The following is a 72,089-nucleotide window of genomic DNA, read 5'->3' as shown; positions in this document are numbered from 1 at the left end:
GTTTCCTTCTCAAACTAGTATTTTTCAATAATTACACATCCAATTGCAATTATTCGTATCAAATCTTCGCCAAGTTATCCACTAACTTTATCGACTGTTCATTCCAGAAGTTCAAATTCCGGAATTTCTCTATTTGTTGATTTAAGTAGAAGCTCATAGTCTAAGCCTCTTGCTGTTGAGCATGGCTGCAATTATATTATCAGTAATAACAGCCTATAATTTTCTTATATTTAGAATAAAGGACTGTTCTCTACATGTGATACACAAGCATCTTTTAAAAAAAGGAACTGAATTGTGACGAGCGTTATAATAAATCCAACTCTTAACACTTTGGTTAACCGAAGCGGGCCCGATTGTTCAGATTCATATTGATTTTGATATGGCAGGGCTGTGTTCAGTGAGTAAAGAACCAAACGGGTGTGCAGAAGTGTATCTGTCAGCACATACTTCATATTGTTAAACTCTTGCAACAATGCAAACGCAATCCTGTAAACATATGTCAATATTACTGCTCAATGACATCTTTGCAAGGTTTATGAGATAATTTTCATATGATTCATGGTTGATCGAATCCTTTTAATGCGCGGTAGAGGCTGAACCCACCGAGAATTACTGTGTCATGTGTCCATCTAAGTCAATGGTTTACGATATTCTTCGATTTCCACAGTTAATAAAAAAACATCTAGGTTGTGTTCATTTGCATTTCAAACGTAGCCCTATTTAGGAATGCTTGGAAATATGTTTCGAGAGTTAAGGAATTTCCCTTAAAATAGAGATTGTAGCCATGTTTCTGACCACCATATGGGCGGTTTTCAATGTCTATTGCTGTGGCCGCCAACACTTGAATAGCTTTTCAGGCACACAATGCCAGCACGGGACGGAAACCATTAAAGTCCCAGGCCAGAAGGTTGGCAAATTTTCGTGGGCAGAATTTTGAGAATACAATCGCTGGTTATCGCGGGAAGGCAACAAAAGGATTCTCTTCAGCGGGCAGTTGCCCACATTGTCACACAAGCATCACAGTCAACAGACTTTCCAGTGAGGTATGTTAACCTTTGTGCGACACTATCATTAATCACTGTCCTGCGAGTTGGACCGTTCAACGCCATTTACACTTACACATTCTATAGGAGGAGAATGGGCCAAGGCATTTATTTGGTGCGGCAGTGCGAATGAGACTCTATGCGCCGGCCTATTTGTTAACAAGAACAGAAAACCTCGCTTGGCTCACATAAGAAAATAAACATTTACATATATTAGTTGTTACATCCTCCCGAACTTTGTGTAATTTTTTAAGACAGATGTTTTGGCCGTTTTCGGTGAACTGCAGACTATTTCGCTTGACCATGTTTACCCGATTTTCTCCGATGCCATTATTTCTTGTTCATCTATAACTCGTTGAACCTGCACAACTTTCGTGGGTGCATTTTTGGCCTGCGCGAATTCTTTCCCCTATAAACCATAAACGGCCTGGTTTACTTTTTTTTTATCTTACGTTTATTCCCCCCTTTGCTCCAATTGCAAGAAGTTGAATGCAGTTACGTCCTTCAACGAATTTGCAAGCACTCTCTCTCTCTCTCTCTCTCCCACATATTTAAATCCTTAGAAGTAAAACACGAAAGTCTGCAGACACCGTGGTTGAAGTAAAATTACAATGCCGGAGAAACCCATCAGGTCAAACAGTGTCCTTTATGTAGCAAAGATAAAGATACAGAACTAACATTTCGGGCTTGAGCCCTTCATCAAGGTCTCATTAGCTCAATCCTTGATGAAAGGCTCAAACCCGAAACGTCGGTTATGTATTTTTATCTTTGTTATTTTACCGACGCTATTTGACCAGTTGAGTTTCTCCAGCGTTGTGTTTTCAATCCAATTCCGCAGAACTCATTCTGGAAATATTCGTTGTTCTCTCTGACTCTCGCGGCCTGGTGTTTCGGGGAAAAGGAGAACGCTGTAAATTTGTGCACCATGGCTATGGACCGGGTGCAGGTCGGTGGGACTAGGCGGAGTAAATGAGTTGGCGGACCGAATGTAATGTTCTGTAGTTCTCTAAACCAAGACCGCCAATGTCCAGTGGTGAAGTAAGGCAAATAACCCACTGACTCTAAAGATCAAAATAAAACATGATAACATGAGTCCCAACATTCAATCCGAGTTGAGTGCAATATTGAATTTGCATATTGCCTCCATATTTAAAAACAATCTAATGGTATAAAAGAAAGCATATATTGCTGAAGATTTCCATGCCCAATGTATTTGAATACAGGTGAAGTAAGATACAACAATTCCTTCAGAAATAAACCGATTATTCTCGGTTGTCTTTGATATAAAGGGGGTACAGGAATTATAAAAAAAAACACACACACACACACAGCAAACTTAGGACAATTAAGTTATCTTTCTTTTATGTCTCTTTTTGGGGAGGGTGGATTGAAATCTCCGAAAGGACCAATTGAATTCTCTCTGTCCCTGATGCTGTTCCTCCTGAGAGCTAATCCGTAAAAAGAAGGATAAATGTGTGTCCTATTATCCCACCAGCCAGACCAACTGACGCTGGGGTTAGGATTTGTTTTTTACAATAAGGCTCTGGGAAATAAAATCATTCCTTAGTTTCTCGGTGTCTCAATCATTCACGCGGAAGATAAGTAAGAAGATAGCAAACGGATTGCAGCACTTTTCAGCGTACCAGCTCAGATGAGAAACACACACTGGCTTTCTCTATAAACCTTGTGAAAGGGAAGTGTCTAAATCCTGTAGAAGGCTTTAACCATATAAGAAAAAAAGATTAAAAAAAAACTGTCACAGCGATGCTTAAAACCCTAATTCGCTGGAGAATGCCGCACTCTCCAGACTGAAGGACGGGGTTGATAGAGATGTCTCCCTTAAACTATTGTCAGACTCGATATTGGTATTTTTTTCTCTCTGCCCGCTGACATACATCATCTTGAAACCATATTCCCTCCATAAGATCTAACCCTGACTTGTGCTTCGCATAATGGACTTCTAAAAACCTGCTCAAACATCTTGGCACGAGTAGGGTCTGGAGCATTAAGAAGTAGTGTGGATATTCTTAAAGGAGTCTGCTTACTATTTGGGGGATACATCTGCTCCATGTCGCTTTATTGGTCAAAGATACAAAGGTTCTCGTTAGCGAAAGAGAGGGGAACTATTCGTTAGAACTTGAACATTAAAGCAACTATTGTCACCTCCAGCTCTGTATATTTTAAGGGCAATATCGAATTAAGAACTTATCTCGATAATATTGCAGGTATGGTTAATGAAGAAGCTCCAAACTTATGTTAAATTTCGTTTGCAATGCATTACGACAACACGTGGCCGTGGCTAGCAAATAGTTACAGTATTAAATCACTATACATTTTTTCATTTCTTCGTCTCCTATGCTTTGTTCATGCAAATTGACCTTCACCACCCCGCCCCCCCCCCCCCATCCACCAAATTATCGTAAAAGTTTAGATAACTTCGAATTACAGTCGAACCAAGTTGGCCTGAGGGATGATCTATAAAATGTCTAATAAGTAGTAACCGAATCAAAATTATTTCATGACTTTATCGGCTAAATTGTTTCAGGTTTGTTTTTTGTTTATTTCACTGACATTTTGAAATATGTGAAATTCAAGCTTTCCTCGTGTCCTTTCTAGGACTATTTAGCCGAGGATCGCTGCTGGAGGGAGGTGTGATGACAGGGCTCCTATTACCTTTGCTAAAGGAAAGTGAATGGTCAAGATAGAAAATGCAATTAAGACTTTTTTTTTAAAAATGTAACATTTAGGTTACATTAACAAATATAAATGTAATCCCATCGAATGATATCTTGTAACAATTGACAGTAATTTTTCTCTCTCTGTGAAAACAGCTCGGAGACAAAACCGACTATCATTAGTAATGTAATCCCTCGTTCGTTTAATGTACAAGATAACATAATGATTATACCAGGATCAGGGCAGACAGGCAGTTATCCAACAAATGAAGGATTCGCTTTTAACCGCCTTAAATGTCTCGTCACCTTTAAGTTGAATTGCGATCACTGTTGCAATGTTAGACACGTGGCAGCCAATTTACTCACAGCAAGCGCCCACAAACAACAGCAGCGGGACAACAACCAGATAATCTGTTTATTAATTTGATTGTCTTCTCTCTTTGGCTTGGCTTCGCGGACGAAGATTTATGGAGGGGGTAAAAAAATTGATTGTAATGTAACATTGCATACATTACAATTCTTAAAATCGAAAGAGCGCCGTTTAGAGAAACCCTTTTTTTCCCAAATTGGATGAGCGGAACCAGTTAAGCATATGTGTCCAATAGAGAGATCGAATGATATATTTTTGGACTTTTTTCATTCTTTAACTCTGTGGATATACACTGTGCGTGAAGAGTATTTGTCTTCACAAGCATTATGCAGCTTTTTTTTAAAGGCCCGGAGTCGCCCATTAGGTCCTGTCGGAGAGTATATTTGTAAAGAGTCACCCATCCTTCGAATGTTGAACATTCAAAGCTCGGAATGATTACCCCGGCGGCCTGTACAGTCCTAACTACTTCGGGCAACTGTCAAGTAAATCCCACCTCCACCGACATCATTACAGTGTAATTGCAGTAAACAAGTTTGGATTTCCCTCGCTATCGCTAGGGATTCCAATTCACACAATTCACCTGAAATATCTCGACAGCCTTAACCGTCACTTCGCGTTTTTGACCCACCGATGTAAACCCCGCGGAAACATCGAAATACTTCAGCTCCTGATTTAAATCGACCAATAGAATGAATATAATGTGATTCCTATTATGCATTGAACGAAGGTAGTACATTACAATGTTAGTTTATTCAAAAAATCGCCTTATCCAATAATTCGTTGAAATTGCATCAAACCAGTGACCCATGTACGTCCTACATGTAATTCACAGCGGGATATATACAGTATATGGACTCTTAATATATATTTTTTTAAGCCCCAAGGTTGTAGAATTAAAAATGTGTTGAATGATAATAACTGTTATTTTGTTTATCTTGGCTCTCCCTCGAACCACATGTTGAAAGGCTCAAGGCTCCAATAATAACCACTTCTACACCGATTCCCCCGCTACCCAGGCTTTCAGCAGTGGTTACATTCCCAGATCTGTTTGCAGCTCACTAGGATGAGAGGCGAGTTTCTAGTTGTTTAGAAGTTTGGACTCTGGACTTTTGAAGCGCCCCTCTGTTGCAACACATTCGTTGTGAGTTGCGTCGATAGCTTCATTAAGAGTGCTATAACAAGCTGGGGATATTTTACAGAAAGCAATCCGCGGCTGTGTATCTTTTTAGTGCCCTTCTTATATTGTTTGCTTCTCAGAAAGCTGACATGTCTAATTGGCAAGTGGTGCGATATGGTGTCCAAGGGTCTCATGTGTAACATTTCTACAGCTGTCTCCTAGAACTAGACGCTTATTCATGTTGCTTAATGAGAAACAAAACGCTCTCTAATGAGCAATTACATAGCGACAGAATTGTTCCCATAACAAATTCTTGCGTGTGGCAGAAACATCCTTTGTACAATCTATTCCGCACACTGTTGCTGAATCTGTGAACAAAAAGCAGGTTGTGGACGGGACACCTCCTCCCCAGGCTGATGACTGTCACTCCGACTCACTAATGACACACGAGGTACAGAAAATGCTTCACTCGCCGCTCTCTCTTGCCCATCGCCACCCCCACCCCTCAAACCCAGCGAGTAACAGCGCTGATATCGCGATAATAAACATCGTCTAAATTAAACATGAACGACGTCAGCCACGCGGTGAAAGTTACAAGCAATCATGTAAAACCTGATAACCACTGTAATTTGTTTTCTTGAAATGTTTCCTCAAACATTGTCATTTAGTTAGGGGTGCAATTGCCCGAGCGATTCAAAACAGCTGAGATATGAGTGTCCATTTGTTTTCCAGACTGCCTGGCCCGGGAGTTGTTGATGTTCTTGCTCTGTCAGCAGGGTCACCGTGATGACAGAAACTACGACTTAAGTACATCTGCGCTGGGTATTTTACCCATCTGGTCCTTGCTGACTGTAACTCCAGTCTCTCTTAACTCCGGCGAAGTCGTCAAGGAAGTCAGCAATGAACAGATTTTAAATGAAACCCCTCTTCCAACCGCTTGGAGTGTTCAATGTGCGGCTTCACCCGTTTGCCTGCATTATTCTTCCGATTCCCGCTCTATTTACAACATATGAGCAGTTTTTTTTTTCCTGACGTGTCGTCAGCGCTGCCGATGAGAGATGATTTAAATTGAAATACAAAAGGGATGAACATGCCAATCATATTTTTCAAATTAACAAATTCGTCATTGTGAATTTGTCGGTCGTTATGACGAGTGACATATTAAAATCAGGAGGTCGTTTTGGCCCAGTGGATGGGAGGGCAAATCTAACCACTCGGTCTCTCGAGGACCCGAGCTATGAATTTATGTGGCACATTCATCCTTGTCGTCCTCGCCCCATATTGAGAATGGAGCAGGTACCGACAGGAGAGCATGGGCGAGATTGTGCGAGCAATTCACCTGCAGAGAATAAATAGAGTTAATCCGCTCAACAATGGGTTTGCTCCCATTGAAGGTGGAATGCAGGCGAAAACGTTCGTATCGAATGCGCGGCCATTTAGAGCGGGGGTGGGGGGGGGTGGAAATGGTCATTACGTGATGCGCTGGAGAGTTTCTATGCTCAAAACTCGTCCGGGTATGAACTAATTTAGGAGTTCAGGGAAGGCCGTGCGAGGCAGAGAAATGGCATCCTTTGATTTGATTTCTATTACTGATTGCCCGAGTTTCTCCTCTCACGTCGACTGTGGGATTTACCCAAATGCCATAAATTTACTTTTCCAACTAAAGAAGGGAAGGTCTTTGCATTTCCACCAAACCTTGGCAGTGGGAGCAGATGAGAAACACATTCCCAAGATTACAAATGATTGATCGTTCAAGGCCTGCTGGATGGCCCACGTCGAGTCATCTGCTTAGCAGTTCACCCTAACGAGATCGTTGAATACCTGGCATTGAAATGTTCTCATATATCACACCGAGAAATCTTTGGCGCCGTTTTATTCGCCTGCCTGTTAAAGGTTGGCCGTTACAAGGGTAGCCATGCAGTTTCCCTTACCTTGACTTGGGTGCCCTGGTACGGAACTGCCTGGGTACCATCCTGGCCTGGTGCCCCATGCACCTGTCTGCCCGTTCAGCATCCTCAGTTTATCATACATTCCATCTGCTCCCATTTGTTGCTTTTCGCTAGCCAGGTTTCGAAGGACTCGGTTAATCGATGACACCTGAAAGCGAATCAGATAATCTCCTGAAATGTCTTTCACCCCTAAAAATGATCAGCATGGATGCCGAAAATCGAAAGTGAAGGCAAATAATTTAGAGTTTTCAACCATCACAAAATAATTAATGCACGAGAATTACGGTTATGGGATCTGTATTAGTTCATCTATGAAATTCATTTCATGTTACGAACTGAGACTGTTCAGGATTTATTGCTACTTGAAGCATGTACTTAAAGATTTGCGCAGCCGGGCGGCCACTTATATCAATTTGCAATACAAAATTAAATAAATCGCCCACATCGTTGACCAAGATTAATTAATGCTTGGCCCAAAATTGTAACGGAATCCACAACAGTTGATTGTATATGATGCATTAAAAACGCACGGTCAGCTTTTTATACACCTTAATCAATTAGCAACCAAATTTAAACTAAATCTTGAACACAATTACAGGAATCGGCATTACAAAGTATAATTTTGCCGGATTTAAACCAATTCACTTTACATTGTTGCATTGTTAGCTTTTGAAGAATATATTTAATCGTTTATTTAAAAATAATCCATGTGGGAAATTAATCAAAAAACATCAGTTTATTTAAAAAAAAAGACGTCTCGAGCCTGTCCGTTAGGTCTTCTTGTTAATGAAATCACACATATTCTAAAAATAGTCCATTTCAAACAGGGTGTTTTATTTATATATATCTCTATATCTATATATATATCTATATATAGATATATATAGATATATATATAGATAGATAGATAGATAGATATGCACTCGTTAATGGTAATAAATAAACCATTCCCTCCGTTAACGTTAATTAAATGTCTTACTCACGCTTGGTATATTGTCGTTAGTGCAGACCCCCTCAGAGAGCAATCTGTCTCGAATTTCCCAGGCGAAGATTGAGGGGCACTCTCGTTTATACTGAGCGATCTTAGACACAACTTCAGGAGTTGCTACCCTTGGCTTACTCCCTCCGATTGCTCGAGGTCTGATGGATCCTGTTTCATAATACCTGCCCAGGATTTTACTGACACAACCGTTGGACACCTACACATACATCAGAATAAATGAAAACCAAATATAATGAAAGAACGTTTAACACGTGAAAATGTTCTGTTTGTTTGATAATGTATATGTATGAAGATAGTTAAATATAGTTAAACAACGTTGAGCTTACTTTTCGATTATCCACTACTTGGACTTTTGCATCAGTATGGGTCTACAATACAAAAATATACCTTAAATGGCAATGGGAAACGTACCAATATTGCATCAATTTGGCGTGTGCCAAAGTTATGAAAAAAGTTTCAAACTTAATTTTGTTTTTGCATCAACATTGGGTCTACAATACAAAAATAAACCCTTAAATGGCAGGGGGGGAAGTATTACCATTTTATGATCAATTCAAGATAATTTCTTGCTCGTTTGCCAATTTTGAAAGAAATTACTTTGAAGGTACGAATGTAATTTGTAGGAAGCATTTTTGGATTGTAGAAAACCCCTTTCTAAAAATTATTTCAATCATCTGATTGCATATGCAATAATAACACGGTGACATCTTCATGCATTTTAGAGCGTTGTGAAATAACATAAAAACAAACTGTTTACCTGGAGGATCCTCGAGATATCGCAAGGCCTAGCTCCACTATGGGCAAGTTCCACAATTTTTTGTCGGGTCGAGTCAGGTAACGGTCGACCATTAACAAAAACACCGCCGAGCTGATTCACTCCACTATGACCTAGGGGTAAAGCAACAGCGAACATATTCAGCGGCCGAGACGAAGGAGCACAATCAGCAAAGTTCACTGTTCACATCGGCTTCGGTTAATCCCGCCGGAGATCCCAATTGCAAAACAAAACTGACCTATAAACGCGCACTTTCGCTCTAAACACAAAAACTGCCAATCAAAATGGAATACCTAACCAGCAAGAGAAGGCGTCGATTTGGTCCGCCAAACCGGGAAAAAAGTGTAGGAGACTAATCGAACCAAGCACCACATTCAAACAGGGAACAACAAAAGCAGCATTTTGTTTCGCTAAACCGGACGAGAGCGCACTTCATCAAGCAAGAATTCACCGCCAACCCTCCCGGTGAACTCATCTCAACACTGCACATAACGCACTATTCCCCCAAATTTATAAAGGACGTCCATTACACCGAATAAAAACCATTCCATTCGCTATTTTTGCAAAAACAAAATAGGTGGGACATTAATTGTAACCCGTGAAAACTCCGAACCTGAAGCTCTGGCTGCGCCTGTGTCCCTGGAGGAAGCTGTGAAGAACCTGTTCTTCTCTCCCTAGGAACGCCTGCTAAATTGGCTTCAAAAAGCCCAGCCACTTTAGCCCTAAATAAGCTCCGAATATAGGAGGGAAAATGATGAGCTCTGCTGACATTTGTCTCGAAAATCAAGCACGTCAACTTTTGAGTTTAATTTCTAGAAATAAGCGAAGTCTACCCGGATAGTGCAGGGAAGGATAATTGAAAAGATCAGTCGCGAACACTTGTGGCAGGCATGTCAGTTTATGACACGGTTCCACTTTGAAAATCGCATCGTCACGACAAATGGTATCATGATAAAACGTCCCTTTCTGTCCGTATTTGTATATCATTCCTAGCGTATTGCACCGTGTTCATTACCCTTGAAGGAAGATTTCATTCTGAGGTTGCTTTGGGGCAAGGCGCGGTCACGGTGCCGAGGACGCGCGCTCCACCTCATACCGTTTGAAGAGCCAAAGGCACAAACCCTTTAAATTTTTTTAAAGACGCAAGAGGACTTATCTAAAAGTTACATAAATTCTCGCCCTCTGTCTATTTTAACGTTGTTTTGTTAATTAGAACCAAGTGAACAAAAATCCACGTTAGCCCTTAATCCTCCTGCTTCTGGGCAAACTCTCCAAACCAAAAATGAAACTCCGGATTAAAAATGCATTTATCTTTGGAAAACCCATTAAAGGCTAAAGTTCTCGCTGTCCCGTTTTCACATACGTCTGATGGGCGACAATGAACAAATACATAAAAACAAGTAAAGTGTGTATTAATCTATCTACGCATACAAATAAATTCACAAACCACACGGCCAAACAGAACACCCGGTCTGGAAAAAGCTTGGCATTCTCGGAGAGCAGCAATCGGTATGGATCTTTCAAAGAAACCCGTCAGCCTCAGCTACCTGGGGTACTGACGCCCAGTAACGTGGGAGTATCCAGTTCCCCATCAAAAGACTCTCTACATTTGAGAGGTCTACCTTACACTGACTAACAAGTACTCCGGCCATTCACATACCACCTGCTAATTTCCGACCTTTAATTTTTAAAAGTGGGGTGCGTAGGATCGTAACAGTTGGCAGAAACAGGACCTTTTGCTTTTTTTTTTGAAGTGTATCTTAATCATTGTAGTGCTCTCGCTGCTTAGACGGGCAGCGATCGCCCAGTGGCTATGATTATGCGCCCTGTATTCTTTTGCGAACCATCTAATACGAAAACATATGGAGGCAATTTGGATGCTATGCAGCATATACACCCAGGAGTTATTAGCACAAAGCCCGCAGTGCCCGGCACGACCTTTAGACAAACTACAGGCTTCACTCGAATGATATCTACTCAGCGATTCGCACAACAGTTTACTCGATAATACACACACATCCCATTTCAATTAATGCCACTAAGATTAACAAAAAGTGTCCGAATTTATATTTACACTTTCTTTCTCGGTGGCACTTTGGGAGGTTTTCACAGACCTAACACTAACAACTCGCGTTATTTCCAATAACGGGTCATGATAGGAATTTTTTTCTTGGCGGGAGGGGTGCAATTCAGAGCAAATGCTCGAGGTTAAATATTATGGGTTATTCTGATGGAAAGCGGCCGTGATTAGAAATGAACAAAGAAAACAGGAGCATTTGAAGCATCCAATTCAATCCAATCGCTGAGTTCGAGAAAATAGAAGCAGCGTATATCAAGTGTCCTTAACTAAATAAGGGATCGTAGACGACTGATGTGGTCAAGCATAATTTTCCATTCAACTAGTTAGTAATGTCAGACAGGAATTTTAGTTGGCGTTTAACAAACACGCATTGACAGCGGATAGCTTGCAAACCCTTCACAGACAGTCACTCTACGATAGTTACAATGGGTGTTCCAGCAACGTTTTTTTTAAGTTTATCTACGGAAGCCAAAAACTGCTATTGAAAGTCTAGTGGGAATTATACAATTCCTTTTTTTCCCCCAAATATTATCAGTTATGGGAGCTGCATATTTGTTTCTTTTAACCCCTGGATTACCAGACGACTCTATTCCTGCCGCGTTCATGAATGCTTGATATTTATTTGGTGATTAATATCGTCTGATGGAGCTTCACTTACTGTTCTGCATGTTGAATTGTTACACCAGTGTCCCACGTGGCTTGTTTACAGTGCTCTGTTAGTAATAAAAATATGCGTTAATCAAGCGATGTCACAACGGTGGAAATTACAATCGTTCAGAAATTTGATTCTGAAACTCTCTACTGAGAGAACAAACGTGAAAGAATTGCCAAAGAAAGGAAGAGCGTGCAATGCAGAGCGGACAAAGGGCCACGTTGTAAATAGCAACTTTAACGTAAAACGACCAGTATTTAACTTCTGTTCGGATAATAACAAATAGCAACGTGCCTGATAGCTGTGTTGGCGATCTGTGATCACAGACATCTGTTTACCCCAAGTTAAAGTCTTGCCTCTATGGAAAAAGCAAAAGAAAAAAAGTTGATGATGAGAAGCAGGAAGTTGTTTTAATATAGTATTTGTAATCGGCGCCATTTCGCGAGTTTCCTTATTTCGACTATCTTCGGTGTCAGATCACTCGGTAACAATTCCACGGTTTGTAGGTGTTTGACCTTGGCTCCGCGAAGGGTAAAGTTGGCCACGGGTTCTCGTCCTTTTAAGACGTCGAACCATGCTTATTGAAAGATTTCCCCCCCCCCCTCCTCTTTTACCTATTACTTGCTTTGAAGAAGGCACTAAGAATTTCCGCTCGAATTCTCCCCTTGCATGAAAAGACCCGTTTTATTCAATTCACGAACTTCGACAGATGCCCGTCCTCAAGTGCTTCGCTCCACACACGCTTTTTCTCAGTTTTGAGAGTGGTCGGGCCACACGCTCGTCCTAATGACTTCAATTTGTTGCTGGTGGAACCTGCCCAGTGCAATAATGCTGTGTAATAACGACACGAGTGTGGGCGGAATGTGGCCTCATTTTAATAGCTTTAAAATATATTTAAACTCAATTATTGGCGTCCAGTTTGGAAGAAAAAGAATCCTTGTAAATCTCTGAGGGATTTTGCCGCGGACTGTACTGGATGTTATCCTGTACACTTTAGTGAAGGCAGTTTGGGCCCAGCGTTTTCTTTGCATTCACAACAACATCAAAACGATCTTAAAGTACTGTACACCATAACGCACTTTTGAACTTAGTTACTCATAATTAACTTTCTTCCCTGCTCTTTAGATCTTTTTTATTCTGAGGTATTCTGACACACGCTGTCTACCTCGCCTCGCTGCTTAAAAAGTAGTAACGGGAGGGGGTCAGAACTGATCGACAAAGACTACAGAAAGTGAACAATGCTCTCTTTTCTGCTTACAGCTCATACCCATCGAGCATGCACCCGACACCCCTTCGACTCCAGCCGCCCCTCCCTCCCGGCATCCCAACCAGCAGCACAGCGTCCAGCTCAACGCAGCGCACTCTTCAAGACTTTCAACTTCCAAGACCGAACAGTCACCGAGTAGAATTAATATTTTCTTTTGTTTTCTTTTCCCCCCTCCTCGCAACCCCCTCCAGAAAAAGCAAGTAATTTCTGTTATGAGTATCTGGAGGTAATTGTGTTGCTGGTACGGGTTGTTAAGGGTTGTAAAAAGATACAACAGCTCCGTGGGGCGCTCAATTGCGAAGAAACAATTACAATAAAGGTTCTATTGAAGGCGTTTGCTAAAAGCGGGGTACAATAACGAAACGGACCAGCTTTTCTTTATTTTACCTTCTCTTTTTCGAAATACTTCATTCTATGCGTGATGCATATTGTTTCCCCCAACCCCACTATTTTATATGAACCCAGATTCCTGGACGCTCGCCTCCCCTCACCACCCCCCCCCCCCACCACTTCTTTCTATTCATTACAAACCAGCGGAAAATAATTTATAGAGTAGCTTTGTTATCTATTCCTGCACGCACACACTCACAAAAAAATAAACTTCAAACAAACACTTTCTCCCAGCACGCTGACTGTCCTGCGTAAATATTTACCACGGAGGGTAGCTACCTGATTACTCAGAGAAGTCAGCGAGAAAGCGATGCCCGGCCTCTTAACTTCTCAATCTGAAGCCCGCAGTTGCCGTGGCTGCCCTGGGCACTTCAACCACGATCATTTGTCTTTGCTCAGTTTAAGAAGTGGTTTGTGTATTTGCAACATTTGATTAAAACAACAAAAAAAAATTATCTTTCGACTGTGATGGATTTATTTTCTCTCTGCAGCGTTGGAATCGCCGCCCCAATTAGTCGGAATGCAAAAAGCAATTTATCACTTTCTAAAAATTTCACACGCTGTTTTCCAGTCTTATCAAATTGTATTTTTAATTAATTGAAAATGAAATGAGCAACTGATGGAGCGCTGATATATTTCAGTGCTGTATTTTAAGCCCAAGATTTAGGGTTCTCTACTCGGTGCAGAGATAATTTTTAAAAAACCCCAAATCAAGCGCTGAGAGAGCAGCTGTGTCTCGAAGGCCTGGCCGGAGATTTCCTCCCCACCTCCTTTCATTTTTAATATGTGGCTGAACGGTGAGCGTCAAATCTACCGATTGTGATTTTCGTCCTTTTACCTTCCCGCAAAATTCGCCGTAAACTGTTACTTTGTTTGAACAGCTCACGGCTGATCAAGGGGACATGTCAATTATACACCGCTAGCTCACGGTCATAGATACAAAATCCCGGCAATACAAGTTTTCATTCCCGACTTTTTAAACCATATTTACACTCGGATATTCTCCAAAAACAAGCAGTTTTCACATTGTTTCTAACTTGATTGTTAAGATGCTTGTCCTTTCCAACAGACACACTTGTACCTATTAATCAGAGAACCCTGCCCTGATCGTTTGACGACGTGTTTTTTAGCCTTCGCGACCCGGCCGTCCATATTAATATATTTGGATAGCTAGTCGTTAGTTTTGAGAAAGATATGTAAACTTCTGCCCTTTAAACAGTCAATGTCACACTGACGCTTCCCATTGAAGCAGAATTTGAAATGATATTTTTGGTTTAAATTCCAAGCATGAATAAATGACTTCCAGAATAATATATCACAAAGTTAGCTTTTTTTTCTCTTTCGCTGGCCTATGCTTTATTTTAATTGTCGGTAAATTATTTCTCTAAATTAAACATAGCTTGAATTAAACAAGCAAGGAACGTAGTAAGATTTATGGAATAATTTGATGGAGAAACACTTCTTTCAATTTACATTTGAACAGGGACAAGTGTAGTTTAATACTCGCTCGCTGAATATGAATTCCCGAGATGGACAAACAAACTAATGTTGAGATTTTAAACAAACCCTAACATTTGTTCAGAGTTCGGATGAGTTGCAAACACTGTGCAAAGGCCCAAATTAATCGGCTGATTGCTTAATTCAAACTGACACAATGCATCACTGAGTCATTGCATCTTCATCAAACTGTGAGCTTTGGCCTATCCTGACTTATTTTGCTCTTTCTTATCATTAATAAACATCAACTACTTATAAACATGCAGACAAAGTGACGTTAGACAAGCCCACATTACAGCATCTCAACCACATTGTCGGTCGGCTTCCAATGAACCTGCGTTACATTTGCTGAAGCGGATTTTTACTAAATACAGACAAATTATTTATTTTACTGTTTAAATAAACGAACGCCCTGCCGCTGGGACCGATTAAAATAAATCTATAGCTATTAGTACAAATTGAGCTGAGACTAGATGATTCGTTGAATGGAAGATTGGAATAAAAATAATCACTCTACAAGTTAGGACGAGCGAACAGTTTAACAGCCACGACCGTGAACTGAGCTAAATGCCCATTCAATTTCCTAAAGATTCCCAGGCGTTTTATATTCCTCCTCGAAGATTACTCGTGTGCTCAAAGCTGTATTTCAAAATAACCTTCCAATAAATCCAATCTCGTTAAACTATAAAAGATGTTCCCTAAATCGGAGTTTGTGCAATAAATTACAGATGAAATCGAAAGGAAATTTATCTTTCCTCGCGGATGAGAAATGTGAAACAAGATACTCAAAACGCAAAAAAAACCAAGATACAAGGAAAGCAAGAAAACTCACCTTTATAGGCATTCCGCGCCTTTGTCACCAGGCACTGCAAACAGTTCAGATGATGGGCGACTTTTTTTTTAGCCTTGCTGGTGAATTCTAGTTTTTGCACACACACGCCCGCGCGCGCGCACACACACACTCAGGCCCTCTTTTACACACACGCACGCACCCACGGAAATTCCTGCAAAGGAGATAGAGATTGACAATGAATTCTGCTGTCACGGAGATGAAGAGTTAAGTGTAGCACGCGGAAGGGGAGAAGCGAGAGAGAGAGAGAGAGAGAGAGACAGACAGGCAGACAGAGACAGAGAGAAATAAGAAGTGAGGGGAGAGAGAAAGGGAGCGAGGGAGAGCTAGAACACACCTAGCTGATTGTGTTAGTTGTATCAATGCAGGTCTGAATTCGGGAGGTGCGCTCGCTTCGCCTTCACTTCACTGGCCCATTAGCAAAGAGTGACCTTTGTCATAATCGGCAAGCAAAACACTTCCTCCCTGTGCCTCTCCAGAGCGGGAAATGCAATCCTTCAAACGCACTAATCACTCCACGCGATTTTTTGCACCACATGCAATGCACACAAATAAATATTTCCTTCTGTGGAGCAAAGAGGAAGGCGGGAACTATGGATGCAGAAGACCCTCCTTGTTGTAGACTGAGTTTTACTCGCCTACATGAGAACATTCTGTGGCTATAGTTTGTATCCATGAAACTGATGAAAGTGTGTCGTGTGTGTATCTATACACACATTTCTGAACAGTTGACAAATTCCATAGCTATTTTAGATTAATTAAACATTTTAAATCTTCTCATCCTATTAAAGGGAAAGTTTCGAGGGAGCTGATTAATAACTAAAATGATTAAATATCAAGAACCAATTGCTTTGACAACTACGGATCCGAAATGGATAGAATTCATTTAAAGGGATTTCATCTTTTCATGTGAGTGACCTTTGTAAAGTAATCACGTTAATTGTCAATGGATATTGGTGACGTGCACACTGTTAATGAGCATTTATTTAAAAAAAAACATCTGGGAGGATGTTGAATTATCACAAATGCCTATCGCTGGAAATATTCTAAGCAAGGAGTAGGAACCATGCCCCCTTGACAGCACTGATTAGATACACATTTACTTTGTGGATTCGGGACCTAGTAAACAGGCCTTAAGTGTCTGCAGAGAAAACATTCACAACCCTTTCCCACGCGTCCTTTGTGAACTAGGTGCCAGCTATTAGCTTTTTCTGTTCTCGGGGTAAGTTAAACTTCGACTTTTCTGAAGGAGATGCTCGACGTTTGACTGAGAGAGGGAGAGAAACAAGCATATTTAACATTCTCCACGGAGAATTGTGCCGCCTTGTTTTTGAGCTGTTGGTCGCAAGATCTATTAATTTTAATTGATCATTTTCAATTGGATGTTGCCACCTCAGTGGCTGCCAAAAATCGCAGGGAAAGTAAGTAAATGAACTCGACGCTGACCACACACCAGAACTACATTTGTTGAATACCCGACTATTACTGCACACCTCAATACACCCCAAAGCATCCCCTCGGCGCTTGGTTTGAGGTTACAGAGGTAGCACCAGTCTCTCCGCTCAGGGTGTCTTCATTATTTATCCAATCGTGATAGTGTGTGTGTGTGTGTGTGTGTGTGTGTGTGTGTGTGTGTGTGTGTGTGTGTGTGTGTGTGTGTGTGTGTGTGTGTGTGTGTGTGTGTGTGTGTGTGTGTGTGAAAGAGAGAAAGAATGAGAATAAAAGAGAGAAAGAGGTGAAAAAACACAAGCAAGCTGGAGAGGGAGAAGGGCGGCGGGCTTAGAAACGCGCAAAGCATAAAATGAAGTCGTGGACGCATACACTTGACTTCTCTTGACATGTGAAAAGTGCTAAAAGTCAGACCTCATCAATAAAGTATCTTGAAAGTGAATAAGGGCACTGACAACCATTGCATTCCTAACTAAAGTACAATGCAGAGACAAACGACTCTGCCAAATACTTTGCATCTGTCTGAAAAGGACGCCTCAATGGGATCTGGATAATGAGCTGGCCAGACCGTCATGCACTGTCATCTCGAGTCCTGGCGAGAGCCGCCACTCTCTTAATATGGATCCAGCACAGATCTATCTTTTCCTTCAGCTACAGCCAATATTGTCAGAATCCAGTGTGATTTTTGAACTCCACCCTTAACCGAGGTGATCTGCCAACTGTATGGTCATCCGGAGAGTGGAAGTGGGCAAGGGGGGAGGCAGAAATTGAAAAAAAAGTTTTAAAAGGAGTTATGATCACGCTTTGATCGCGTACAGAGCTTGCATGGGAACGCGGTCCGGTCGAAGGAGAGAGATGGAGGTGGGAGGGGGTTGTTTGTAACGACTTAAAATCGATAGCCTTCTCCGTTCTATTGTGCAGTGCAGTCCAGCACCGAGCCAGAATCAAAAGAAATGTTCCACTTTTCTGTCGCCCTCTTGGGCTGCACAGCGAATCTCTTGCATTTCATGTCGCTGAAGTACAATACATCGAAGAAGGGTAGAAGAGAGATAGCTACAGGCGAGTGGATTAAAGTTTGGAACCAAATGCTACAAATTGCGCTGGACAAACAACTGTATAAAACCAAACCTTCGCCGATCAAAGCTGCAGCAATGCCTTGGCCAAGCACAGATAACCGGCGACAAAATGAGAAGGCCCGACCACAGAAAGTTGTCGGGCTGGTAATTTATTCCAGAAACTGAGAGAAGTGCATGCACTCAAACTCGTCCAAGTTCTGCACCAGACCTCAAACAGTCGCCACAAAATAAATGCACATGACTTTTTGGGTTGAAATTAAAGAGATGTACAAACCCGTTTCCTTGTCGTTTTTGACTGCTGGAAGATGTAGCTTCGAAATCTTTTCAAATGAGCTGGAAACAATGATGCATTAGTCAGACTTTGATTATTTGTAGGGGAGAATCCGCCCCGCCGTTCTTTTTAAGACAACTTAAAATGAATCTCCACCTTTTTTAAAAAAATGCGAATGTTTAATAAAATGATCGGTTCTTCGGGTCGGCTCTTTCTGTAACTTGTTGGAATGAGGGATTTAGTTGGGAAATAAAAGAGCCTCTTCTCAACAAACAAAATTAGAAGAAGAAAGTCGGTGCCTTTCTAAAATCCGCAGGAGACGATGGTGATTTTTTTTCTCTCTCTTTCGTTGCAAGCTCAATTAGCGCAGTTGGGATTAACACGCACTAATACGGGCCAGAAGACCTTAATCTTGTCGCTATTTCCCCCTGGGGCAAAGTGTTCTTTGTGGGCCCCGAAAAAAAAGTTTTAAACACACACAACACGCACACAAAAAAAATATGCGGAGGGAGAGATCGTCTGAATGCAACTGACGTCATACTCTGAGAGAAAGGGGTTTAATAAAGCCCATCGCCAACAGAGCCCGGGATACATTGGCTGCCATTGATTTATCAAGGAGTTTGGAATAGAGGCTAGCAGCCAATGGGGAAGCAGAGTAGCCAAGGTTTATCATTATAATAAATCTCCAATTGTTCTGGCTGCAGATTTCCTCATTGCCTTTGGTGCAGCGTTTTTAAAACTTCATCGCTGCAATAACACACACACACACACACACACACACACACAAAAAGCAGGCCTCTGTGGTTTGCCTGGATGTTGCATCTGAATAAGTTCCTTCCTCTAAAAATATTCACAAAAGTTAACAAAAGATTACCTGATCGAAAGCTTTCCTGTCTGTGGAGGCGTTAGGGTGGGTACAACAGGAGAGAGGGCGTTCGGGTGGGGGGGGGGGGGGGAGGAGGAGGTGGGAGATGACCCTGAAAAAATCTTTCCCTCCAACTCCCCTCTTTAGAGTTTAGCAGAAGAATCGAAGTGACGCCATTTTACTGAACATGGTTCTCCCCAGATTTTCAAAGGGAGGAAAGTGGTTTCAAAAAGTTGTGTGCGTTTCCATGCTGCTTTACTGCTGGGTTGATATTTAAAAGTAAATAATCCAAAGGCACCCACCAGTGGGACGAAGCGCAAAATTAATTATGTGAAGGGCAGAGTCTTTAAACAAAGTTAAATGGATATCTCACGCAGATGTTCTATTTTATTTTTGATGAGATATCTATCGACTTACACAAGAAAGATTGCCAAGCCGATGTTGTATTATTAGACCGCAAGTTCGAATTAAAAAAAAAGCTCCACTGTATGTTTTTTTTTGTTAATGTCAAACGCGGCGTGTAAGGAAAGTGAGTGGATGGAGCAAACCGTAGGCCAGAAACAATGTCAGAAACTTCCTGTATTGCCAAGAGCGATGAACCTAAAAGGGGATCGCTCTTCAATCTCCCCCCGCCCCCGCACTCCAGCAATGCGAAAAGGACAAGAAAGTTGATTCAGAGGACGGTGCAAAATCAGCAAAGGTCAATGGCTAAAATCCGGGCACGGATAGACTTGGTCCAAAATTTCAAACCAAAGTGTTTGAACTAAAATTTACGGAATTTAAATCATATATATGGGGATAGAGGGAGAGAGAGAGAGAGAGAGAGAGAGAGAGAGAGAGAGAGAGAGAGAGAGAGAGAGAGAGAGAGAGAGAGAGGAGCAGTGAGATTATGAAGATTCCATTAAACAGGAGAAGAGTTATATTTTATTGTGAAGCCAGGCTATGATTTGAACATTTCTCCAATAGCACCGCCGTCCTATTTAATAAACAGGTTTTAAATTCGTGTCCTCTATCTGATAATAGAACCCTACATATGGACAGAGGAATGAAGATGCCCCCCTTGAAGCTCATTGCTCCCATCATTTATAAAGAATTCGTCAAATTCATTTTGCTTATTGTGGTAATTGAGAATTTTTTTTTAAATCAACGAGGGTTAGATAACAGGACCATGGCTTCACAACGGAAGCCTTCTGCCTTGCGGTTTGGTGAAAGTAATCGCCACCAGTAATGTAGGTTGGAACAACGCCGTGCGATTAAATACCTTTTGGCTGGAAAATAATATATAAAATCACTCAATTAAAGTAATTATAATAAAACATGCTTCGTTCATCTGTGCAGACATAAAGGCTGAGGTGCGTCACCTCATAGACTCTATACAAACCCCTCAAAATTACATTGTCGAAAAGTATATGTGTGCAATTCGTTTGAACAGCTCTTCTGACAGTCCTCGTTTGAGTCTCTCGAGAATTCTGTGATTTTGGTTTCCATTATAAAGCCGGAAGATTGAGAAGAATCTCGCCCACTCCCCCAATAACTCCCAAGGCCGCGATGACAATATATGGTTTCGTAAGACCCAATAAGTTGTTGAAGTAACGTTTTAACTGCGCTCTCAAACCTCCTCCGAATCGCGACCCGACTCAGCCTCAAGAAGTCTAAATCACTTAACCGTACTTGTGAGAAAACTGACCTCGACTCTATCTACCAAATTCCCATCACAACCACAGAGTACTTAAAGTCCTCTTGTCCGGTTCACTCCGTAAATTGTGGAGATGCGCGATTCTGACAACTTGTCCCAGCACCCGTGCCTTGCGGATACGTTATGCCTGCCTGTGTGTTGAACACAAATTATAGTTTCCGCCACAATTCCGACACACAGACTAAGATAAAGCCTAATTCTCTCCACCTGCACTATGGAGAGCATTCATCGTCTCTTACAGCTCGTTAATTTTCTGGTGTCATTCATAACAGACTTCACAAATATTGGAAAAAAAACACTATGTAATCCATCTCTGGAAGGAAAATCTCCCAATGTTTAACCAGTCTCCCAATCTTATCCCACACGGGGGATCAACGCATTTTAGGGAGGGAATCTCTATCAGCATTTGACTCAAAGGGTCAACGATAGAGTCTCTTTCAGAGCACATTCTCGAAGAAACATACTTGGCTTAAATGTATATGCGTCTCTTTTGATTATTCATGGAAGGGGCTCTACTAAGGACAATTATGTTACAGGCCCATCTCGACATAGCAGCTGGATGAACAGTATCTCAGATAAACATCTCTAATTAGGGAGGAGGGTCTGTAATACAGGACGCTTGATTTATTACAGAGGTACGGTCCACTACCGGCACTTCATCCAACACCTAGCTTCAGTCATGTCCAGAACAACAACCTCGGAAATCTCTCTGATTCAAGAGGAAACGTGGAATGAACGCGGCAAGCAACCAGGGGCTACTCAAGGTGAGTGATCAGTTTTTTAAAAAAATCCCAACTCTCTTTCATTCAAGAGTAGCTAAATTGCCACAATTTTAATTGTCACAAAAAAGCGATCCCAGGGCAATTATCCTGACAAGCGAATGATTATCAACTTCCCCTTAAACTGGACAAATTATCTACCTTCTACCAAGTTTCTTTTACATTTCCTTATGTATTTTTGATTTGCAATCACGATTTATGGACACACCCAGTTAAGATCAGCCGATTTATGGAACCCTTATCACGCACCGAGATTCGTGTCATGGAAACCCGACCCCGAATACCTTTAATTATCCGCGGGCAGGAATCTCACCATCCCTCCCCCCCCCCCCACCCTCTCTCTCCTCCCCCCTCCCCTCTCTCTAAGAATGAACCAATTCTCCAGAATTGAGAAAAGAGAAAACGCATTCTTCGGCTTTAGTTACTTCATTTTCGAGGTGATTTAACGCGGACTGTTACTTTTTTAAAAAGCCATCGACACCTTCTCACACAATCCTAGGTATATGAACGGGTGTGAGAAGAGGAAAATTGAAACTAAAAGTCCCCCCCCCCCCCCTGTCCTCGCGCCACCTGTTAGCAGATGTTCAGAGCAACTTTGTTGTTACCCCACTCTCCCCTCCCTCCGCCCAACCCTCCCCGAGCAGAACGATTGTGGCTTCCTGTAGCATTACATATTTTAATTATATCCGCCCCTGTGTGATTAAAATTGGCACGCTCTCAATATTGGTCCTGTAAACTCGAACCAGTGCAATCTCTCGAATTACCTTCAACAATAATATAACGACCATGCCCAGGAGTTAAAACCCTGGCATACCTGACAAGGAGATGTCTTCAAAACGCAAACGATGAAAGGGGAGTAACTAACGCACACTGACCGACAGAGAGGAGAGGAGACAGGCGAGGTACTTGCACGAAGCAGAGGACAGAGAGTGGCGAGGAGGTGAAGCACAGGCAAGGGTCACAATACCTGAATCAATCGCACATGCACAAGCGGCGATCAAACGATTTTCATTGTCTTCCGGTGGGGTGAGTTGGATAGAACCAGGAAGGGGTTTGTCGCCTTATTTTCACATCGGGCTCTCGCTCAGAGTTTAAATGTCACCGGGACCATGGGACGGCTTTTCGTTCAACACAAACTTTCCCCCTTAATATCAGTGTCAGCTCAGCGTTGATTGGACCAGGCGCCTGCCTGACGTCATGACCCCCTGTGCAAACACAAGGGCTGCACTGACGCCGGGCTCGTTTTAAGTGGAAATGTTCCTCGGTTTGGGGATTGTCCCACCCTCATTCTTTCACCCACCCCCACCTGCCACTCGTGTTGTAAAATATGGAAAAGACCGGAAACACCAGGGAACGCTGATTACTCTTTGTGCTAAACTTAGAAGGCCCCATTTAAGAAAAAGGGCGGCTTCGTCCTATTTTCCTTATATGGCTATTTATCTAAAAGCTTCAATAAACTTTCATACTTCAGAATCAGGTCAGTGTTGATGGACAGGAAGGAAAGATAATATTGTAATTTTCTAAATGTGTGATTATGCAAGTATAGTTCCAATTGCATATTTGAAATATAAATATCTAATTCTACAATAAATATATTGAATATATTTAAATGCTTGCATAGCTCAATGTTACAATATTGCAATAATGGATAAGATTCGATTAAATGCCGCAGGTGTTCAGTGGCCGATTCCTCTCTGTCAATATATATCATGCAATTTATTTTACGTTGCAAACGTACTACAGGGTAAAGAAAATGATGTTTATCTGGTGTGAAATATTAGACACCAGCCTTCATATAACAATTATTCACGCAATTAAGTCCCACTGCCTGACATTAAGTGGGGAAAGATTCGCCAGGGCTAATAATTGCTTTATATAATTTATCATTCACCTCAGCTCCACAGCGGGTTCACCGTGATTTAGTTCGAAGTCACCAATAAAGTAAACATTGATCTATTGGCTCTGGGTTCTATTTATTGAAAGGGTTCAGTCAGGTAGAAAAATCAACTTTCTACGTCTGCCTGGATACTTCCATTAAAACGGTAACTAGCTTCGTCCCAATGAAAACATGTCGAATGTGCAAGGTCTCAGTCAGCTTACCTGCACCACCTTCTTTACCAACACACCGTTTCCACACAGTCCCCGTAAATGCCTGAGATACTTGTCACCCGAAATGAAATCAAAACTCACACTTCCTGTCTTACATAATACTCTGCTAAGTGAGCGAGGGGTGATTCAGGTTTAATTCTTCAAAGCATCACGAAATACAGAGAGTTTGCGGAAAAAGAGTTCCGAGAATTGTTTTTTTTTTTCTCTCTCATTTCAAATCTTGACATTTAGGGGGATGCAGTTGAGTCTCATTGTTAAAGGAATATCTCAGGTCATTCTGTGTGGGTATATAAAAGCATAAACACACGTGTCTGTACAGATCTCGCTCGAGTGGCCTGTCTATCATTTGATGTGCAATTTCAAGTATATAAAATCATAGACGTGTGTGTGTGTGTGTGTGTGTATTCTTCCAGATATACACCCTCTAATATAGGTACAATTAAGTGTGCATTTGTAATGTGTGCGTGTGTTCCCCGTCGATGTCCTGCCTAATGTGTGTGTATGGATGCATTTGCACATCTTTAATGATTTTTATCAGCCTGCTCGAGCATTGAATCGCTCGGGCATTTCCTTCAATGTCAGTAAGAGTTTCACTGATTTTTCAGCTAGAACATTATTTACACATATTTTGCAGAGTAAATAATTGATTAGGATCTGCTCTCACAAAGCCACGGTTTACTGCTCGTAACTAAACATTCCAAGAAAATAATCCTCACGCCTGCACCGCGATGCCTTTCTCTTCCGAGTGAGTTCGATCATCAAATTACACTGAAGAACCGGAGAACAAAAACGACCCAGTTGGGTATGTTACCTTGAAACACGAGGTTTTCCTGATCTGGTTATCTATACCTATCTATATATTTAAATGTGCTTTATAAAACGTGTAGTACGTACATACCTGTATATTTTATGCATTGCAACATATACACTCTAATGTAAATCATATATATCAGATATATATGTTTCTTCTTCTTTGAAGATATATATATCTATAGATATATATAAATCATATATATATGACATGTGTGTATAGACACGTGTGTGTGTGGGTGGTGTGTATATATATAATGTGCATCACATAAGAATAACCGATTTTTAAAATTCTGTTGTAGGAAAAGCTTTTTCTTATTGCGTTTCCACTTAGAAAAGAAGGTAGGAGATTTTGTCACGTTTTGGTGTTCCTTTAAGTCAGGGTAAATGAAGTAATGGGGTTTGAAAGCAAATGTGTGTTGACCATGTCGGGAACACGGGAACAAGTGGTGTTTACTCCTTCCCTGGATATGATAGAATAATATGTTGGCCAGTATGGCAGGAAGTCTCTGGATAATGTATCAAGAGTTTTTTTTTAATAGGGAACTGTCGGGGAAAGGTGCTTCGCTCATGATGTGACCCGTTGCTATTAGACGCGCTTTGAAACCGTGCAACCGACCAGGGTTCTCGAAGGAAGGGTTAGAAACAGTGCGCTGTCCCCTTATCTGTCTCGGCAAAGGTAAACGGAGCTAAGAATAGCCAGGTGTTGCCTTTTCCTCTCCGAACTGCACGACTCTTCAAAACAAGCTCATCCGTGAACCAATCTGTGCAGCCTGACCCGCCGCCATCCGCAGGATTGTTTACACGGCTCACCTCACGGGCGTTTGCTGTGTTTTTTTTTGTTATTGTGGTTAAGTGTCAGAGGGAGCGGATGGTGCTTTATAGTTAATGGGATGTTCCAAACATGGGGCGCTTCATCTGCGCTGCTTTTGTGTTAAACGACACGCACCGAGGAAGATGTAATCGGAGCATGTTAAGCAAGTTGACGCCAATATCCTTATTTAGAGCCTTTCCACACGAGCGTGTGGGAGCTTGTTGTCATTTTCACGAGTCCACTTTACGGATGCACCAATTTTTTTTTTGCTGAAATAAAGAACACTATATGTTTAGACCGCGTGTACCCAGTTATAACTTAGCAATTTTCAGCGACAATTTTGTCCTTATTTTCTGTATTGAAGCAAGAAAGGCTTGCATTTATATAGCGCCCTTCACGATCTTAGAAGTACCCAAAGTACGTCATAGTGAAGTCCCTTAGAAATATAGACACCTTCGCTATACTGAGATAAACACGGTTCCTAAGTCAGTTTTTTGGTGTAGCTTGGTCTGCCATTAAAGAATGCAACTTTGGGCTACTGTGGGAATGCAAGTTGATAAGTGTTTCAAGGCTGTCATTGACTCAAGGATGCAGGGCAGCTATATGGAGTAGAAATTTATTGGCTTGAACATTTCTGGCAGCTTCAACAACGTAGAACATTTGGACTCAATCAAGTATACTCAATTCTACTGAAATCAGCTTTACAACTCACCTGTTAAAACATTTTTCTAACGCAGAGCCTGTCGAGCTGGTCCAGGCTCCACTTCATAAATGGAAAATACTTAGCTGACCAGTACAACATTAAATAGGCAATGTGCTTAAGGTAAAAACACGATTTGGAGACACTCAGCAGGTCATACTTTATATAGCAAAGATAAAGATACATAACCAACGTTTCAGACTTGAGTCCTTCCGACAATTTCGGCAGGCACCCGAACAAAATGTTTGCTTTTCTAAAGTACGCTGTATGACCTGCTGAGTGGCTCCAGCATCGTGTTTTTAACTTCAACCACAGAGTTCTGCAGATATTCGTGTTTCACTTCCAATGTGCTTCAGGTGCCCCTTTCGTGTTTGGTGTCACTGCACTGATGAGAAAACCTAGTCATTCGGTTTGCACTTTGCCTGGGACGGCCACTTTGTTATTTCAGAACTCATCCCTCGTTTCGTTTTGAATTTAGAACGCTGAATAGGGTCTATTATTGTTTCCAATGTACCATTTGGATTTCAACAAGACTACCGACTTCTTGTACGACTTCAACAAAAGCTAAAGGTGATAGTTATGGGGTGCCCCATAAGATGTCTGCGACCAATAAATAGGTCGGTTAGGTTAACAAAAGAATCCTGCTGCCTCTTTGGGCATTCTTAACACGAGGTGCAACAGTCACTTCAGAGATTTAAATAATTAACCGGCCTCTTCACGCAGTTTAAGCCACATCACGAACCTGATCCGTCCAAGCTAAAATCGATTGCAAAAGAGCGAGAGATGGCTAAACCGTGCAAGTGGGTTGGACATAAACATAGAGGGTTTTTTTTTAAATCCAATTTGCCGGACTGGCTCTAACACTGGAATTGAACGAAAAGCGAGACGAGTTGCAACGAAATATGGAGGCCATGCCACTGACAGGTGAGATAATATGAAGTAAATTCATTTTAAAATTTCGTACCATGACATCTTTATGTCACACGGCAAGCAATGAAAGAACAATTAACTCCTTCAGAAGAGTCACTCCCCACCAAAAGACCCCCCCCCCCCAGCTGTCTCTCCTTAACATTTACTGCCTCACTGGGGTGGGGCATTTAGGAAACCCTCTTTCTAAATAAAGCAAGTAATTCTTCTTCCCCCCCCCCCCCCCATCAGTGAACACTACGGTTATACTGCAGTCATTCATGCTAAATAGAAATGCATCCTTAATGACACCGCGAAGCAGTCCAGCACATACTATGAATGCATCGTGGTCTCAGAATTGGTCTCAACACTGCAACAGAATGCGAAAAAAATTCGTTAAATAAGTTTTCTTTTTTTAATGCCACCCCTTTCAGGTTTGACCTTTAAAAAAACGAACTGCCAACTGTTACAGTGGCTTTCGGTTTGGGAGTCCAGCCGTTTGCTTTAGAATGCGAGAGGTGGGTATTTCAAAAGGATAGAGGAGCAGACCGATATGGGGAAGGGTCGGGGACGGCGGGGTGTTGAGAAAGCACGGTGAGATTCAGGGCATGGGTCTGTCCTTAAGCAAAGTCAGTTACGGTAACGAAAAATCAAATAGTGTGAATCGAACGGAGCAATTCTCAAACGATACCGGTCCGAGTCACTGCGATTAGTGGATAGGGTAAATGTGGGACATATCGAACGACTAAGGATCCACCGCCACCCCCCACCCCCCACCAATATTCATGAATAAATCCAGTGCAGTCGCAGCATTGGATTCCAGTTAGAAAGTTGCAATGGCTTCAACCAGTATTTAAAAAAAATTAACTTTCAGACTCCCTTCTCTCTCCAAGAGCATCGCAAAACCTTTGTTAAATGTAATCGTTGAGGAACAATTACCACGCCTATCCAGAGACTAGATAACACAGGCCATTTCAATATTAGCAGCCGGCTTGTAGTTCAGGAAACTTATGATAACTTGAAAGTCCATGGAAGGATTAGTGATCGCGTGTATAAAGGGTATCCGGTTACAAAATGCTGTTCCCAATAATCGCGCAAATGTTATCTCTTCATAGTTAACTTTGATAAACCCCGTTCGGTCTGAATAATTCGAATGGAGAATGGACCGTTACTCAGCTCCAGAGCAAGTTTATTTTTATTAGCGCTTAATAAACCCTGTTATTTTAATAAAATATAAACCACTCACTAGCACTTGATTTTTTTAATGGCATTTGATGTTCATGCACATCAGCCAAGTTCCAGTTTCCTGATTAGTACTTCGAAAAAACCACGAGAAACATTCAGTCAGTTCTGGATTCGGATCTGAAGTGAAGGGTGGCAATATTCCTATGTTCTTGATTTAAGTGTTACCATGAATTGTTGCGTTATTATATGAATCCTCCAGTTAACAGACTTTGGAAAGTAATTGTACAACACTGAGATATGTCAATCCGAAAGGCAAATGGGTTCTAAACAAACACCGACAGGCGAAAAAACAGTGTTTGTGATCGAGCGCTTGAGATTCATGTACTTTGCTGCATGCCACGTTATTTCCAATTTAAACATTCACTCTGGTCAAACAGACCCGCATAAACAATACAGACAAACACACGCAGAGGCAAACATACAGAAGCCGAACTACAATGCACACGAACGAAGACATTTACTGTCAAACACAAACACACGTGCACATAGACACACATGGGCATACAGACAGACTCGTCGCAGACACAACATGCGCGAACGCAGCAGGCACTGCCAAATGCACAAACAAGTGTATGGTCGGAACACACATGTCGAGATACAGACACACACACACACAAATAAATTTTGTCTCTGTCACATACATTAATACTCCAAACACCAGACACACTCTCCACCTCACCCCCCTCAACACACACAAAAGCCCACCCACACACTATATATAAAAATCATAGATTATCTGAAAGACTACTGTTATTCTTGATTTTTATATATTTTATTTTTCTTGGCGAGACACGTTATCAATTCCCCCTGTAGCTTCGTTTCACGCACTCTACTCTACTAGTTGCACATTGTTAAGTAAGTCTGATTTGATCTCACCCACCACAACCACACCCCCCCCCCCCTCATCTTCACCCCTTCCCCCCCGCCCTCACTTTCACCCTTCCCCCTCCCACGACGGCTTTTCGGCCGAAGCATTAGCCGAATTCCCCGGGGCTGATTGAATGCAATTTGCTGTATGTCGACAGCCACGTCCTGTATGTTATAGATTCACTGTTTCCCGACGTGACAAGGGCTGAGTTCGATCTACAACTGTAGTCGAAAGCGCAGTGAGCCGAGACACAGCCTCAATCATTAAAACCTCCCCCTCCTTTAGGAAATAACAGGATGATTCATTTACACATAAACACTCATAAATATTCCATTAACAACCGAAGAGCACCTGTTTAATGAACGGCATGGCGGCCTTCTCCGGGCTTACAACAGGAATCTTTGCTTCCTCACTGGAATATGATCAGATTTAACTTTTACCATAAATCGGGAATGACAAGTGAGTTGTAACAAGGGGACTTGCACTCAGTCCTTGACCCTTACAATTAGATTAAATATAGACGGAGACACAAAAAAAATATACTAAGATTGACACCTGCCAACTGAACTTCCTTGTGATTGATTATAATTCTCGGTGTAAGGAACAATAATGAAATAAATTGCATGGATAAAACGTCGCATTTGTCATTTGTCTGCCAGGGGAGAGAGAGAGAGAGAGAGGGGTGGGAGAGAATGGGGAGAAGGTGAGAGAGGGAGAGAGATAGAGAAGGAGAAGAAAGAGGGAAATGTCTGACAGCTGGTACTTGAGAAGACACCAAGCAAATGAAAAAATTAAAATTAAATAGAACTTTTAGAAGGTGACTAAGAATCAACCATTCATGCTCATTAAACATCAATGGGAATACCATGCAATATTCTAAACTACCAATTGATTAGGTCACTAGTAAAATATTCCATTCTCACTGCTTCATTTATCCCATTCCGTGTAGTACCTGCTGGAACCAGTAAAAAGAAATATGTGAAATAGGTAACCTTACCTCAGGACATTTTAGTGTTTGTCCCACCCTCTGCACCAATCCAGCTCTTCCACCCACACTGCTGCTGGTTCCCACAGCACAGGTGCCTAAGCTTATAGAAGTGGACAAATGATATACAAATCTGTCATATTCTTCTTCATTTCATCCAACATGCATCATTATAAGGCATGGTTTGCAAACGTCAGACCCATTCATTCCACCTATACCCACTACAGATGCCTTGAACAGTCTCCATTATACTACCTTACAGTCTCACACTTGCAGACATCAAAATAATGCAAAAGTCATTGGTATATGATCCCTCACCTTCCCCCGCCCCCACCCATGAGTACACTTTCCAAATGATTGCAGATGAATATCGACCAGAGGGATACACAAAATAAGGCCAACTCTAAAAGTTGTACATTTCTATCTAGGATCCCAGGAACTGGAAAAAAAAATCAATAACTGCAGATGCTGGCAATCTGAAATAAAATCAGAAAGTACTGGAAACACTCAGCAGGCCAGGCAGCATCTGTTGAAAGAGAAATCATGAATGGTTCATATCGTAGAGTGGTTTCTCTTTTCATTAGTGCTGCCTGAACTGCTGAGTGTTTCCAGCATTGTTTGCTTTTTCCATTGAGGTGTTATCACATCTCATCATTCAATAATAATCCATTGAAGAGTAAGAATACAGGAAGTAGGGGTGAAAAAGGTATGTGACAAAGAAATAATTCATGGAAACTGACCTCTTATTTGTATGTTCAAACAGTGGCAGGCAAATGTACTTCTACTGCATATTTGATAGAAGGCATTATATGATATCACGGGTGAAAATGGAATTTTTTCTGGCATACAATTGTTTTGTTCATCTGTATTTGAAAGTTTGATGAGGATCTAAATTGATCAAGAATAATCTGCCAGTTGAATTAACCTTTCTGTCAAGAATAAGAAATGACTGTAATAAGACTAACGATTTTTGTAATTGTGGCTGAGATACTCCGTTCATTCCCAATGCCATTAAAGTGCGGGGCGTCATATTTAGTGAGATTTTGGTTTGACAGTTAAAATTGTTATTGTTATCCACGAGTAATCATCAGACTGGAAATTTGGATCCATGTTCTATGTCAAGTTAATATTCAACAAGAAGAAATTGGCCAACAGTGAACTAAGAACAATGTAACTGAAAGGAATTCCATTGACTAGATGATTGACCTGTCTTCATGGGTATGGCACTAAGATGGAGCCGAAATGAATGTCATTATGGAAACTGGCAAACTGCAAGACAATTGTGTCTTTTTTCTTTCTAGTCAGTTAAACTGCATCTGTTTGAGAAATATCTTGAAATTGGTTTATGTTAGGGAAATAAAATGAAATGCCATTGCCCCCTTTCTCACACAGTTCCCTGAGGACAGGTACACAAGATTTTCAAAACACGTGGTCCTGGCCCAATCATGTTTTTTAATATTCTGTGTATAAATCAATGGCTACGAGGTAGTACAGGGGCAACAACACAATGTCAGCCTGAAATGGCTATGTATTGGGGCCCTCTTATGTTCCCTCCTTGATATTTTTCATTTCATAATGGAGAGACAATATTGCAACCTTTTTGATAGCATAAAGTACGTGCCTGACAAAGCATTTTTCCTGAGAATTTTACAGTTACTAACACATTCTCGATTATTAAATTGCTATTGTGTTATTACACGAACAATAAACAGGGAGGAGGGGGAGGGTTCCAAGTAAAAGGCTAGGAAACACTCAATCTAATTCCCTCCTACACTGCAATACCCTTAATGAAAACACTGTCATTTCTGAAGCAGAAGATTCAGAATCAGAATCAGATTCAGAATTTATTGTCAGGACCAAGTCATGAAATTCGTTGTTTGCGGGAGCTTTGCAGTGCAAACATTCATATAAACCACCTAGCAGAAATAAATAAAACTCATGCACAAAAAGTCAAAGAAAGGTAGTGTCTGTGGTTCATTGTTCATTCAAGAATTGTATGGCAGTGGGGAAGAAGCTATCCTTGTGCTGCTAAGTGCTTGTCTTTAGGCCCAGTACTTTTTTCTCAATGGTAGCAGAGTGAAGAGGGCATGGCCTGGGTGGTGCAAAGCTATGTTAAAATAAGGGCCATACAGTGCAGAAGTAAGCCCACTATGTCCATGTTGCATTAAAGGGATACCGAAGTGCCAATAGTACCGTCAAACCAAGGACATATCAACCTTCTTGGGTAAAATATCAAAGAAGTTCAATAAAAATCTTCCCTGGTTAATGTCAGAAATAAAACTTCTCACACATGAGTCTCTTTAAAACTGATGACACGACAAGCTTTATTTACAAGTCTGCAGAGTTGGACTCAACTTCTCACCAGTTAAGCCCCGATACATACAGTGCATTGATTTTTATACCCTTATTGTTTGCCCTTCCCCTTCTTATTAATACTGTTTTAATTGGTTAGTATTACAAAAGCATTCTAAGTATAACTGCATTTTTAATTATCACGTTCGTTACGTACGCTGTGAACTCTACATACACTAAATTCTGTTTCTCACCCTTCTTATCAATCTTTTGTCTCCTGCATGTCTCTCACTATGACCATGAAAAGATATGTTTTAAAAAAACATATCCAGCTGAACCTTTTGTCCTTGGCTGCTAGTAAGCTCCCTGTCCGTTCTGGCTTCCCTTTTTATGATTAATCATCACATTTTAACTTAAGCCATTTTAACCTAAATTCTCTATATATAACAGTTAATATTTATCCTTAAACCAACATCTCTCATGGATGATTTAGATATTCATCCTGCTATTATTTGGAAAATCTTGTAGTTAAAACAAAAACCTGCAGGATCTCCTGTATTGCAGCAGCTCAAAACATTTATTTTGCATTACCTGAGCACAAGTTATAAATTTGTTTATCTGTATTTCAGTTGGTTACAAGAATTCTAGTCCCATTCCAAAGAGTCACAAACAGAACTCCAGATCTTTCCTTCTAGTGCAGGTAGGAAAGAATGCTGCACTCTCTGGAGTGCAAGTTGTTTTCAAATAAATTGTTAAACCAGTTCACATCTGACCATTAAACCAGATGTAAGACAATTCTTGGACTATTTTGGGTAACACTGATCATCACATTGAAGCTTACAAATTTCGGGCTTATTGATATATATTACACGGAACAGTGAGAAGGGTTCTTCGACGAAGGGGTTCGCAAGTCAAATCACATTGCTGTAAAAAGTCATAAGTCAAGGGTACAGTTACAGAGCATAGAGTTACAATGAGAAAGATCAAAGAATACATTGCCCTTTGGGGGGGCTTAGTTCAGTAGCTTGATGGTTGCAGTGATGAAACTGTCTTTAAGCCTAAGTGCATGGTTTCACACTCTTGCACCTTGTCTCCCCAGTTGGAGGAGAGAGAAGAGAGCACCCCTGGAAGGGATGGGTCTTTTCATATGTTGGCTGTTTTACTTGGGCAGTGGAAGAGATGGTGTTGATGGAGGTGAGAGAAGTTTGCATCATGTTCTGAACTGCATTCACCACCTTCTGTAGCTTCTTCTGATCTTGAGAAGAACTACTCCCATATCACACTGTGTTGTATCCAGCTAGAATGTATTTGTTAGTGCAACTGCAGAAGATGTTGAGTGATGTGGGCCACATGCCAACTTTCCTTTGGCGGCCATCAACACGGCGGGTCCATGTCAGGTCATTGGAAATGTTTACTCCCAGAAATTTGAAGCTATCTACATTCTCCATTTCAGCATCATTGATATTGATAGGAATGTGGGCTATACTCCTCCCCTGAAGTCTATAATCAACTACTTTGTCTTACTGACAATGAATTTCTTTTCTGCATTCCATCTTGTCATTACCTGTATTCAGGAATGACAATGTTGTCATCAGGGTATTCGAAGATGGAATTGGATTGGTCTTTGGCTGCACAGTCATTACACGTCACACCATATTGTGCAATGGTTCAGAAGGGGTCTGCAAAACAATTTCTCTCTCCTTTCAGATTTATTATCACATTTTCTGTCCCCTGGAGCATTATAGCAATTTTATATATATATAGTTTTTGTGCTGTACCTTGTTATGATTCAGCATGAGTGTGCCTTACTTATCTGTGTGGCTTCAGAGATAACAATTTTAGTGCATCCATACCTTGACAATAAACTCCCATATCATATACCATAGTTGCCATAAGAAGGACGTAGATGCTTTGGAGAGGGTGTAGAGGAGATTTACCAGGATGTTGCCTGGATTGGAGAGCATGAAGCGAGGTTGATTGAGCTAGGGCTTTTCTGTTTGGAGCAATGAAATGCAACTTAATAGAGGTATATAAGATTATGAGGGGCTTAAATAAAGTGGACAGCCAGTACCTTTTTCCTGGGTCACTACTAGCCCAGGAAATACAAGAGGACATCAGTGTAAGGTGAGTGGAGGAAAGTTTAGGGGAGATGTCAGAGGTAATTTTTTTTCACAGGTGCCGAGATTGTATTGCCAGGGAGGTGATGGACGTTGGTACAATGGAACATTCAAGAGACTCTTAGATAGGTACATGGATGTCAGAAAAGTAGAGGGTTATGGGTATGAGGTAGGATTGCTGTGGTGAGGTCAGCACAGCATTTTGGGCTGTAAAGTTCTATGTTCTATATCATAAAAATAGGCTCTTGATTCCTCCCACATCCCTCTCTAAACATGTATAGTTGAGCGATTAAATCTGGGGGAGTTGATGGGGAGAATAAAATATACAAATAGGAGATGGCTTCGCTTGGCACCCCTGCTCTGTTTGCAACCACAGCTACCTCCCAGTGGCCAACCATTTCAATTCCAAGTCACACTCTTGCACTCACATGTCTATCCATGGCCTTGTGTACTGTCCCACCCTGACCACCTGTAGATTGGAGGAACAGCACCTTATTTTCCATCTGGGCCCCCTCCGGCCACATGGCATGAACATTGACTTTACTGCTTTCCACTAAACATGCTTGCCTTTTTTCCCCCTCCCCCTTTCCTATCTTTCCAGTTCTTTCACCCAAACATCCCTACCATCCCCCTCCCCCTCACTGCTGCTGTTCACCCCCTCCTCCCTCCACCTATGAACTCCTGTCCTTTCCACCTTCCACCCTTCCCCTCTCTTACTCTTGTGTTCGGGTGCTTGCCGGCATTTTCTCATTCTTTGATAAAGGCCTGAAGCCCAAAATGTCGGTTCTGTATCTTTGCCTTTGCTACCTAAAGGACATTGTTTGACCAGCTGAGCTTCTCCACCATTTTGTGTACTTACTGATGTACAAATAGAATAGGATGAGCGTAAATGGATGTGCAGTCTCAGATGCCGTGTGACTGTTTGACTCAATATTTACTGCTCACTCCTCATTGCCAAAAAACTAAAACACAATCAGGTTATTATCACTTCACTCTTTGTAGGAATTGGATAAGTGTGAGTTGGCTGTCATGTTCCTGACATTATAATATTGAGCACTCTTCAAAATCACTTCATCAGCTGAGGTTGCGAATGACAAATCAGATACCCAAATCTTCCTCTCATACCTATTGATTCCTTCAACTGCAGAGTTAGAGAATGTAAGTTATTTACTCCCGTTGACATAATTCAGACTTCCCCCAGAAACGGCCATGACGTAATTGAATAGAGATTATAAGCTTGTGCATTCTAAATAAAAGCACTTAATATTTTTACCAAAGGTTATTTTTTTCTCTCTCTGCTATTCTTTATAGCATTAATTAGTACCTTATTTACTCTAGTTGTCTGGGGAGTGATGAACATTTTCACTGCAACTGTCAGATGTGTTGCCGTTGTTTGTATACTGGGCTGGTGTTGTGCTATAGATATCAGATTCACAAAGGCATCTGCATGCTGAAATAATTAAAATGAGGACCTTCTGGAAACAGTCACTGTCAGTCATCATCTGTGGAAATAAGGCTTTACATCAACAATTTTCCAGCAGATATAGAAGTTAGACAATTATCAGAGAAAGAGTGGACACTCTTTAATTTTAGTCATGCCATACAGTGAGGTCGCAGACTTTCGAACCGGAGCCTGCCACTTGGCCCTTTCAGCCTGGTCTGCTGTCGATGATGCTGATCTTGCTTCTCAGTGCTATTTCTCGGCACTTTCATGATACATTTCGTCGTCAGGGTGAGGCCAGACATAAACCCAAGGAACAACACAAAGGGTCTCAGAAGTATTTTGAATGCTAAAAGGCCTGGATAGAGCAGATGAGCCAAGAATGTTTCCCATGTAAGGTGATTCTGGGACAAGAGGGCCTAATTTCAGGATACAAAGGTGTCAATTTAAAACAGAGGTGTGGAAATTTTTCTTTAGTCAGAAGGTCATGAGTCTGTGGAACTTCTGGCTGTGGAAGTGAGGCCGTTGGGTGTATTTAAGGCAGAGGTTAACTGGTATTTGATTAGTCAGGGCATCAAGGGTTATGGGCAGAAAGTCGGGGAAAGTGGCTGAGAGGGAGGATGGATCAGCCCATGAAAGAATGGTGAAACAGACTCAATGGGACAATGGGCCTACTTTTGCTCCTATTCCTTGAGATCTTGTGATCATATTTCTCCAGGTCGCCCTGAAAGCCAACACCATGAACACCTGATTTTACTCATTTTAGGTAGCCCTCAACTCTATTTGATTCCACCTTTTCCCCCTTTTTTCAAATACTCCTCTTCTCTCTAATATTCCCTCCTCCCAGTGCTCTCCATCTCCTCCACCTTATGTCCAATACTCTTATCACCTGATATCCTTCCCAGTTTCTCCATGCCTTGATATATGTCCCATCTCCATTTTATTTTCAATAACGAGCCCAAACCTCAAATGTTGACTGACCCTTTTCCACCCATGGACGCTGCCTGATCTGCTGAGTTTCTCCAAGATTCCAACATCTGCAGTATTTTACATTTAAATTTAAACATACAGCATGGTAACAGGCCATTTCAGCCCACTAGCCATTGCTGCCCAATTACACCTAATTAACCTGTACATTTCGAATGGTGGGAGGAAACTGGAGCCTCTGGGGAAAACCTACGTACAAACTCTTTACAGACTAGGTGGGATTTGAACCCCGGACCTGATTGCTGGCTTTGTAATAGTATCACGCCAACTGCGAACTTTGCCACCCACTGTATTTTTGAGTTTCACTCTCAGATATCACTTGAGTCCCTTAATAACCAAAAGACAAATGATATCTATTTTCAATTACCAGTAGTTAAATGGCTGAGCCGTCACAGCCTTCTGGGATAGAGAACTCCAAAGATTACTACCTCTGAGTCTTAAATGGCCCACCTATTGTTCTCAAATTGTGCCCCCACACTCCTCAGCCAGGAACAACATGCTCGCTGTATCGATCTTGTCAAGATTGCTAACATTTTGTGTTTTAGTGAGGTTTCCTCTCATTCTTGCAGCTATTGCCAAAGGGGGTATTATGGCTTTCCTGGGGGAGGGGGGCATTGCTTATTGAAGTAAAAGCCTTGTTTTCTTTTCACCTCGCTGAGCATGATTTTTTTTTAATGTAGTGAGAAGTATGGAAGAAACCAAAACTTGATTTCTTCACAGGGAAGGGGACTCATTGGCTTTGAGTAGAGTCCTAAGGGTCCATAGCCCCTAAAAAAGGTTGCTTGAAAGAATATGGTCACAGTCTGGTCAACTAGTCTTCTTACAGCAAACTCACCATTCCTAGAACCAATCCAACGTATCTTTTTGTTAATTCTTTCCATGGCAAGTGTACCCTTCCTCAGGTGAAGAGACCAAAACAACATATAATACTGCAGTTATGGTCTCATCTGGTTAAACCTCTTCTATTAAAGCCTAACATAAGTTTGGCCTCCTATTCACCTCCTGTGGTTGGCTATTGGCCATCAGTGACTTCCCTACAATCACCAAAGTACAAGACCTCACTCCCCCCCCCCCCCCATTGTCATCAGTTTATTTCATTCTTGTTGGTTTACTCAGCTGATCCAAATTCTTTTAAAACCTATTTATATCATCCTCCATACGTACAATCCTGTCCAGTTAAATTTTGTCAGCAAGATTGGAAATGTGATGTGATTTTTGTCCTCTTTTTTTTAAGAAGAACTTTCTCAGTCGCCATTTGATAGGTGGATCATTACGTGCACCCGATCTATCCATTCACCTTCCATTGGGTGAGGAGTACAGTATCTGGAAACTATTGCAGCCCCATTCTATGCACATATCTCCTTAACATGTCTTGGCATAATTTGCACATTGCATGACATCGTCGATGCAGCCAATCCCTAAATCTAAGCTTACACTTATATTTAAGCTTTTTTTAATTTAAATTTTTTAAATTTAGACATACTACATGGTAACAGGCCATTTCGGATCATGAGCCAGTGCTGCCCAATATACTCCCAATTGTCCTAAAATCCCCAGTATGTTTCGAACAGTTGGGGGGAAACTATCACCACCAAGGAAAACCCACACAGACATGGGGAGAATGTGCAAACTCATTACAGGCAGCATGGGATTTGAACCCCAGTCCCAATCGCTGGTGCCGTAAAGGCATTGTGCTAAATGTTACACCAACCATGCCATACAAATCTTTGGAACATTTGGAGGAAAGACTAGAAAATTTAGTATTTTCATACAAATTAAAAGGCTTCACAGGCACGTTGATGTTTTGGTTTATTTAAAGTGGAAGTTGACAGATTCTTGATCGTTAAGGCTGTCAAAGGTTTCAGGGAGAGAACAGGGTTCCTTGCCATGTAGTAGTTTGGACTATGATTAATGGTCTTTGATCTTTGGGCATTCCAAAGCACTCTTCAGCCTATGAATTACTTCTGAAGCCCACTTTACCGGCGGATTACGAACAGCAATGAGACAATGATCAGATGATCTGGATTCTTTTGAAAAAGATTGACAGCTGTGCATTGATCATGGGTCAGAACTGTTGGGCAATTCTTCAAATTCACAGCATTTTTTTATATTGAACTGTTGGACCCCCTATTTCCAGAAGACCATAAGACATGGGAGCAGAAATAGGCTACTCAGCCCATTGAGTCTGCCCCACCATTTAATCATGAGGTGATCCATTTTCCCCCTCTGCCCCACTGCCTTGCCTTCTCCCCATAACCTTGATTCCCTGGCTAATCAAGAACCTGTCAATCTCTGCCTTAAATAACCTTGCCTCCACAACACCTGTGGCAACAAATTTCACAGATTTACTACTCTCTGGCTGAAGAAATTCCTCTTCGTAGTGGATGCTCTTCAATCCTGAAGTTGCGCCCTCTTGTCCTAGTCTCTCCCACCATGGGAAACAACCTTTCAACATTTACTCTTTCCATGCTCATTTGAAATGTTTCAATGAGATCACTCCTCATTCTCCCAAATTTGAATGAGTACAGGCCAAAAGCTTTCAATGCTCCTCATATGATAATCCAAAACAATTCCCCTTCTTCTGCTGTACAGGTCAATCAAGTCTAAATATCTGGAATGGTGCTTAAATCCATAATTTAATGGTTATGTGTCAGAGTGATTCCTAGATTGCGTGCTGGAACCAAACAACCATCTGATGTAAGTGAGAGGTATTCTCCTGCTATCATTAAGTGTTATACTGCAGAGAGGTTCTGGCCCTAGTGAGAACATAAGTTTTAAAATGTTGACTGGAAGAAAGAAACTAACTGCATTCCAACATGGAGAAGTCTGTTCAAATGTTCTGGAAAACTGGAAGTTTTGCCTTTATAAAAATGTGACTTGTAAGCCATGAGCCAGATTCTCTTGGGGCAACACTAAGTGCTTGTGCCCATGCTTCTTGCTGTAACCGAGTTCTCACATTTTGCAAAGTGATTAAAAGCTGTTTTTTGCATCTGCATTCATGTTTATTTTCAAGCAACCTCAAGTCCACTTTAACACTGCTTGGTAAACTATTCTGGGGTTATAATGGGAGGACTGATATTTTTAGGATCTGTTCGAATGTACAAAGAGAAAACAAAAGAAATACAGCACTTTTCAAAACTGGTTTAACAAAATGAAGATGTATATTCTTGCCACACCAAAGCAGGGATTAATGGATTCTCTGACAGAATATCAAATCATTACATATTGAAGCCAGACCTGAACCTGACTCTGGTCTGACCTGAGTTATACTGTCAATTTTGGTTGCAGTGAAGAAGAAGTCACTTTATAATGATGCAAAACTGACATCATAACCACATGCTTGGTGTACTTGCAAAGCAGGTTATCAGTCTCACACAGAAGGTACATTGACAGTTTCACATGAAGAAGCACTCAAAATCACTCATATCATTACAAGAGTGGCAGTTAATTGAAGCCTAAGCACGACAGTGTATAAGTAATGAGTGTGTGTTGGATGACAGATGGGTTGTGGGTTTCAGGTATCAACTATGATACTATTGGTGAGGCTGCATATACTGTATTGTGGTGGAACATTAGCATGTGACTAGGATTGGTGTTCCACTCCCATTCTCACTTGTCTGTTCATGGCTTCATGTACTATCCCACTGAGACCACCCATAAATTGGAGGATCTGAACCTGATTTTCTGTCTGGGCACTCTCCAGCCAAATGGCATTAACATCAACTTTTTCAGTTTTTGTTAACCTGCTGTCCTTCACCACCCCCCCCCCACCCCCCCACACTTCCCTATACCCTGTCTTCTTTCCCTCAGCTCTCCATCCCCTTCCATCTCTATTCACTAAGCCATCCCTCCTCACCTTGCTTGCTCCCTTCTCCACCTATTATCTCCTGCCTTTGTGACCACGTCTCCCCCCTTATTCTTTTATTTGGATGCTTGCTGACATTTTTCGCTACATTGATGAAGGACTCAAGCTCAAAATGTCAATTCCGTATTTTTATCTTTGCTCTATAACAGACACTGTTTGACCAGCTGAGCTTCTCCAGCGTCGTGTTTTACTTCAGTCATGGTATCTGCAGACTTTCGTGTTTTAAATCCATAGTATGTGACTATGGGTGGAGGGGTTTCTTTTTCACTGAAAAATTTTGGAAAGATGATTGTGAGAAGTGTCCTCAGAGAATGTTTCTTTTTCTTTCTTTAGAATCAAGTAAAAACTTTTCCATACATTAAAAAAAATTATCAGGATCTGGAGGAGGCTGGAAAGCCCAATGTGTATTAATAAAAACACAAAATTGCTGGAGGAACTGAGCAGGTCTTGCATTATCAATAGGAGGTAAAGATATATAACCAACGTTCTGGGTCTGAGCCCTTTTTCAAGGAATGTGAATTATCATGCATTGAAGAAGGCCCCAGGACCAAAATGTCACATATATTTTGACCTCCTCTGGACATGGCAAGCCCTGCTGAGTTCCTCCAGCATTTTTGTGTTTTTACTATAATCCAGCATCTGCAGACTTTCATTTTTCACTCTTAAGCCACATCTATTACTTCCCCCTAACTGTTCTGAAGATATTCTACCAAGCCGCCTTCAACCACTGCAGTCCTAGTGAAAGCATACCCATTGCAGTTCTGATGTGTAGGGAGCTCCTGGATCTAGACCCAGTAATGGAGAAAGACTGGTAATATATTTCCAATTCAGGATGATCGACTTGGAGGTGCCAGTTTTCCCAGATGCAACTAACTCCCAGGAATATAATTTAATGCCCAAATTTAAAATGGGAAGAGGAGGGTAGGTGGTTTTGAGGACGTCCAGATGCCTGGGGCATTCTAGTGCCCTCTTATTGGTGCATTAAATACATGTGCTGTATTGCACAAATGCACAATTATACCATTAAAAAACACCCATGAAATAGGAAAATGTTATGTGAAAGCACAAACAACATTGTGGCCAGGAACATTCAGAGGAATAGGGATATGGTGCTCTTGCATCTGATGAGACCTTTTACTTGCCAGATGGTCCTCCATATTTTGAGTGTCGGCAAGCCAAGGTCACATTGTTTTATGAATGGCCATCATTAATGAAGGGAACTCTGCTTAGTTTTCCATAATGTTGACCAATGGAGTGCAATGGAGATACTTTGTGCAAGAGATAATGCAGACTCTTCATGGGTCGTTATGTTTTCTGTGCCATAGTTCTCTTACTATTTAGTCAGCAGGTTGTAGGTTGTCTCCAGAACCTCACATTTCTGCTTTTAAGTCATTAGGGATGTGACTGATGACAAGAAAACATCAGCTGTGTTAGGGTGAATCACTTCCAGTTGTGTCAAGACCAATTTTGCAGATGATTAATTTTTTTTTAAAATAATTTTTTATTTTTCACACTGTGAACCATAGCAACCAAAATACATCCAAACATTTCTCATTAAATATACACAGTGGCATTTTCTCCCTTCCCCCCCCCTTACCCTCCCTCCCCCCCTTCCCCTCCCTCCCCTCCTTCCCATCCCCCTCCAAGACCAATAAATATTCAACATGTACAATACAATAAAACCTTAAAACAATGTCTTCACACAATGAAAAATAAACAAGAAAAATGCACCATCTGCTTTTACACACTGAATCAAATCGTTTTGTCTTCTTATCATTTTAGGGGGTGGAGGTCCGAGGCAAGCCCTCTTTGTTATGTTCCATGTATGGTTCCCAAATTTGTTCAAATAATGTGACTTTATTTTTTAAATTATATGTTATTTTTTTCCAATGGAATACATTTATTCATTTCTATGTACCATTGCTGTACTCTCAGGCTCACTTCCAAGTTGACATGATACACTTTTCTGCTACTGCTAAGGCTATCATAATTAATCTTTTTTTGCGCTTTATCCAATTTGAGGCCTAATTCATTACTTCTTATGTTACTTAAAAGGAAGATCTCTGGATTTTTTGGTATTTTTTTTTGTGATTTTATTTATTATCTGATTCAGTTCTTCCCAAAATATATTCACTTTCTCACATGCCCAAATTGCATGTATTGTTGTTCCCATTTCCTTCTTACAGCGAAAACATCTATCTGATATTGTTGGATCCCATTCTTTTAATTTTTGAGGAGTGATATATACCATGTGTAACCAATTATACTGTATCATGAGTAACCTTGTGTTTATTGTATTCTTCATAATTCCAGAACATAACTTTTCCCAGGCTTCATTTTTTATCTTTATGTTTAAATCCTTTTCCTACTTTTGTTTAGGTTTATAATTTATTTCATAATTTTCCTTCTCTTGCAGCTTAATGTACATGTTCATTATAAATCTTTTATTATCATTGTGTCTGTAATCACATATTCAAAGCTACTTCCTTCTGGTAATCTCAATCTGTTTCCCAATTTATCCTTTAAATAAGCTTTCAGTTGATGATATGCAAACATTGTACCATGAGTTATTCCATATTTGTACTTCAACTGTTCAAATGTTAATAAATTATTTCCCAAAAAAATATTTTCTATTCTTTTGATTCCTTTCCCCCCCCCCCCCCCTATTCTCTAAAGGAAATGTTATCTATTATAAAAGGGATTAATGGGTTTTGTGTCAATACCAATTTTGGTATTTGGTAATTTGTTTTTTTCCTTTCTATGTGGATCTTCTTCCATATATTAAGTAAATGATGCAATACTGGTGAGCTTTTATATTGCACCAGTTTTTAATCCCACTTATAAAGTATATGTTCCGGTACCTTCTCCCCTATTTTATCTAGTTCTATCTTAGTCCAGTCTGGTTTTTCTCTTGTCTGGTAAAAGTCTGATAAATACCTTAATTGTGTGGCTCTATAATAATTTTTAAAGTTTGGTAACTGCAAACCACCTTGGTTATACCTCTCTGTTAATTTATCTAACACTACCCTCAGTTTACTCCCTTTCCACAAGAATTTCCTTATTATTCTCTTTAGTTCATTAAAGAATTTCTCTGTTAAGAGAATTGGTAACGATTGAAATAGGTATTGTATCCTTGGGATCACATTCATCTTAATGCAATTTACCCTCCCTATCAACATTAGCGGTAATTCTATCCAATGTTCTAAGTGGCTGATAATTTAGTTTGTACAAATGGCTTAAGTTATTATCTAACCTGATACCTAGGTATCGGATTGGTTGTGCTTGCCATTTAAATGGTGATTCTTTTTTAAATTCTGTATAATCCGCATTACTTATTAGCATCACTTCACTTCTATTTGCATTGATCTTATACCCCCACATCTCCATCGGGCACACAAAACTCAAAACGGTCAACCAGTTTACCTATCTCGGCTGCACCATTTCATCAGATGCAAGGATCGACAATGAGATAGACAACAGACTCGCCAAGGCAAATAGCGCCTTTGGAAGACTGCACAAAAGAGTCTGGAAAAACAACCAACTGAAAAACCTCACAAAGATAAGCGTATACAGAGCCGTTGTCATACCCACACTCCTGTTCGGCTCCGAATCATGGGTCCTCTACCGGCACCACCTACGGCTCCTAGAACGCTTCCACCAGCGTTGTCTCCGCTCCATCCTCAACATCCATTGGAGCGCTTACACCCCTAACGTCGAAGTACTCGAGATGGCAGAGGTCGACAGCATCGAGTCCACGCTGCTGAAGATCCAGCTGCGCTGGATGGGTCACGTCTCCAGAATGGAGGACCATCGCCTTCCCAAGATCGTGTTATATGGCGAACTCTCCACTGGCCACCGTGACAGAGGTGCACCAAAGAAAAGGTACAAGGACTGTCTAAAGAAATCTCTTGGTGCCTGCCACATTGACCACCGCCAGTGGGCTGATAACGCCTCAAACCGTGCATCTTGGCGCCTCACAGTTTGGCGGGCAGCAACCTCCTTTGAAGAAGACCGCAGAGCCCACCTCACTGACAAAAGGCAAAGGAGGAAAAACCCAACACCCAACCCCAACCAACCAATTTTCCCTTGCAACCGCTGCAATCGTGTCTGCCTGTCCCGCATCGGACTTGTCAGGCACAAACGAGCCTGCAGCTGACGTGGACTTTTTACCCCCTCCATAAATCTTCGTCCGCGAAGCCAAGCCAAAGAAAAGATACCCCGATATTTCTCCAATTTCTTATGTAGTTCTTTCATTGATATTTCTGTTTCTGTTAGGTATACTATGATGTCATCTGCAAATAAACTGATTTTATACTCCTTCTCCTTTATTTTTATCCCTTTTATTTTATTATCTGTTTTTATCAGTTCTGCCAATGGTTCTATTGCTAAGGCAAACAATGAGGGGGATAATGGACATCCCTGTCTAGTTGACCTACTTAATTTAAATTGGCTCGATACATATCCATTTACTGTTACCTTCGCCAACGGTCCATTATCCAATGCTTTAATCCAATTAATACATTTTTCTGGTAAATTGAACCTCTGTAATACTTTAAATAAATAGTTCCACTCTACTCTGTCAAATGCTTTTTCTGCGTCTAAAGCAACAGCCACTATTGGTTTCTTATTTCCTTGAACTGCATGAATTAGATTAATAAGTTTACAGTCATTATGCGCTGTTTGTCTTTTCTTAATAAATCCAGTTTGATCTTGTTTTACTATTTTTGGTACACAATCGGCCAATCCTTGAGTATGTTTTATGCCTACTCGAATAATATGAATATTCCTTCTCTCTTGGGTGTTGCCTCCTCCATATATCCATAAGTTTCATTTCCTGCATTGATTTAACCATAAATTTGGCTAGTTTATTCTTTTTGCTAGTCTTTTGTCCAGTTTTGTCCAACATTGGATCCAAATTAAGGTTAAAATCCCCTCTTATCAATATATTTCCTTGTGTATCTGCAATCTTCAAAAAAATATCCTGCATGAAATTTGATCCTCCTCATTAGGTGCATGTATATTGAGCAAATTCCAAGATTCTGAGTATATCTACACTTTATCATTACATACCTCCCTGCTGGATCTATTATTTCCTCCTCTATTTTCATTGGTACATTTTTGTTAACTAATATGGCTACACCTCTAGCTTTTGAATTATATGATGCTGCCACCACGTGCCCTACCCAGTCTCTCTTTAATTTATTATGTTCCACTTCATTTAGATGCGTGTCCTGCACAAATGCTATATCTATCTTTTTCTTTTTCCAGTAATTTAATAGTAATTTAATTTGGTTATGTCTTCCATTAATGTTTATAGTCATATAGTTCTGTAGCCATTTTATATCTTGTTTACATCTCTTTTCCACTTCCTCACCACCTCCATCCTCCTTTTTCCCATTTTCATCTCTCAGTTTTCCCTTTTTAAACTCAATGTATGACAACACATTTAAACCATAAAATACTCCAACAATTCCCATAACCAATATTACCTTAACCCGAAATTCCCCCTCCCTCTCTGAGTTGCCCTTTATCCCTTGCCAGGAAACCACAACTCCCCTTTCCATGTGGATTATCATCTTGGTCGCAAGCATCAACTGATTTCACAGTGACGGTTATTTTCTCCCCCCACAGCCCCCCACAGAAAAGTTTTTTTTGCATAACAAAGCTCTCCCTTTTTTCCCCCTTCCTTCCTTCCCCTCCCTTTTCCCTCGTTAGTTTTTTACATATACAATGTTTTTACATCTTTATATATATACTTTATCACCATTCTTCATTCTTATTACATCTCTTCATCTCTCATTCTGTCCTGCAAACGCTCTGTGAATTCTTGTGCTTCCTCCGGATCTGAGAACAGTCTGTTTTGCTCCCTGCGTATAAATATTTTAAGCACGGCTGAATGTCTTAACATGAATTTATAACCTTTTTATCCATAGAATCAATTTTGCTCTTTCCTCTTTAAGAGTTCAAAACTTATGTCTGGGTAAAAAAATATTTTTTGACCCTTGTATTCCAATGGTTTATTGTCTTCTCTAACTTTATTCCTTGCTCCAGTACATTTTCTCTTGTAATATATCTCAAAAATTTTACTAAGATGGATCTTGATTTTTGATGTGTCTGCAGTTTCGGAGCTAGTGTTCTGTATGTCCTTTCTATTTCCATTTCTTCCTGCATTTCTGTCATTCCCAGGACCTTTGGGATCCATCCTTTTATAAATTCCTTCATGTCTGTGTCTTCTTCACCCTCCTTCAGGCCCACTAAATAGTTGTCATATGTTGTTTCGCCTACTATAATTTTCCAACATATCAATTTTCTGAGATAACAACTCTTGTGTCTCTTTGTTCTTCAAAAAAGGCTTTATCTATATTCTGTCCATTTGTTTTACCTTCTATTACTCTGTGAAGATCTTGGTCTTCTTCTTCCTCTTCTTCTGCGTCTGTACCTGTGTTTGTGTCTTCTTCTTCTCTTCTTTGTATCGGTGTCTCTTCTGATTCTCCTGATGAGTTAGCTGCATGTGTCACTTTGTCGGGCCTCTTCTTGCTGGGCTTCTTGTTGTTGATCTTCCCCTCCTGGGCTGCTTATCTGTTGGGCCTCCTGCTGCTGCTGCTCCTCTTGCCGTTCACCCGTCGACTTTCTTCCTCGCCTGGTTTCTCACTCCTTCTCCTGCCGCCTTCGTCATCTTCCAGCTGAGAGCCCTGGTGTTGGGCATCCCTCAGCTGGTCGTGCCCTGGTTGCCCCCTCCTTGGCTGAGCCCCCCTCCTGTCAGTGTTTCCTTTTACCTTTGATTGCGCACACGTGACTCCTCACGCATGCGCAGTTGCGCACTTTTGTTTGGCTCAGAGAGCCATTTTTGCAGTCCACTGGTCGGGCGGGAGGGGCTCACAACTCCACGGGGCCGTCACCAACCACGGAGATAGGGCGCTCTTCGCCACCAAGGCTCCCTGTTCCTTCATGCAGTTAAGGCCTTCTTCTTTATTTTCCAGTGACATTTTTTCTTTTTTCCCCATTGTTTTTACTTTTTCCTTCTTGGGTGTCATCTTCTTTCTCTTCTCTCCCACTTTATCTTCTATTTCTTATACTTTATATTTGTTAATCTTTGTCTTTTCTTGACTTTTTTTCTTTTTTTCTGGAGAGGGCTGGTTTTTCTCTACCGGCCACTACTCCATCACATGACTCCCCTTAACCTTTGATTAATCTTTGACCTGGAAATCTTCACTGATGCATTGAAGGGAAAACAGCCTTTACATGTAATTTAGGCAAAAGAATGTGCAGAAACTAGTCCAATTTCTAGGTACCCTCCCATTTGTGTTGTTAGAACTGGTTGACATCCAGCTCAAGCTTGTGATTGGCATTTTAGAGGGACATTTTGTGAGATCATGAGCAACTAACATAGGGCAAAGAGAATACTATCAAAGGCTCACGGGATCATGAGTCCTGTCATTCAGTTGAGATCTAGCATGGGGCAGCAACCACCAGGAACAGCTGACCAATCAAACAGAGAGCAATTTAGATTGTGGGAATGCCAATGGAATTTGAAAATCTCATTCTTGCGTTCAAGCAAATTCCTACAAGTCAAACACAACGTATCCCTCCCACTCCTCAAGGAACTTGTATTGCTCCACTCCACCACTGGCCATCGCGCTTCACTAGTCATTGGAATTAAACGTTGGAATTCTTACCTCAGCCTCTTAGCCTTGCTGTACTCCCTTTCCCCTTAGGGCCTGATTGAAATTTTTGATTAACATTTTTGGTCTCTTCTCCTGAAATCTTTGTTGGTTTGACTCCAACCTGATTTAAGCTCCTATAAATCATTTTCAGATGTTTGGTCTTGTTAAATGAAATAAATAATAGGATGTGGTGCTGGACATCCAAAGCAATATCACCAAGGTTTTCTCACAGATAAAAAAAAGTCCAAGTTCAATATATATCCATCCATTTTCGAGAATATTTTTGACATATTAATTTGTGAATATGCCATTTTTTAGTGTAAATAGAATTTGAAATCGTGCACATACACCATTCCATTATGACTTCAAAGCAACTCTTGAAATGTGGTGCCATCAGATGCAACATTTTATATTTAGCCATACTAAGCAGTGTAAAGTAAACATTTTTATTACGTAATAACCACATCATGCCATCGCTTAATTGAGTTGCAAAGTGAAATGTATAATCAAATAATGCAGCCACAAGCAGAATGCAGATGTAATGGTTTTCATTGCTTTTGTCTAACCTACACCAGAATTATTATCTTTTTGGCTACCCTTCAATTGTGTTGCCTTCTCTCCTGAAGGTAGTGATTTACAATGGGTATCATTCCATCAACAGTCCCACTATCCAAAATATTGCACCCAAGCATCAACATGCATGTGACTGGACATGTAGTTTCAAAAGGGTTATTTGTAAAAGCTGTCTGAGCTCATTCCAGCTCTGTACTCAAAGAACGTCCATGCATCTAAACGTTTGATGGCTGGCATATTAATTTTTTCCTCTCTTTCTATCTCAGAGTCACCAAGGATAATTGTAATTACACAACATTTGACCTGGCTGGGTAGAGCCAGCTCAGCTCAAAGCAGGAATCAGTTCTGAAGGCTTCTTGTCTTTGTAGTCAACCACACATCATGTGATACATTACCCACTGTGCTTTTGGGGAGCTGAGATAATTTTAGGTTTAGATCATTGTGAAACAGTGAGATTAAAGAAACTGAACCAACTCCAACTGTGGAAAGAATATGTGGGATGGGAGCCAGGTTTTTAATATAATGAAGAAAATTGCTGAGGCAGATGTAAAGCAGAGAAGAGGCATGGGAGAGAATAATAAACCAAAGGAACCAAGTGTTAAACCTAACTTTTAAATAAACTTTCCTGGTAATCACTGATTTATGGAATAGACTGCCACCTAGTGCAACTATAATGAGTCAGTTGATACAATCTGATGGGAATTGGATTGATACATCAAATCAGTTCTGGCAGATGGATCAAGATGGAAGGAAACTGGATAAAATGTACAAAACCAATTAAGGCAAAACTTGGGTTGAATGAAAGATGAAAATAGTAACATAGATTTTGGGTTGGACTCATTTCATGCACAGGACGTTTTGAATTTTTTGTTTATAATTTACCAATGATTGTTTTACATGATTTTTCTAATTAATATGATGGTTGCTAAAGTCCAGCCAAGAAATATAATTAGTTTATACAGTTGATAAAACATTAACTGGAATCTTTAACCAATTCTTACTTTGTCCATCTTTTAAAAAAATCTTAATAACAAATAAAATAAATCCAAAGTTATCATTAGACATTTCTGCAAATACAGGAAAATGAATTTTGCAAATTAAATATGAAGATAATATTGATATATAAAATCACATTTGCCAGACAGTCAAGAAAGTGAAGCCAGTAATATCTCTGACCAATGAAGCAGTAGAGGCTGCCTTGTTAAATACACTTGAGGTAGAGATACATGGATTCTTGAATAAGTGAATGTAGGGGCTTATGGAGGATGGGTAAGTGGAATGAGAATGAGAATCAGGTCCAGAATCATGTTTTTATTAGGTAATATTGTAGGGATAAGACCAAAACTGAAATTAACTATATATCACAAAGAATTTGTAAAGATTACATGAGCAATAACAAGAAAAACTATTGCAGATATGTAGAAATTGAACTCTCATTTAGGAATGGAGTGATGGAATGCAAAAATGCATAGTTGGGTTCCCCTTGAGAAGATTACTTATAATTTAAGAAGTAAATGTGGTGTAATTTTGAAAATTTAGCACTGTATTTACAAATTGTGGGAATTAATTTATCGATATTTTCCCTAAAGTTTGAAAACCTCATTAACCTTCTTGGAAGAACTCAAAAATGTAAATGATTAGAATTGTGTGGTGGGTGGCATCTTCTTGGCAATTGGTTTCTTTTCTCTTTGCTTTACTTTCTTTTTTCTTTTCCTTTCTTGTTTCTTTTTATCATCATTTCTTTTTTTATATTGGGGATTCTTTGGAAGAGGGGGTTGGGGAGTTTGTGAGTTTGATATCATCATGTATAATGGAACTGACATTAATAATTGATGACTGCATTATGTATTTTGCTAATATTACATATATAGATAAACATTTTAAATAACATATTCAAAAAAAAATATTGTCATGACCATGTCACGAAATTCTGTGTTTTGCTGCAGCATCACAGTGCAAACATTCCTATAAACCCCCCATACAATCATAAATTAAAAATAGTGCACGAAAAGTAAGGCAGTGTCTTTGGTTCATTGTTTATTCAGGAATGTGATGGCAGTGGGAAGAAGCTGTCCTTGTACCACTGAGTGTTTATTTTTAGGCTCCTGTACCTTTTCCCAAATGGTAGCAGAGTGAAGAGGGCATGGCCTGGGTGGTGGGGGTCTTTGAGGATAGAGGCACTTTTATTTTTGAAGCCTCCTGTAGATGTCCACAATGGGGTGAAGGCTGGTGCCTGTGATGTCGCAGGTTGAGTTAACAACCCTCTGGAGCTGAGTCCATGGGCAGATCAGCCATGAAATTTGTATGGCAGAACAGCCTCGATGGACCAGATGGCTGACTCTTGCTCCTATTTCATGTGTTCTTATATTCTAACTGGTATTATTAGGTTTCATTTTCAACCATTTCCCAGTTTGATGCACACTTCACAGGGTGCAGCATGCTGAAATATCTTGCATCCTGTGGTTCATTTAGCCCAAATTGTCCTTCCTGCAATATGTTAGAGAGTTCAGTGAAACTGAGAGATCAGATGGTACTAGTGTAACTCCATCATGATACCAAAATCCATAGCTTAAAGTAGCTGCTATTTTACGCCTACATGGGAGGGTTGACACATTCAGAATCACTTCAGTATACCAATGTTGATACTATCTATCCATTACGTCATTTCATTGGAAATGATGACAATACTCAAAGGTACAATGGAACAGAATTTTTTTTCCATGATTGATTTTGGAGCATTGCACCTTCTCATGATATTGTATTAGAATATCCAGTTCCAAAGGAACCATTGTTGCAACTGTGAAATAGTTACAAAATATAAAATAATTATCAAAGGCTATTTTTATATATGCAAAAGGAAGGAAATGTTGCCTTTGTTCAATTTCACCCATTACTCCCATTTCAATATGGATATTCAAAATTATGCAGTAACCAGAGGGTTTTGGAAGTGTCTGAAATGGACCTGAATCCGTTTATAGTGATAATAGATGCCCATCTCTGTGGCACAATTTGTGGGCTCATTGGTCATACATAGGTCATTTCTCCCCGTGTAAAGTGGTGTCACATTTTGGGAAATCTTTACAGCATCAAAGCTGTTGTACAAATTGTTTTTGTAAACTCCAAGGTTTTCAGTTTTTAAAACTAAAAATTATAAACATGAAAAATATAAACCTTTGTTTTCAAATCTCTTCTTTCCCCTCTCTGCCCCTTAATTTGAAATAGTCTCCAACCCAGTAATTCTTCGGGCTATCTATACTCCTCTAATTTCTACCTTTTCCCCATCCATGTGTTTACCATTTCCACTGTGGTGCCCATGCCTTCAGCTGTTGAAAGTCGGGAATTCCCTCACTAAATTGCTTCCCCTTTTTTTCTTCCATTAGGATTCTCCATAAAAATGACTTATTTGACTAAGCTTCCTAATATATAATCATGTGGCTAAATATCATTTTGTTTAACAATGGTCTTGTGACTTCTCTGTATAAATACAGGTTGTTTCTGAGCACGCGCACGCAAGCAAGCGAGAGAGAGAGAGAGAGAAAGAGAGAGAGAATGCAAGAGTGAAAGAGTGAAAGAGTGAGACAAAGACAGTGTGAGTAAATGAATGAGAAAGAGAGTGAAAGTGTGAGTGAACTTGAATAAATGAATGAGTGTGTGTGTGTGTGTGTGTGTGTGTGTGTGTGTGTGAGAGAGAGAGAGAGAGAGAGAGTGAGAGGGTTTGGCTCATGTTTATAATCATTTAACTGAGAGTGTATATAGTGTATATTTACAATCGTATTGAATTTTGTTTTTATTAGCACCTACCAATTCTCCCAATAAAATTTCTTCTTCTCAGGCAATCTGAGGATGAGGCCAAGTGACTTCTTCCATTCCAGATTTGTGAGGGAGCTAGTGAGGCTCATGTGAGAACTCTGCCACTGTCAAAGATCCACAGATGGGGCAGGAGATGGCTGAAAGAGCAACAGGTGGACAATTGGTGAAGTTGTGTCATCCTTCCACCACACATACAAGGCTTTTGTGAGACTCTGACCATCGATTCAAGTTTCTTAAAACCACCCCAAATGCTTCTTTTCCTCCTGAACACATGAGCATTCATGGTCCAAGGATTTCCAGGTGCCAGTTAGGATGCTGTTCTTCTTCAACAAGATCTTGGGCACATCCTTGGATCATTTATCCTGTTTGACTGGCAATCTCTTCAGAACACAGAATAGAGAAAAGTTATTTTAATAAATTATCTTTCTGTCTGTCTTTAAATTATTTTATGAAAGCAGTGGACAATATGGTCTATCCTTCACCAACAAGTTCACATTGCAAATTTTAATTCCAAACACAGGCATATAGTACAAAGGAATATTAGCCCACCCATACTATCATATAAAACTCATAAAAACTCAAACATGGCATGTTGAAATGAACAATATAACTCCAAACTGATTATTGGTCTATTTTTAAAAATTTTTTGATGTAAGAATATTAATATCAAATACAACTGCTATTCCTCATTAAGTTTCAGTCAGTTTATATTTACCACTGTCGTAATTTCTTGTAACAAATTTGCACTGAAAGTCCTTATACTGTTGCAATTTTTAGGTAGTGTAGTATTTCAGTTTAAGAAAGTCTTGGTTTAGCAATATATCTGGTGTATCATTTTGTATCTGTATCCTAAAAATTCAACATTACTTATTACTTTACACCAAACCCGTATAACCCATCATTAATGAAGCCACAAGAGAGTTTTGAAGTTTATTCTCATGGCATAACAGTCCACAAGTACCCCTGGTCTAATATATGCACAGAGCATTTTGTCTTTTCAAAGTTGAGAACTATTGGAAGTACAAAGTCCCCTTTGTAGTCCAAATAATCATGCGAGGATTTGGGTTAAATGATTAGATGAATAAATTACCTGAATTATTTTTTGCAGCAGTCACAAAACTAATTATAATTTCCATCTTAAATCATTAACACATTAAAACTAAAACGAGTCAATTATTTCAGCTTGAAGTAACAGCATCACTTTCAAGATGGTACACCAACTGTTGATTTTAAGGTATTGATCTTCATATTTAAACGTGTAAATGAACTCTCCCTTCCTTTCCTCTGTAACCTCCTTCCAACTGAGAATCCTGAATTCTTTGCACCTTTTTCATTTCAGTCTTTAAACAGAATTTCCAGTTATATGGGTTCTATTGTTGTTGGCAGTGCTTTCAACTGCCTCGTCTCTAAGCTCAGAAGTTACCTTCTTAAACCTCTCTACTTCATCACTCTTTTAAAAGATATACTTCAACCAGCTCTTAATAATTTTGTTTGCTAACAATCTTTGTAATTGCTTTAAGATGTTAAAGGGAATACATAAATACAAATAAAAATCTGCAGATGCTGAACGTTTGAAATAAGGACTGAAAATGCTGGACTTCACTTCAGGTAGTTCAAATGAAAGAGAAGTGAGTAATCTGAAATATTAATTGTTTCTCTTTTCACAGATACTGCCTGACTGAATTGTTTCCAGCATTTTCTGTTTTGATTTATTCAAAATGGAAGTTATTGTGAATGATATTTCTTGTGGCAGCAAAAAGTTTTGATTAGATTTGTTTCCTTAACCTGGTGTCTTTGTTGGGTTAGACCACAAAGAGCAGAATCAGGCCATTCAGCCCATCAAATCTTCTCCAGCATTCAAATCATGGCTGACATACTCGTCCTTTTAACCTCTTTCTCCTGTTTTCTCCTCATAACCTTTCACAACCTTCTAATCAAGAACCAATCAATCTCTGCTTTTATCCTTTTGGGCAATATCACTCAGTATGTGTCCATAGTTTTACAGCAATTATTAACTAAATTTCACAATTCTCAAGAGTGGAATTTGAACCTCTGTGTTGCCGTTCCTGTACTCTTACATTACATTATTATGCAGAGTATCACTGGGACTTTAAAAGCAAATATTTTAACATATCACATTTCATAGTGCTTCCACAAATGCAACCAAGTCTGAAAAGACTCTGTTAGTGTAAGATAACTTACATATTTCATTCTCCATGAGCAAGTGGTCACTGGATAAACTGCATGTTCAGGAACTGAACTTGCACTTTATCCCATAAAATACAAAGAGATTCAGAGCCATGTACTATAAACAAATTATGGCGATAATTTTCTTATAATGGTGGTGAAGTTACTGACCTGAAATTACCAGGCATCATTTACTGTGCCAGCTGCAATTCTTCCTGAGTAATTAATTTAAAGGGAAACTCCAATCAGTTTACAAATGATACATACGAAATTATAATGAGAAATTTTCAAATCAACTTATTGCATCCTGAATGTTGAATATTCGAAAATTTATTTTTAAGTCATACTCAGCAGATATTTATTTCATGTACAATATATATGATAACTATTCTTTTTACAGTACAGTTTTATTACTTACACATTTTCTTGACATTGTAAGTATTCCAAACATCCCAGAAATATGATTAGAAGAAATTACTATAGAAGGACACATTGAGATATGTAAATGAAAGCTCACTTTGAATTAGGTTCTAAATGGCAGCTTAAGGGAGAGAAAGGATGAGATGTTTAAAAAAAAATACACATATCATGCACTATTTCCCAATGCATGACATTACTTTGAAGGAGTCAATTCTCATGCCTAGGTCTAGTTCAGGACATTGGGGATGAAAAAAATAGGCAAAATATTGGGTGTACGGTGCTTGCAACAAACTGGCTAGAGAAGGTTATAGAGATCAGAGAATATAAACAAGCAAAATTTTAAAATTGAGGCATTGATTGACTGGCAAGCAAAGTAGGTCCGCAATGATGAGGGGAAGGGGTGAACAGACTCAATTTCTGACCTTCATTTGTGAAAGGTGGAAGATGGGAAGCCAACCAATGGAATGCTCAGTGGAATAGAATGAAATGATAAAAGGTATCAATAAGGATTTGATTAGCAGATGAGTTGTTGCAGGGGTGGAGATGGAATGTTATTGAAATGGAAATAGGCATTCTTTATTGAAGAACATGGGTTCAGATGTTCAGTTTATAGTCAAACTTGAGAAAGAAGTTGCAGAACAGTGGCTCAGTTTGTGACAGGAGTCAAGTAATGGTTAAACCTGTTGATAGGCTAACAGATTAACTGGAGAATAATGTGTAAGATGAGATAATGAAGTAAGTTCCGAGTAGGCAAAGGCTCACCTGCACCTCTTTCAACCTGGTCCATGCATTCAATGCTTGTGATGTGAGCACTCTACACTGGTGAAGCCAAGTGTAGAGGAGGCAACAGATTTGCTGTGCACGTATGCTTTGTATGCAATGGGCATTTTGAGCTTCAGGTTGCATGTCATTTTAACTTTCCTTCTCACTTTCACATTGCCCTGTCTGCCCTTAGCTTTCCCCAATGCTACAGAGGCCAAGTACAAATTGGGAAGAACAATGTGTCATCCTGTGACATGGTAGCTTACAACTCAATGGTAGAAAACATTGAATTCTCCACTTTCAGTGGTAACTCACACCTGCTGCTTCCTCCAACACAGGCACATGCATATGCACACATGAGCACATTCGCACGTGCATATAAACACACACTTACATGCACACTTGTTTGTCACTTTCTCGCACCAGGATGTAGTCCAGGAGGTGCCAGTGTTTGGATCGGGGATGCATCCAGGTGGTCTTAAGGCTGTCCCTCTGCTGAAAAAGGGTGTTTGTAATGACAAGCCGCTGTTCTGCGCAGAGCTCCAACAGGAGGCGCCCATTGTCGTTGCACTTGCCAACGCCATGCTTGCCCAGGATTCCTGGCCAGGTTTCTGAGTCTTTGCCGACACGAGCGTTGAAGTCGCCCAGGATGACAACCTTGTCGGCTGTAGGGGTACGTTGGATGAGGTTGCGCAGGTCGGTGTAGAACTTGTTCTTTTCTGCTGGTTCCGCCTGGAGGGTTGGAGCATAGACACTGATGAGGGTGATGTGACGCTTGTTTTGAAGTGGGAGTCGCATGGACATGATTCGGTCCGAGAGGCCTGTCGGAAGGTTTTCGAGTTTGGAGGCAATGAAGCTCTTGACCATGAAGCCTACACCAGATAGGCGTCGTTCATCCGAAGGCTTGCCAGACCAGTAGAGTGTGTAGCCCGCGCCGCGTTCTTGGAGGCTGCCTACATCTGCCAGGCGGAAAGTGACAAACAAGATGTGCTCCACACCAGGGTCATGCCTAGCGCGGAATGCCACACTGACCACCGGCTGGTTCGCTGCAAGCTCAACCTTCACTTCAAGCCAAAGCCCAGGAACAATAAAGCCCCCAGAAAGAGGTTCAATGTTGGAAAACTGCAGTCAGACGAAGCGAGAGGAAACTTCCAGGCAAACCTCAAAGCAAAGCTCGACGTTGCAACCCGCCTCACGGACCCGTCCCCTGAAACCCTCTGGGATCAGTTGAAGGCTACCATACTGCAATCCACTGAAGAGGTACTGGGCTTCTCCTCCAGGAAAAACAAGGACTGGTTTGACGAAAACAGCCAGGAAATCCAGGAGCTGCTGGCAAAGAAGCGAGCTGCCCACCAGGCTCACCTTACAAAGCCGTCCTGTCCAGAGAAGAAACAAGCCTTCCGTCGCGCATGCAGCCATCTTCAGCGCAAACTCCGGGAGATCCAAAATGAGTGGTGGACTAGCCTCGCCAAACGAACACACCTCAGCGCGGACATTGGCGACTTCAGGGGTTTCTACGAGGCTCTAAAGGCTGTGTACGGCCCCTCACCCCAAGTCCAAAGCCTGCTGCGCAGCTCAGACGGCAAAGTCCTCCTCAGCGACAAGATCTCCATCCTCAACCGATGGTCAGAACACTTCCAATCTCTTTTCAGTACCAACCGCTCAGTCCAAGATTCCGCCCTGCTCCAGCTCCCTCAACAGCCCCTAAGGCTAGAGCTGGATGAGGTTCCCACCCTGGATGAGACATATAAGGCAATCGAACAACTGAAAAGTGGCAAAGCAGCAGGTATGGATGGAATCCCACCAGAAGTCTGGAAGGCTGGCGGCAAAACTCTGCATGCAAAACTGCATGAGTTTTTCAAGCTTTGTTGGGACCAAGGTAAACTGCCTCAGGATCTTCGTGATGCCACCATCATCACCCTGTACAAAAACAAAGGCGAGAAATCAGACTGCTCAAACTACAGGGGAATCACGTTGCTCTCCATTGCAGGCAAAATCTTCGCTAGGATTCTACTAAATAGAATAATACCTAGTGTCGCTGAGAATATTCTCCCAGAATCACAGTGCGGCTTTCGCGCAAACAGAGGAACCACTGACATGGTCTTTGCCCTCAGACAGCTCCAAGAAAAGTGCAGAGAACAAAACAAAGGACTCTACATCACCTTTGTTGACCTCACCAAAGCCTTCGACACCGTGAGCAGGAAAGGGCTTTGGCAAATACTAGAGCGCATCGGATGTCCCCCAAAGTTCCTCAACATGATTATCCAACTGCACGAAAACCAACAAGGTCGGGTCAGATACAGCAATGAGCTCTCTGAACCCTTCTCCATTAACAATGGCGTGAAGCAAGGCTGTGTTCTCGCACCAACCCTCTTTTCAATCTTCTTCAGCATGATGCTGAACCAAGCCATGAAAGACCCCAACAATGAAGACGCTGTTTACATCCGGTACCGCACGGATGGCAGTCTCTTCAATCTGAGGCGCCTGCAAGCTCACACCAAGACACAAGAGAAACTTGTCCGTGAACTACTCTTTGCAGATGATGCCGCTTTAGTTGCCCATTCAGAGCCAGCTCTTCAGCGCTTGACGTCCTGCTTTGCGGAAACTGCCAAAATGTTTGGCCTGGAAGTCAGCCTGAAGAAAACTGAGGTCCTCCATCAGCCAGCTCCCCACCATGACTACCAGCCCCCCCACATCTCCATCGGGCACACAAAACTCAAAACGGTCAACCAGTTTACCTATCTCGGCTGCACCATTTCATCAGATGCAAGGATCGACAATGAGATAGACAACAGACTCGCCAAGGCAAATAGCGCCTTTGGAAGACTACACAAAAGAGTCTGGAAAAACAACCAACTGAAAAACCTCACAAAGATAAGCGTATACAGAGCCGTTGTCATACCCACACTCCTGTTCGGCTCCGAATCATGGGTCCTCTACCGGCACCACCTACGGCTCCTAGAACGCTTCCACCAGCGTTGTCTCCGCTCCATCCTCAACATCCATTGGAGCGCTCACACCCCTAACGTCGAGGTACTCGAGATGGCAGAGGTCGACAGCATCGAGTCCACGCTGCTGAAGATCCAGCTGCGCTGGATGGGTCACGTCTCCAGAATGGAGGACCATCGCCTTCCCAAGATCGTATTATATGGCGAGCTCTCCACTGGCCACCGTGACAGAGGTGCACCAAAGAAAAGGTACAAGGACTGCCTAAAGAAATCTCTTGGTGCCTGCCACATTGACCACCGCCAGTGGGCTGATAACGCCTCAAACCGTGCATCTTGGCGCCTCACAGTTTGGCGGGCAGCAGCCTCCTTTGAAGAAGACCGCAGAGCCCACCTCACTGACAAAAGGCAAAGGAGGAAAAACCCAACACCCAACCCCAACCAACCAATTTTCCCTTGCAACCGCTGCAATCGTGTCTGCCTGTCCCGCATCGGACTGGTCAGCCACAAACGAGCCTGCAGCTGACATGGACTTTTTTACCCCCTCCATAAATCTTCGTCCGCGAAGCCAAGCCAAAGAAAAAAAGACATGCACACACATACATGCACTTATATAAACACACCCACATGTGCATGAACACACGTGCATACACACACACATGCGCGCACACACAAACACACATGCTCTCTCTCTCACACACACACACGCGCACACACACACACACACACACACACACACACACACACACACACACACACACACACACACACACACACACACACACACACACACACACACACACACACAAACACACACACACACACACCAGAAACTCATACCAAATATTATAAGGTACACACATTTTGTGGAGAAATTCAGATTGTGCGGTCAACATGGTAATACATTCTTCTTTCTAATGGTGTAATCTGGTCTACTGGGTATTACTCAGTTAACAACACCAAGCATAACCACAGACTGAAATGGATCATTTGATCTCACCATATCAGGGATATTGTCTACCTATTCTTCACCCACTTCCTCCACTACTGAAAACTGAACTTACTTTCTCTCTTGGCCAGTTCTCCTGAATTAATCACTCTGAAAGTCCTACCAATGTGCTCAGACTTGGAAATTCTAATTCAAAAGGGGAATGCAATCAAATTTATCTCTAATTTATCTCTGATCCAAAATCAAAGCCCAAAATCTGGACTGCATAGGGTGAGGAGAGATGGACATTGGGCATTGTAATCGATTAACAATGCTGGTCAGATCTGTGTGAAGAAAGTATGACTACCTTAATTAATTCTAGATATAGTGTGACTCATTATAATTTTTTTGCATCAATTATATCTCACACCTCAAAAGATACTTAAAATAAACCAGAATTTTCTGATAGGTGTTTTAGATGTGGTAGAGATATTGGTACCTTTTCACATTCCACCTGGTTATGCATGAAATTAAGACCCTTTTGGATAGAATTGGGGAAAGTATTGACAAAAATTGTGGGCCCGGATTTGTTTCTTTTTTGGGAATTTGGCAATTATAAAAGTGAACTTCTCCAGAAGTAAATCTAAATTTATTAAAATTGTGTGGTCAGTAGCCAGAAAATGTATCACAGTAACATGGAGATCCAATTCCCTACTTCACATTGATCGTTGGAACATGGAAGTGCAAAGTTGTATTCCCCTCGAGAAGATTACTTATAGTCTTAGGAATAGATATAGTATGTTCATCGAAATTTGGCAATCTTATTTGGATTACATAAATGCCCAGATTGTATAATTTATTTTGATATTTGTCAATTAGTATACTCCTTATTCAAAATTTAATACTTTTCAACGGACAAGACTCTGAGATGTCGAACCTTGCTCCGGTTGCTTTTTCTCTTCTATTTTCTTTCTTTTTAGCTCCCTCTATTCCCTACCATCTGTCTCCTTTTCTTTTGAAACTGGGGAGGGGGCACTGGGAGGTTTATGAATGTTTTTATATTCAATGTATTATTGTTATTATATTAATTGTGTCCTATATTCTATATTTTCATCAAACTTAAATAAAATAGTCAAAAAAGGAAATGCTCACTCTGTTCCTCTTTCTGTAGATGTTGTCTGACATATTGAATATTTCTATCATTTTCTGTTTTATTCTAGAAATCCATCACCTGTAGTATCTTAGCCTTTGTTTTTGTGGCAATATACAGTGTCCTTCTGGAGTAGTGAATTACCAACGGTTCTCTATGGCGATTATTGTCAATTATGATTTTGTGGGGTGGAGGCACTACCTTGACAGGAAAACTGAACAAAATTGAATTCTCTGTAGGTAAGTTACAGGGCAAAGTGGATTCCATCATGAGGCACAAAAATCAAAATGGGGACAACTTTCATTTATATAGCATTTTTATTATGGCAAATTATCTAAGCTTGCTTAATCTGTGCTTTCTCCCATAAACGGAATGAGGAATGTGATATTAAGAGCAATGGCCAAGTGGGTTTTAAAGGAAACCAGTGGGTTTTAAGGAACATTTTAAATGAAGGAGGGAGTCACAGGAGAAATGTAGGGAGCTGAGGGCATGATCACCAAAATTGATTTTAAAAAAGTGTAACGAAGTGTTGATGGAGGAACTCTTCCGTCCCTAAGATGGAACCCACCCTTCGCACCCTCCTCGATATTTGCCCTCCAACACGATGACAAAACACCTTGAACAACGTACATTCAATGGACTCTAAACTGCATGGAAAATAATCTTGTGGGATCCTCTTGGTATCTCAGTGGGCTTTGGCTCTCTATTCCTTTATATTTGGCTTGTGATTTATCAGGAGCTGTTCTCACTTTCAGAAACCTCCTGGGGTTTCTGAGTTATTTTATATGTTTAGTTTACAGGTATTAAATATTCAAATAGAATGCCCTATTGCGTAAATTATGAACATTCCTATTAACCCGAACCAGCATTTGGTTCTTTCGTTCAGCCCTGTGTTATCAAATAGGCATGGACTAATGTGTGTTTCTGTAGAACAATATTCACAATCTCACGAGTATCCCAGTGAAGTTAATTCTCCGTCATGTCTTTAATTACAACAGGACCTTCCCACCTTCAAATTAAGCTCCATAAGTAATTTCGAGCGCTGTGGCGAGACAGCCAAGTTACGGTGCGCCGAATTAGTTTTCGTCCGCCTGTACTCCCCAGTGAGTACATCTATTAACATTATAATCTCAAACACTGTTTTTCATGTATACACTATTGTCACTGAATCAACTCCTCAGAGTCTACAGAGACACTGACCCATGGCAATTCAGCGAAAGTGTAATTATCTCCATGTAACTTGGGATAGATTTAAGAGATTACATTTCAACTAAATCTATATCAATGCTAATTTTACAAGACTCCAGGTGCTGGCCACTAGGAGATGGCGCACTTGTCCAACAGCTTGCTTTAGAAACGAAAAGAAGCTTGCTGTGTATCGAAGCAAGGAAAATGATGCCCCTCAAAACAAAAATTACACATTTTTCCACAAAATAGGTTTGTATAATGCAAAGTACAACAAAAGCACGCATGCTGAATTAACATTATACAAAGGACTTTCTCTCAAATCTCTTCATATTCTCTCACTGCTCAATGTTTAATGGCTAATCGTTAATGACAATCAAAACTAATGGAAGCACTGATCGGAATTAGAAGGTGTGAAATGCTCCAATGCCTCAATAGTTCACAAATATAATATCTAAAGAGTGTTTCTATTCATTCCCCCCCCCCCCCCCCACAAATGTCTGAATTAAAATGGCTTCATGTGCGGCTGGATCCAAGCCACAAATCTACATTTGTTCTGTTGTATTTCTCTCTCTCTCTCTCTCTCTCTCTCTCTCTCGGCAAGTCTTGCTGTTCTTTTAAGCATGGACAAGGATTCGACAACTTCGCGTCAAGGTGAGTACGAATTGTTTAAGTTTTAAAAAAAGAGGGATTGAGATCTTCAGCACGGCCATGTATCGACATAATTAATTTTCCAAAACAAAAAGGCCAAACCCTTCAATAGAGGCCGAAAGATCTGGAAATAGCAAATGACGGCTAAACGTATTTATAGTGTATTAAAGAAAATACTTGTTACTTTATCAGGCACGACTTTTCGGAAAGACATTATTTTCATTTAAGAATTATATTTGAATGCCCTTGATCGTCAATAATAACATCATGTCACAAAAACAAGCAAATGGAATGAGATAATGCGAGGAATGAACATTTTATTGACTAGATAATAGCAAAGACGAACGGAGAAAACAAGAATGGGTCATGCCTGATTGAGCAGCAGAGATTTATCAGTACAAAGGGATGTGTTTTTATATATAAATAATTGACGGAATACTTGAAATAATTCAAGAAAGGGGAATAACGCGAAGTAAATCGGGCCAATAACAGCGACAAACCGTCCGGAAAGAGAACCAGGGAAGTCATTTACATTTGTGCGTTTTCAACTCTATGACAACAAACATAACGGAAATATCGTGAAGATAATTGAAATGATTACTTCTCGCTTTTTTTTTAAAGCGCGGGGATGTAAACAGAGCGACAGCAATCGCTGAAAGCCACAGCTGTATATGTTACATTTAGATGATCCTCTGGAATTGTTTCCCCCCTGCCCCCCCCCGACACACACACACACACCCCCTTCTCTCTCTCTCTCTCTCTCTCTCTCTCCCTCCCTCCCTCCCTCTCACTTCCTCTTTCTCTCCCTCTCTGTGTTTTTCACCCTCGAAACGTTTTCAGAAATATCCTGCTACAATAATTGAAGAAGGTTGAACTTCATAAATGATTCAGCCTAACGCACTGTGTTCAGTTGTATGGGTCCTATAAAACACAAGGCAGGTGACCTAGGGTCATTAATTCGACAATATAAAAATGCGGTGGGAAAATTGGATCCTGATCACTTCCTGACGTAACTGGGACGGTAGATTAACATTTAAAAAATCCAACTAATAAAATCTTAAAATACCATCCAGTAATTGACTTCTTAAGACCTTCCCTTAATTATGTTTTTAATTAAAGACAATTTAAGGCTCTGTACTACACGAAGGTCAATAATTGCAAATCACATTACAAAACTAACAGTTGCAGCCAGTATCTATTGATAAAGGCATCTGAATAAAAATCAAGCAGAAAGGAAAGTTGACTCTAAAGGAGTGTGTGTCCAGTACCTTGCAAATACAGGGGACATTTTATTATGTACAGTGTACGGAGACTTTAAGTCTTCTGTCATGATTGTTTTCACATTTCTTTGACATATATTGATTCGGAGGCAGCTGCAAGGCTTTGTCACAAGAGAGAAGAGCAGTCAAAATATATTAGCTTGATGGCATAACTTGAACGGGAATACTGAAGCCAGAGATATGACAATCAGACATATGACCAACTCCTGGTCATCTCATAAAAGCGAGGAAATGGAAAGGGAACCTTTCTTTATACCTCAAAAGGAGCACAAATTTTGTGCTACGATATCAGCATATCGACATAATCACATTTGATGGAGAGCCACCAGGTTTTCTTTTGCAGTTTCAAATACCCTTGATATTAAAATCACATAATATCCATCAGAAGGAGATGCCAGTACCTTAGTCCCACTCTTCTCTCTCTCTCTCTCTCGATCCTTAAAATACCTCCTTTGCTTTAACCCCTGCATATGGCAGTTGTACATTTTGATACATTTTTATAGTTGGTCTTAGTGCTTCTGTTTCTCACCCCCCCCCCCCCCCCGCTCTTGAAGGAAGAACAGTTTGATTGAAGAACGTGAGGGAGACATTTGCCAAGACAGGCCAATTTGGCACTACACAAAGCAAGTAATTGCAAATTACATGACCAAAAACCAACAGATGTGGATGGTATCTAATGGGAAGGGAGAAACCAAGGCGTCACATTGTCTTTAAAAGAGAAGTGAAACGGGGTGGGGGGTGAAGAGATAATAACGAAAAAGAGACAGAGATTCGTAGTATCCATTCCAAAAACTGAAGCCGGGATATGTACTCCAATTCCGATACAAGCAAATTTGACACCAAGGTTAAGAGAAACAGAAAAATTGCAGATGCTGGTATCTCTCTTTCCCACGATTAGACTTAATATCTCCCCTTCCCACATTGGTCTTGATACATTTTCACGACCCGAAATTTTGATTGGTCATTTCTCTCCATGGATGCTGCCTGACCCACAGCTTCTCTTGAAATCCAGGTTATTAGTTCGCCCAAAATATCCCCTCAACAGAAGGATATTGCCATTTTTTCTTGTTAATTACGAATTCTCCGTTATTTTGTGCTCGCATGATCAGATGCAACATTCACAGAACGTAGTCGGGGACTGTTGCACATGGCCAAGCGATGCATTGTACTGTCCATAGCGTTTGCCAAACAGGGTCGTGCAGTTATTTGTAAACCATCTGATCAAACCCGGTGTTGTACAGAGAGCATGAAGAGGTAAAACCACCATTCTCTAAAAGTGAAATCCGAACAATTTTTGCCACCCACCGCGATGAACCTTGATTCATTTTGCAATTGTTAGGAGGCAGTGATGCAAGACTTGCGTTTAATGCCAATCTATGTCGAAATTGCTGTGGCTATCATATATATAGAAATGACAATATTCGGCCAAAGAGATCCGAAGTGCTCCATTCGTTTTATTGCATGCTCTTTTTTTTGTGTGGAAAGTACTGGTAATGAAACGGTGGCTTGTTTTGTCCGGGATTCAAGCTGACACAATAGTGCACGGTCTAATACGGATGGAATCTGATTTTGATTGTCATACTGCAGAGGTATTGCGATGAAGTGCAATTTAACATCCAAAAAAAAAACCCTGTCTCGGAAGCACAAAACTAATCATAACTGCCCTACAGCCCGTGTTATCTTCATCTAAGCAGGAGGTTTGAAAAAAAAGCGCAGTCAGAAACTTCAATTCATCCTTTTCCTTTCCCTCATGTAGCGAATTTGTGACTATAAACCTGTAGAACTTGCACATCTTTACAAAGGTTGACTTTTTAATTTCACGTATTGTAGTCAAAATCAAAATGACACATTGAAGACATTTGTTATAGGAGGCACGAGATTTCGTTTGGAAACATTTATACTGTATTTCAGAAGTTGAGGACAATGCGCCAAGTAACTTGAGAATACAGGTCTGGTCAACACGATAATATGCAATCGAATATGAAGTTCGTAGTCCAAATGAAAGAAACTGCCTACTGCTTGTATAGAACACGGCCATTCCTGTAATCAGGCTGGAATTGTAAACATTCCAACCGATTAAACATCGAGTGTTAACATTCCATTCTTGATTTTCAGTGAAATCCTTAATTTAGGTGAAAATTTTAGTTTAGGTCCCCAGATGCAGCTTAATACTGCAGGTAGAAACTGGGATGAATTGCACTCTCAATATTAACAGTTAATGGAAAGTGGGAAATGAATGTTTTGTATTCTGAAAGTTTAATATTAATATTATGCATCATGATTATATATTTTAGATAATTCTAAGCGGGTGGGGTGGGGTGGGGGGGGGGGGGAGATCTGGGAAGGCTTTCTCCACTGATCTCTTTCCCACACTGGTTGTTTTGTTTTCGACAAGATTTATTTATCGTTAAAATACATCGAATGCTCATATATGGTGAGATAAACGGAGTTTGAGTTTTTTAAAAGTTTTCACAGAATAAATCCTGCATCATATTGCACCTTCTTCCAGGATAGGCCCATTGTAAACAGATTACAAGGCTTCCAGGTCGTTCAAAACCACGCTTTACACGATGTAGCTGTCAGAAAGACTTCTTGGCGAATATCTGCCATTTCCCGTCGTCAAACAGAGTGACTGCTGAACTTTCTCAAATACAAACGCTAAGAATTAAAAACAAATATCAAAATGACGAGCCATCTGTTATTGTCTCACTTTACAGAGAAAAAAAGACTCGATTAGGCGTCACTTTGTCTTCAAAAGGAGCAAATGGTATTCTTTGCTTTGGAGCTGAAATAAGCATTGGGGCGCAGCAGACATAGCGACAAAAAACGATTTTGATTGTATAACAAAATAGGTCAACTGTTTTTTTTTGGTGTTGATCTGAGTACAGTTTCCAAAGAATATTGAACTTAAGCAAAGAGCACGGAGATCTTACTTGCTAATGCACGTCAGGTTTGCTAAACAAATATTATCATTCTGCAGCGACACGAGTTGAACTCGCCGTGCCGGCGTTTGTTTAAATTCGGTCGCATTTTCAATGAATAGCAAGGAAGTGGAAAGTTGTGCTTTCGAGATTTAAACTGTTGCTGGACCAAATAATAAATGTAAACATCATGGATGCTAATTTAGCACTGCATTCGTACCACCGGTGGTTACAGTCCGTGGGACTCGCGTAATTCTAGACATTAATCCAATAATTACTTCCAAACTCGATCTCCGTATTGTTAAACCAGCCTTAGTTTAAATAACGGATCGGGCCACGGATAACTTCTTGTATGAAACAGCAGCGAAAATAACTCAAACAATGGCTTGCAAAATAAAGCAATTACTGCTTTCCCACTCTTTCAGCCATTTAGTGTCATTTTGGGCTTCGAGGATACTTACTCTAAGATCCGGGCTCACAAAAGTTATCGAGTATAAATTTTTTCCGCAAAATTCTACGATCGGAGGGTAGGAAAGATATGCACGGGATGTTATCTTTGAATTATATTGAAATTTAAATGTAACAGTTGTTCTTGCTAAGAACAGAATCATCGTCTCATTAAATTCTAATTAAAATAGAGCGCTGTAATTTACAACAGAGCCCGTCAAAAACAAACCTGCAGTACCTGACAAATTGCAATATATTTCAGTTGTCATGCGCTTAAGTTCAAAAATGCTGCCTTTTTGGGGAGATCTGCGTGTAAAGACTAACTGCCATGACAAGGTGTGCTTCACAAAGTCGAGGATCAGGTTAATGCTCGGGTTAATGGGAGAAGGCAAGAAAAAAAAGGGTGAAAAGGAATAGTGGGGCGGACTCGATGGGCCGAACGGCCTAATTCTGCTCCTGTGTCCTACGGTCTTATGGGCGGGTCTGGGAAGGGGGTTTGTGGGGTAAGGGGTCAAGGGGGAGGGGAGCGGAGAAGAGGCTCATTAACATCACGGGTGCGGAGGGGTTGCTTTCATCTCTGCTTCTCCTCAACATATTCATCTGACCCTCCCCCCCTCCCTCGTTGGAATGTATAGATCACCGTAAATTCTCCCCATCCCTCATAAAACATAACAGCGATTCTGAGATTTGTAAGCATGCTGATTTGAAAGAACGCTGAGACCATTAACTCTCCATACGGTGCCTGGATTTCTATATTGCCTTTCATGGGTGTAGTTTTGCCTTATATGTTGGGAATGCGGAGACTATTTGTAAACACCCATTACAGAATATGTTTAAACCACAGTGGAGAATGGAGAGGTTTGTATGAATCTGTGGTTCGAAGCGAACGGCGCCACTGGTTACATTCCGAAGACCAATCCTTAAATTCTGGCCCTGCTCGTCCCTGTAGAATATGTCACAAAAGTTTCCCCCCCCCCCTTGTTAAGATGCACTGTCCATCCCTCAGAACAATCTTAGGGCGAATGTGGAGAGAGGAGCTTGTGAAAAGTTAAGCAAATGTTAGACTGCACGCCACATCCTGGTTCTCCCATGTCTCCAGCTCGAGTATAGGTAACAGATGGCAAAGTCAATCTCCGACAATCCAAAACACATTGTGACTTGCAACCGAGAGTGATATATTCAGTGGCATTTAAATTAAATAGACTCTAATGCTTCGGTAATACTAATTACGTTTTCATTCAACTTTCGCTCAATAAATCAAGATTTAAAGATGGGATGATACTCCATTGGTAAAAAGAGGACCATTCTGCCCTTTGTAAGTCGATGCAAACAATGCTCCCATTCTCATACATTCACAAAAAAAAACCCGATAGGGCTCCTAAACATCTGTCCAGCTTGCCATTTGAACGAAAGCCAACCCGAAGGACACTCGCCTCCCCTTTCAACCAGAGTTTTCTTTTACAAATGGGAACTTTAAAGAGAGGGTGAGAGGGCCAGAGAGGAGAACCAGAAATCCCGAATCTATATCCCGCAACAGAAAGGGCTTTCGGCTTATTTTACACCTCGCGAACGCACTTGTCAAGCAAGGAGGTGACTGGCGAATTTCTTCTGTTCCAGGATTTCTAAACAGTGGAACGTTGTGCCGGTGAAGCCACCATACAACGGGATGCAGCCCGACTATATTTTTTTTCTCCCTCTGAAAGCCACAGGGAAATGGACTCTATGCTTGACTAACAGCAGTTTTTTTCCCCCCTTCCCACTATACATATGTAAAGGAAGGCCAATAAAACGCACGGATAAAGGCTTTCGCTGCTAAGAAATTTCGTCCAGACAAAAAGCTCCACTTGTGATTCTTCAAAGCTCTCCCAAAGCTACCAGTATACTAAAGAACTCCACAGTCAATAGCTCTGATTGGAAAATAAATAGCTTGTGGATAAAAAAAAGCAGCCCCATTGTCACGCCGTGAATGTGGGTTTACATACAACAGCTTTGCTTGGGTAGGAAGACAGAAAGAGAGAGGCAGAGAAGGGGAGAATATCCTCTTGGATAGGACCATCCTAAAACAAAATAAACTGCATTGTGTTTATTTTTAATAGGATTGCGATATCCCAAGACATTTTTCCACTGTCCTTCCACCGACCCTTAACCCGAATACAACAAGTTGCCCCTCATTGAAAGTGCAAGCAGGATTGTCACCGACAGATAATATTATTAGAACAGCACCCTAAAGTGGCCGAGAGGTCCAGAAGACTAGATTAACGTTTTCCGTAACATCTTAACAGCAATAAGTGTTCACAATCTTAAAAGTTTGGATCACCTCGGGCAAATCACAGCCAACAAGACAATTGCTCTGTTACCTCGGCTTCAGAAACTCGGATCATCCGGTTCATTTTTTAAAACAGCCTAACTTGGGCATTAGTTATTGAACCCATGTGCGTTTTTGATTCGCAAGGTTTCAACTAGAAATGTTGAACAAATTATTTTCGTGCTGCAACCGAACTCTTGAGAATGTAAAATAGTTGCATTGGCAGGCTCTGCTACCTTTGATAAAAATGTAACCGGGGGGGAAAAAAAATCACTGCATATTTAACAACCTTTCATCACTGAAAAGCCGCTGGTTTGCTAAATGAGTTAATCCTTAATTCATCCCTGACGTTGAACAAGACGAAATGAAACCATTTTGTCTGTCACACTGAGAATTTTCTTTCTGCCAACCAGCTATAGTTCATAGATAACAACTCCAAGCAGATTATAATAAGACAATTTAATTGGTATCCTGTAAAAAAAAACATCAGCCCGTTTTATGTGATTTCAAATCCAATGATACCATTGTTTAACCCGGCCACATGCAATTTATAGTTCTTTTAACACTGTCTTTATTAGTGCAGTCAGGGCCATTTCCACAGCTGCAGCCTGAACGCTAATTGAATCTAAAGAGAGTTGTAGTTTGGTATTTGCATCTTCAAACTCTCTCTCTCCTCCACCCACCCCCCCCCCCCCCCCACTGCCTTTAATTCATACAAGTAGCTCGAACAATATGCGGGTCAAGGTCTATGGTGGTACTTCAAACCCGTTTAGTTAGAGACATGCTCATTGAAGTACACCTGTCATTGAATTCCATTGAGTTTTGAACAGACTCCTCCCGCTAAAAGCCCAGCCGAATGATTAGCACAATTTAAACTCTGGGTTTTTGTTTGCAAATCTGATAACTCAACCCAATCGCTCCGGTGGGAGAGGGGGTGTCACGCTGATTGGCAAGGAATGGTCTTGACGCCCTCTTGCGGTTCGCCCTCTTACCAGCAGACATGCAAATACATTCTCCTTAGCATATTATTTGAAAAAAGGAAGAGGATTTTGCACATCTCACGGATCAACTAGGAAATAGTCATTCATTTGGCAAAGCAAACTGTGTTGATGTAAAACTAAATATACAGCTTCTCAATAGGTCAGCAAGTGATGAATGTCCGCTGCATTCAGTTAAAACATGTTTTATTACTTGAAAACAACCAAGCTGGTATTAATCAGATCGTATTCCCGCCCATTGGCTAGATCAACGTTATTGACCGGGGGACATTATCACAGAAGACCTAAACTTAATCAATTAGGACATGAGTGAAACACGAAAGTCTGTAAACGCTGTGATTGTAGTGAAAACACGGACACGCAGGTCTGGCAGCGTCACTCGGAGAGAAGGATACATCACCGACGTTTCGGACCTGAGCCCTTCCTCAAGGTGTCAGTAAAAAGCAGGCAGGCGCCCGAATGAAAGGCCGTCTTGTGAACGCTGAAAGCCTAACCATTCCGCTGCTCTGTCCCGTGGTCATCACATTCTCTATTGCACTAACTGCAACTGTGAATATTTAACTACCCTTTTCTATTGATCCTTTATTGATCGTGTAGTTAATAGCTATTGTTTGTTCGTGTATTTTCCGCACCTCTGTGGTTATAGCAACTTCTCTGTGGATTGCCACCTTGTCGTGGTGGAGAAGTCTGTGTGGGCCGGAGAGCCCAGGAGCGATGCCGTCTGGAGCTGGGCTCCTGTGGGGTCACCCATTGAGGGGGGGGGGCAAGGCCCTGACAAAAAACAATCCTCAACGGTGGAACTGGCGGACAAATTTACTCTGAACTCAACGGCTGTGAAGGCTGCAACAAATCCTTCAGTTCCGATCGTCGTGGTTTCCAGCCATTGGAACTCGCTGGAAGATTTGTAAAGTATCCGGTGC

General features: G+C 40.9%; 1 protein-coding gene and 1 long non-coding RNA gene across 8 annotated transcripts in view; one reads left to right on the top strand and one right to left on the bottom strand.

The window, feature by feature from the left end:
- LOC138751695 (paired box protein Pax-6) overlaps positions 1-11,708 on the bottom strand; it is a 27,606-nt gene extending 15,898 nt beyond the window's left edge. Inside the window, exons 1-5 of one of the 7 annotated variants that reach the window (XM_069914322.1) lie at positions 11,671-11,680; positions 8,915-9,045; positions 8,484-8,525; positions 8,138-8,353; positions 7,137-7,302 (exon numbers count right to left, since the gene is read on the bottom strand). In XM_069914322.1, coding sequence (XP_069770423.1) covers positions 7,137-7,302; positions 8,138-8,353; positions 8,484-8,525; positions 8,915-9,045; positions 11,671-11,680 — 565 coding nt within the window. Of the gene's footprint in view, positions 1-7,136; positions 7,303-8,137; positions 8,354-8,483; positions 8,526-8,914; positions 9,046-11,670 lie in introns of all 7 variants that reach the window. The other 6 variants (XM_069914336.1, XM_069914353.1, XM_069914370.1 and 3 more) reach the window with 6 other exon arrangements.
- Positions 11,709-26,978: 15,270 nt separating this feature from the next.
- LOC138751692 (uncharacterized) lies at positions 26,979-53,431 on the top strand. Its single transcript, XR_011350126.1, has 3 exons — positions 26,979-27,161; positions 33,163-33,233; positions 53,013-53,431. It is a non-coding gene; the product is annotated as an uncharacterized lncRNA (long non-coding RNA).
- Positions 53,432-72,089: the final 18,658 nt, after the last annotated feature.

The sequence above is a fragment of the Narcine bancroftii genome, chromosome 1 (assembly GCF_036971445.1).
Source record: "Narcine bancroftii isolate sNarBan1 chromosome 1, sNarBan1.hap1, whole genome shotgun sequence".
NCBI lineage: Eukaryota > Metazoa > Chordata > Chondrichthyes > Torpediniformes > Narcinidae > Narcine > Narcine bancroftii.
The sequence above is the reverse complement of the archived record's forward strand: the minus strand, read 5'-3'. Positions and strand labels throughout refer to the sequence as shown.